Source organism: Miscanthus floridulus, chromosome 9, assembly GCF_019320115.1.
Source record: "Miscanthus floridulus cultivar M001 chromosome 9, ASM1932011v1, whole genome shotgun sequence".
NCBI lineage: Eukaryota > Viridiplantae > Streptophyta > Magnoliopsida > Poales > Poaceae > Miscanthus > Miscanthus floridulus.
The window spans coordinates 131,682,800-131,752,407 of NC_089588.1; the positions used below are offsets into that span (position 1 = coordinate 131,682,800).

Consider the following 69,608-nt stretch of genomic DNA (forward strand, 5'->3'; position numbering starts at 1 on the left):
AACGATACTCTTGTGTATGGGCCAGAACAAGAAATCTGAAATTCCTCGTGAGATGAAAAACAACAACACAGTAAAACAGGTGTAACTCTTATACCTTTAATCCAGTGAAGTTGTAGCTTATATCGTTGGAAAGCTTACTAAATTCTCCGCAACTTCCTTATAGAACACGTTTCCAAATTCTGCCATTAACTTGGTCAAAAACAGGGTACAACAGAAACTGTTCTGGGTTCCAACAGCACAGATGCATTGGCTTGTGATTTTGGTATCTCCATAACTAAAATAGCTATCAGGATGACTCTCATGCTCAGAGAAAGATATTGATGTCTACTATTGTTCAGAATTTTCTCATGATTTATGATCATCCAAAATCAGAGATATAAGCCGAAGAATGCAGACTGCTCCGAAAAGACAGGATAGGGGGAACAGAAGAAAACCATATCCCAGCTATTTATTTCACTAATCCTTATACCTTAGGCCTATAAGCTGAATGAAATTGTGGGAACACCCAACAAGATCATTACAATCATTACAAAGATTCAAAACAATCATAAGCATAATGACAATTCAACAAGCAATAAAGATGCACCATTCAATTACTGACTCAACTTGCGATTCTATCGTTTTTATTACACAAAGGGCACCAACTCCTATTCCTTAAACATGGTGTGGTTACATGAGCATCTAGGGTAGCATCTCTTGCATGGGAGTGAGAGTGACACATCATCCACTTCCTCAATTTCATCATGGGCTTCCTTCGTGTCGCGTGTCACTTATCACTTGCTGGTGGTAGTCCGGTAGTGATCTGACTCTGGCTACTTCCATGGTGTAATTGTTGATTCTTCCATGGGCAAAATTTTGCATAATGTCCTTCTTGTTGGCAACGATAACACATGATCTTAGCTGTATCTTTTGTGGTATAAAATTCCATAGAATTGTTGCTAGGTGTGTTGCCAACTTGCTGACTCCGAAGGTTCATCTTTGTTAGATTTGACCGCTTTTTAGCTCGTTTGATCTTTCGGGGTTAAAATTCCTTATAGGTGATCGTCCACCCATCTATGCATACCTCCGGTGGAAAGGGTAGAGTAATCTTAGCTTGAGAAACTTTTGACTCTTTAGAGTCGGAGTTTATCTAGCTAGGGATTGAACCTGGATGTGACAATGTAGTAGAACATGAATATTGATTGCTTCCCAATTCTTGCTCTGGCGAGACTACCTTCCTCTTCTTATCCACATTGTCCTCAGCTACAAGCTGAATACCTTCATACTCAATTCTTTCTCTTGATGGTGTTGTTAGAAGAACCAAACGTTGGGCACGCTTAATCACTCCTTTACAGGCAGACAACCATCCCTGTCCTAAGATAACATCAATTTTCATTGACTCCAAAACGATAAGGTTTGCCATGAAGTTCACCCCTTTATGTCAAGACTAACTTTTGGGCATATGTGGTTTGCCTTCACTTCACCTCCTAGAGAATTAATCATCACATGTTTCCTTATCGGAAGCATAGTTATCTTGTGGTCTTTTACATATTGGCTAGAGATAAACGAATGTGAAGCTCTGGGATCAAACATCACTGTGGCGGGAGCTGAGTTTACTAGAATGAAGCCATACACAACCTCCTTAGCTCCATGAGTAGTAGTCATATCCACATTATTCAATCTTCCTTGGATGTAGTTTCTCTTTACTTTACTTCCTTGCTCCTGTTTCTTCTTGTCGAAGGTAGTTAAGGACAACATAGCTTGATCCCCCTGACCTTTGATACCGGTGGTATCCTCATTATGACCCATCTATATAGATGAAGAGAGAAGGTTCAGAATAGAGGCAAGGTTTTCATAACAGAACAGAGGTTGAAGTGAGCATAACCTTTTAGAAAATTACAAGGTTGGAGGGAAAACAAAAAGTAAGCAAAGATAAAAGAAACCTTAAATTGGCCAATTTCTAACTAGGCTTGCATCCTACAGTCAGCATTGCTCTGATACCACTTTGTAGCACCTGATTTTAAGAACAAAACCAGATACATACCATATGTGAGCCCAGGAAGTCAAATCTCACATATAGCTACAAATAAGGGTAATATCAATAGACAATGCTTAAATACATAACATATTAGTATAAAGAATATAACCTCAAAGTATAGACAGCGGAAAGACAACTCCGATCCTCAAGCGAAGACTCTAGTTCCATAGGGACAACTGACTGGTTGATCACAAGCCTAATTCCTCCAAACTCTAGCAATCTGGTACCCATCCAGGATTTTCATCCAAATATTTGAAAAGTAAAGCAAGCGTAAGTACATGTCGTACTCAATAAATATAACATGGGGTTAATGAGGCTCAAAAGGCTGACACTGGTTTAACTGCGATTAGCTTTTAATTATCACAATTTTAGCAATTGAGTAGCAACAAGTTTATCCACAAGCCCATATAAACACATGATTAGGTAAACATGAATAATAAATAGCATAAACAATAATCATTAGTGAGCATCTTTATCATCAGTATCATCTGTGTTCATCATCTATTCCGTAAATGTTCCAAGGCCGCTCGTGACCGTGAGCACGGCTGATATACCAGTTTTACACTCTGCAGAGGTTGTACACTTTCACTGTGAGTCGTGATTTACCCTTTCGCCCCAGGTGATCAGCCTCTTGATCCACTACCAAGGAAGGTCAGCAGGGTTCACTATGAAGCCTTTCAAAGGTTCGTCTAACAAGTTAGGGCCATTAGATTCACTCGACAAACAGATGTAGACCCCCTTCCCGATGGCACATTGACACGCAGCCTATACACATGGGGATAGAGGCCGCTCTATACCCAATTCGTCATGCCAGTCTTACGCCAATAAAGGTAACCACTAACAAGCTAGAAAAGGTCCTCGTACTGAGCTAAAGCCAGAGCCATGTAGCCCTCATAGCTGTACTGTAAGTCCCGGATGATCACTTACAGATAAGTCCTTAGGGAGAGGAATCTAGAGCACCATAAAATAGCCCAATGCTCTAGCCCCCTTGTTTCATGTTGTTTGCATATACCATTGGTCAAGTTACAAGATCATGGTTGTCGTTGAGCACTAGCAAAGCTACCCAATGCAATAACCCAAAGGTGTCAAGGTACAAGTACAAAGTACTAGGAAACCCTTAGTGGCAATCAAGGTAGACACATGCAGTATGAATTAAATGATTAAAGGTGAATAGGTAACAAGGAAGATCCCATGCTATACTTACCTTAAACACCGCTCCACTCTTCAAGTCCAAAACTTCAAAGATCAGCTTCTTGATTCACTACGTATAACTCACCGATTGACTGAACCATATATCACCACCCAAGCATCCATACAATCATACACGAAGCGAACAATAGATCTAAATTAGAATAGTACACCAAACATAAAATCAAGATGAAAAGTTTGTGAAACGAATCTACGTCTCGCTACGAACACAAAGACGCGAGAAGCACGCTAATCGGAGCTATGGTTGAAAAGATACAACTACCGAGAAATCTACTCATGAAAGAAAACCATTAGCTTCATGTGTTTTAATGGTATATAAACATATATAAAATATTTTATAGATAATATAGATTAAGTCAAATTCGGATTTGATTTATAAAACTAAAATAAAACAAGTCATATTTTATTTATAAATCTAGTTGCATAATTGTTATTTAAGATATGATTCAAACCATGAAATTCCAGTATTAGTGACATGATAAACACTATTACTGACGCGTAGATCTCGTCGTTATGAATCTAACGCAACTTGAATGGACTAAAACAGATCTAAAACGTAGAAGATATGATTTAAATAAGATTTCCTTTAATGAAATAATAGATTAAATCTAACCTCGAATTTTAAAAGTTGAAATCATATCTAACAGTAGTATAAATAAGTAGATTATGAAATTACGAACCTAACGCAAGTTGAATGGGTCAAATCGGAGTTAAAATGGAGAAGTTATGGCTAAAACAAAATCAGTGGCAATTCTGTAAATAAGTGAAAACGTATTTTGGATCTAAACCGAAGAAAATACGCTTTCCAAAGAATAAAACGCAATCTGTGATTTCACTTTGGACTACGGGTTGAGATCTAAATAATTATACGGGCCTTTTAGCAAAACTCGCAACGAAGGGGTACGATCTAATCCTGACTCTTGATCTTGAATCGGACGGCTGTGACTGGTTGGGGAAGATGACGTCACCGACGGTAACACAGATGGCAGCAGCGCCATGGCCGGCAAGGGAGGTTCGGCGGCGAACCTCGAAAACGGGCTACCGACCACGGAAAAATAAATGGGGAGCAAGGGAGAGGAGAGGAGGTCGAGGCGAACTCATCTGGGCGATCAATTGCAATTAAAAAAACAAAGGCATGCGAGCAGCAAGCTATGGCGGCGGTGGAGCATCTATGGCGCGGGAAGACCAAGACAACGCGAGAGAGAGGGGGAAACGGGGTGGTACGGGTTATATAGCTCGGCTAGAAGCTCTAGGACGTGCTTACCGTGACGGAGGGATGACTATTTGGCTCGGCGACTCCGGCTTCTTCACGGCGGAGCTTAGACGGCGGAGCTGGCGCACGGGAAGGCGTGGCGGCTGCGCTGGGGCTCGGTGGGGAACTAAACGGGAGCGGATGCTCTCTATTTAAGGACCGTCTAGCTTGACAGGCACGGCAACGGATGGAGTCGTGGGCGGGGCAGACTCGGACGGCGGCGGTGGAGTCCGCGTCGGTCACGAGGTAGGAGGAGGATCTGACGAACGGGGCCCACCGGTCAGTCGGCGATAGAGGAAGAGAAGGCGCGCTGGCGGCTGGGCCACGGAGCTGGGCTGCTTCGGAGCGAGCGGCGCGGGAACTGGGCCATCCAGGGCTAGAACAGGCCACGTGGAGGGGAAAGAACAAAGGGCCGGAGGGGGGGGGGAAGCAGCACGCTGGTGCCGGGCTGCCTGCGGCCACGGGCCAGAAGAGAGGAGGAATTTTTTTCCATTTTGTTTCCAGATTCAAATCCAAATGCAAACCCAATCAAATTTGAACATGGTTTAAAATACATTTTTTTGTTCAAATAAAAATGAACATTTTTGGGTAAGTTCCTAAAAATAAATTTTACAACTTTTTTTAAAAATATTTTTATTTTCAAATTCTCTTTTTCTTTCTTTTCTTTTTCCTTCAAGGCCATTTTTAATTTCATTTGCAAAAGCAATTTAAACCACTCAATCAAATACATCAAATGCAAGAGCATGTATGCACAAACATGTTGCTAAACCTTATGATGAATTTAATTTAATGAAAAAATTTATTTTCCTATGTTTTATGAGCACAAAATTCAGAAATATATCATTTTAACTCTATTTTCAAAAGTGGCAAATTTTGGGGTGTTACATATTTTTGCCAATCAAGATCAATTGTCATGTCTTCTAGACCCGGTGAAATATTTGAATGACGATGTAAGTGTACCAATGTGCTTTAAAATATCTCTATCTAATATATAAATAATTCTTTGTTTTATAAATAGTATAATCTTATTGTTATTTCAATATTTTTTTGTAGGTTATAAGTGCATATATATGTTGTTTAAAGGAACAAGCACATCTACAAGTTAGAAATGGGGTTAAGGTATACTTTGAGAATCCTATTAACTCCGAAGTGCTAAAACGGGATGGCAAACATAGAGTACATGAAGATGGAAGCTTCATTACAAGGATCGTTGAAAATTACCTAAGCCATGACATGGTAACATACGTTTCCATATTTTAATTTTCTGTTAGTTTAATACATTTGTATTGTTTTTTTACAAGACTAATTCATTGTCATCATTAGGTTCTACTTCCAATAAATATCAAGAACACATTGGTATTTAGCTGTTCTACATGCAAAAAAGTGTGAGATACAAGTTCTTGACCCATTGTGTTGGGAATTCAATCGAGATGACCTCAGAACTACAGTAACACTACCGGAGACCGGCTCTTTGTCGAGTGCCACGTGGTTTGCCGAGTGTTTTTTTTCGGGCACTCGGCAAAGACGCCTTTGCCGAGTGTTTTTTTTGACACTCGGCAAAGAGGCTCTTTGCCGAGTGTTTTTTTTAACACTCGGCAAAGAGTCTCTTTGCCGAGTGTTTTTTTTTGACACTCGGCAAAGAGCTTATTTGCCGAGTGTTATTTTTTTGACACTCGGCAAAGAAAATTTCAAAGCACATTTTGAAGCAGTAAATTAATTCAAATCAAAAAGTTTTCAACTACAAAGTTGTATAACTCATCAAGATGTACAATGTTTGTGTTGGTCTTTTCTTCATACGACAAAGTGAAAATAAATTTGTTCACAAATCTAACATATCTCTCTGGTAGTTTATGAAACTACAAGAGATATATAAGATTTGTGAATAATGTTAGAACGACCATGTCGGATGAACAGATGACCAAACAACCAAAATAAACTTTGTAGACCTCGAAAAGTTATGAAACTTTGTAGTTGACAACTTTTTGATTTGAAAACATTTTGTCATGCAAAACTGTGTTTGAATTTCAAAATTTTAAAATTCAAATTTTGTAAACGACCTTGGATGGAAAAACTTCCTAAACTAAAAGTTTAGATCTCGAAAAGTTATGAAACATTGTAGTTGACAACTTTTTGATTTGAAAACATTTTGTCATGCAAAACTGTGTTTGAATTTCAAAATTTTAAAATTCAAATTTTGTAAACGACCTCGGATGGAAAAACTTCCTAAACTAAAAGTGTCGATCTCGAAAAGTTATGAAACTTTGTAGTGTACAACTTTTTGATTTGAAAACATCTTGTCATGCAAAACTGTGTTTGAATTTCAAAATTTTAAAATTCAAATTTTGTAAACGACCTTGGATGGAAAAACTTCCTAAACTAAAAGTGTAGATCTCGAAAAGTTATGAAACTTTGTAGTTGACAACTTTTTGATTTGAAAACATTTTGTCATGCAAAACTGTGTTTGAATTTCAAAATTTTAAAATTCAAATTTTGTAAACGACCTCGGATGGAAAAACTTCCTAAACTAAAAGTGTAGATCTCGAAAAGTTATGAAACTTTGTAGTGTACAACTTTTTGATTTGAAAACATCTTGTCATGCAAAACTGTGTTTGAATTTCAAAATTTTAAAATTCAAATTTTGTAAACGACCTCGGATGGAAAAACTTCCTAAACTAAAAGTGTAGATCTCGAAAAGTTATGAAACTTTGTAGTTTACAACTTTTTTATTTGAATTCGTTTAGGGCCTCAAACATGCAATTTATACTCGGTTTAGTATAATATATTGGGAACTAAAACGGAATCCAGACACAAGTGAGAGTGTGGTGTAGTGGTAGAGGAGGTACGTGCACAGCGGGAGGTCTCGGGTTCGAATCGCGTCGGCCACGTAGCCATGAAATTCACACGAAAAATGTCGGAGATGGGTGGGCGCTGGCCGGTGGGGGCCTCCATCGATAAAAAAAAATTCCATTTTTTTTGGGTAAAAATCCCATTTTTTCGGGTTTTTTTCGGTTTCAACTTTGCCGAGTGTCGGGCACTCGGCAAAGGCTTTGCCGAGTGCCCGATAAAAGACACTCGGCAAAGTTGGCTTTGCCGTCACTGTTTTTGGCGAGTGCTGTTCGCCGAGTGTTACACTCGGCGAACCATTTGCCGAGTGTTTTATATATTTTGCCGAGTGTTTCGGACACTCGGCAAACTACAGAAGTCGGGTAGTGTAAGTTATGATTGCAGCATTACACTTATTTAAATGTTTTACATTGATCCTCCTTTTATATTCTTTATTATTACTAATACTATGTATTTCTACAGCTGGAAGGTCTGCAATCTCATTTAAACATTATTATAAAAAAAGAAAATGTGGTCCAAAATTGGGAAGACCATGACGTCACTAAATGGACAGTCAAAGAACAATTAGAAGAACGAATCCAGAAAGACGGTTATGTATAACAGACTATATAATTATAATGTATATGTGTACAGATTTGTTTTTTAATACTCAATGTTCTATAACTTTGCAGTTCATCTTGTGGTCTATTCATGCTCAAGTTTATGGAATACTGGACTAGAGAAGCACTTTCTCAACATATTACACAGGTACATATATTACTTTCCTTAGGTGAATATAATAAGTTGATAACCTATTAAATTATTGGACATGTGGTAATATCGATTATTACCATGGAGGAAAATATTAATCATTTTAGGACAAGTTAGCCGGCATACTATTATGTTGGAAAACAAACACAGCAGTAATGATTCAGAGTGATGAACAAAGTCTTGCCACTGAAGATAGTTTCAATGATATTACCATATAAAATCCAGAGATTCAAAAGGAATTCAAATCATCAGACTTATTATGAAGTGAAACGAAGTACCAGTCATTGATGTCTGTTCTTTCAAAGATAAGTGGACATGAGTTAATAAGCTGCCTTTGTGACTATATCAAATCAATTAATTGTGCAGACACCTTAAAGTAAGTTTTTATTTTAAAGCAATATTTATTAGTAAAACTGAAAGTCAATTTCTAACATAATCAATTTCATTTTCCTTATCCTTTACAGTAAAATTTGGATACAAAGCACCAAGCCATATTCCATCAGCTTGACTCTTCAGAAACTGCAACACATATTAAAGGACGATCGAGTCCATGGACCATGAATGTTTCAATTTGTTCATACGAAAAAACATGTCTGATTACATCCAGCAGATGAAGAAAATCAAAGGACCAATATCAAAGCATTATCTAGACTTGCAGTTTTGGGTATGATGATCTAACATTTGCTCTTTTTAATATACTCATTAAGTTATATTCAATGTTTTCTATAACTAATTTGTAATGCTGATTTAATATGTTAGATGATTATTGATTTTGGACGACATCCAAACTTCCGTAAAAAGTTAGATGTGGAACAAATAAAAGAGTCCATACGTAAATGGCCTGGTATTGAATACAGTGTTTCAAGATGCAAATCGGTAAGATGACTTACATAGGCCTCATAATGATATTCACTACTGGATTCAGGTGCTCTCGGCAAAGGCTACTTTGCCCTCGGCAAAGCCTTTGCCGAGGGCAGCACTCGGCAAAGAGCCTCCGTTAAAAAATCCGTCGGCAAAGAATTCTTTGCCGAGCGCCTTTTATCGGGCACTCGGCAAAGTCTTTGCAGAGTGCAATCTCGGCACTCGGCAAAGAAAAGTGACTGGTTCCGTTAGCACATGCTTTGCCGAGTATCATGTCAGAGGCACTCGGCAAAGATTTTTTAATTTTTTTTCAAAATTTCTTTGCCGAGTGCCCTACCGGGGAGGCACTCGGTAAAGATTTTTTTTTAATAATTTCTTTGCCGAGTGCCCTGCCAGGTAGGAGCTCGGCAAATATTTTTTATTTTTTTCGTAATTTCTTTGCCGAGTGCCAGGGTTAGGGCACTCGGCAAAGAGGCTATTTTTTTGATTCTATATTCACAAACACAGCATATAAGAGATATATATAACATCTGTGACATCACAAACACAATATAGCACATATATATCACATCCATCTCATCACAAAGGCAATACCACATATATATCACATGTCGATCACACAATATCTCACATACACAACATCACAAGCATAATAGGTCCAATATCCATTGAAACAAGTCGATAGTTGATCACAGTGCATCACATGTCCATCAAGCGGTGAAAAAGAGATACAAACTACCGGTGGGGAGGAAACTGAGTGCTTGGTGAAGGAAAAGTGTCGTCGCCTGCTTGCGCCTGAGATGGGTTATTCGAACCCGCCGACGGAGGCTGCATAAAGGACAAGAGATTGCATCTGTTAGAGTGGTCATCTAATGAAAGCACTAGTCGAAGCAATTTGGTTTCATACTCACAAGACTAGCTATAACTGACGGCGACGGTGGAGCGAACTATGGCACAGCTACACCGTGCATTTGCCCAAAGTTCTTCAGGAACGTCGTAATCTCCGCCAGCTGCTTGGCATGCCTTTCCAGCTCGGCCCGCTCGTCCTGTCTTTCCCGCTCGGCCTGCTCGGTCCTCGCCGCCAGGTCCTGCAGCTCCTGAGCCATCCTCTCGTTATCGGCCTACAACATTTCAATCGAATGTTTCAGTAATGCAAAGGTAACTAAGTTATTTAAAGATCAATGTACGAAGAGTTAAACAAGACATATTAGTACATGTGTTAAAAATAGATGCTAAATAAATAAACAAAACACGATTACAAAACAACATAGTATTAGATGTATTAGAAGTAATCATCATTATTGGGATTATCTGGATCATATGTCTCGTCATCACTATCAAAATTGTCCAAATAAACAACACTGTCCGAAGGTTCAATGTTGCCTTCATCGTCATTGTCTAAATGTAATCGCTCAAGCATTTCTATGTCCTTGGCATTTTGCACCTCATCTCCTTCTTCCTCGTCATCGACCCTTTCATTGTCTACTTCCATTCCGATCGCCTCGGTTAAGTCTATCACCAACCTTCCTAGTAGCCCATCTTCTTGATAGAACTCTCCTTCATATGTGTTTGGGTTGAAGTTGTAATCTTCATCGTTTGGGACAGCTAGTCTACCATATGGCGATACCTGGTGCACAATAGCCCAACCCTTAAGAGCCTTGTTGCCTTGGCACGTGTATGGCAAATAATAAACCTGCACGGCCTGGTGAGCCACAATAAAGACATCTTTTCCTTGATAGACGAAATCTTGTCGAATCTCGACTTGACCAATATTAGGGCTCCATTTCGTTAGTCAAGGATTGAACCAGTGGCATTTGAACATGACGAGACGAAGAGGTTTCGAACCATAAAATGAAAGTTCATAGATTTCTTCGATTATGCCATGATACTCGAGGACATCAGTGCCGGGAGTACAAACTCCGCTGTTTGTGGTTTTTCGATGGGGCCGAGCTCGCTCGTAGCTTGCTGTGTGAAAGCGGTATCCATTCACATCATAACCTGAATAAGCTTTCACCTTATTGTCGAAGCCATTTGCAACCTGTCTCAACTCCTTACTCATAGTTGCATCGGTTTGGGCCTGCAAGCGCAAGAATGAAAGATTGCCGGACTAAGTACGCGAAACTCGAAATCTCGAACTAGGTACAAGGTAAATTGGACAATACCTTTGTTTTGAACCAAGAAATGAAATCAGGCCTCCCTGATCCCGGACCCTGTGAAAGAAGGGTATTGGTTTGCCGTGGGGTAAGACCCCTTGGTTGATGCCAGGATACACGAATAAATTCCCTGTGCAAACAAGAAAGAATCAGTTGGATGCAGAATAGTGACGATGTATTGAAACAAGTTCATTGAGAACTTACTCAATGAACAGCTTCACCTCGGTTAGGTTCTGCAACACATATAGCATGATACTGCGCCACTCTTCATTATCCAACCTTTTATTGGTCGATCCACTTGCGCTTCCGAGTTGCCCTTGGAAAAGGCTGAGGTTGGATTCATTCTCGTCAGCATTGTAGCGAGGGAGTGGATTATGCACGCTAGGAGGGGTTCGTTGTGTAGTATAGCTGTGTGAAGTTTGTCACCTCCTCCAGAATGGAAGCCTCTGCAATGGAAGCCTCAATTTTGGCTTTATTTCTACATTTTTTGCGAACGGCCTTCAGACATCTCTCGATTGGATAGCACCAACGGGCCTGCACGGGCCCCCCCCATACATGCCTCATACGGGAGGTGCACAATCAAATGCTGCATCGATAAGAAGAAGCCGGGTGGAAAGATCTTCTCCAACTTACAAAGCAACTCAGGTGGCACTTTCTCCAAGTTTGCAACCACGGTCCGAGATAGCTCCTTGGCACAAAGCTGGCGGAAGAAATAGCTCAACTCTGCAAGCACTAGCCAGACATGCTCAGGAACATAGCCTCGTACCATCGCTGGAAGAAGCCGCTCAATCCATACGTGGTAGTCATGACTTTTCATCCCGTTGACTCGTATAGTGCCTAAGTTCACTCCCCTGCTCAGGTTCGCTGCATACCCATCAGGGAACATTAACGCCTTGATCCATCGTAGTACTTCCCTCCTTTGTTCGGGTTTCAAGACGAAATCGGCCTTAGGCCTTTTCCAGTTCTTGCCGTTTGCAGGAGGCCGCATCTCTTGCTGTGGTCTATCGCACAACGTCGCCAGGTCCACTCTAGCCTTAGGGTTGTCCTTAGACTTGTCAGTGTCCATGAGTGTTTCCCAAAGTGCCTCAACGATATTCTTTTCAGTGTGCATTACATCAATGTTATGGGGCAGTAGGAGGTCATCGAAATAGGGGAGCCTCGTCAAGCCAGACTTATGAGTCCACATGTGTTGCTCACCATATCCCACAAAACCACCTTCTTCATTGGGCACGAGAGCATCTATCTGAACATGAACCTCAGCTCCAGTCTTCAAGTGCGGTCTAGGGTCCGTGATTGTGACACCTTTCCTAAAGTTCTTGGTGTCTTGTCGGAATGGATGGTTGGAATCTAGGAATTGACGATGTTGATCGAACAACGAATACTTGCCACCCTTCTTCAACCAAATGAACCTCACAGCTTCCTGGCATATTGGGCACGGGAACTTCCCCTGAACACACCAGGCGCTGAATAACCCATACGCCAGGAAGTCATGCATGGAGTATTGGTACCAGACGTACATTTTGAAGCTTTGCTTTGTAGCTCGGTCGTATGTCCATACCCCTTCATTCCAAGCTTTGATCAATTCATCAATCACAGGCTCCATGAACACACCCATATTCTTCCCCGGGTGTCCAGGAATTATCAATGTCAAGATCACGTTATGTTGTTGAAAGGCGATGTTAGGGGGGAGATTGAGGGGGATAACAAACACGGGCCAACATGTGTAAGGGGCGGCCATCATGCCATAAGGATTGAACCCATCTGTTGCCAGCGCGACACATACATTATGAGCCTCATCGGATTTCAGACGATGTTTGTCATTAAAGCTGGTCCATGCTTCACCATCAGATGGATGTACCATCTTGTCAGGATTGTACCGTTTGCCATTCTTGTGCCACATCATCTGTTTCGTGGTTTCCTCGATCATGAATAGCCTTTGAAGCCTCGGCACGAAGGGAAGGTGCCGTAAGACTCGGGCGGGTATCTTAAGCTGCCTCTTCTTGCCACCACCATCACCAGACTCTACCTCCAGGAACCTGGAAGCTTTACACTTCGGATAGTTATTTGCCTCCTTGTGTTCTTCACGAAATAGGACACACCTGTTTTGGACAAGCATGTATCTGCTCATACGGCATCTTCAGTGCTTTAAGGAGCTTCTGTGCCTCGTACATGGTCTTCGGCAACATGTGGTCCTTTGGAAGCAGGGTGCCAACCATGGCCAACACCTTATCGAAGCCTTCTCGACTCATGTTCAAATTGGACTTCAACCCCATCAAGCGACTAATGGCATCCAGCTGAGAGACCTCAGAATGAGCGTGAAGGGGTTTCGCCGCCGAGTCCATCATGTACTTGAACGCATCTACGACTGCCTGCATCTCCGCCTCCTCATGTCCTTCAGCAAACTGTGCTTGGTGAACGTCATCTACCATGTCTGCTACCCCGGCATCAGCATCGAAAGCCTCGACGCGTGGTTTCACCACCTCCTCTCTCATACGATCGGCTTCACCATGGTGGACCCACCAGGTGTAGTTCGGCGTAAACCCATTCTTGTGCAGATGTATACCCATGACTTCCTAGTTTTGCATTCTCCTGTTACCACACTTGCTACAGGGACACAAAGCCATTTTCGGGTATCTAGCGGCCTTGCCAAATGCACGCTTCAAGAAACGATCGGTCTTGTTCATCCATTCAATGCTGACATCACCCTGACTTGTCCGGCCCGTGTACATCCACTGACGGTCCTCCATCCTCTAGCATATATAACATCTCCACAGGTGACCATCAATTGCATCTACGCGGTGTCCCTACTCTCTAATAGGTGAGGATAGGTCCTAATCCCACCCGCGGATGTGTAGATGAGGTTAGTTTCCATGCTTCGCTCCTATCCAAGACAGAATTTTGGCAGCACCTCCCCGCTGTTCTCCCGATACATGTCCTGCAAGGGAGAGTGTGTATCCGTAGAACAACAGGGGGTAATGCCGAAACACCATCTCAGACCAGAGCGGACCATGGAAACTAACCCATCTACGCATCCGTGGGCTGTCCAAAAAATGTGGACAATCCGAAACAGATACGGTCACAGATATACAAAGATCTGCATACCTCCAACCGTATCTCTTTCGGACGGGAGACACCTAACTAGGTTACGCGACCAAAGACCACATACGGATAGAGGGGTTATACCTAGGGTGCCGGTGAGGTCAGGGTAGCGGGGCGGTGGAGAGTCAGTGCAGTGGCGAGTCGACGCGGTGCAGGAAGACCCGCAGCGCCGACGAAGACGATCGGGGTCACCGAGTCCCTCCCACAGGTCCTCCTGCAAAAAAGGGCAAAAATGGTTAGTGTCGACTCAAAATTTCGGCAGCACCTCCCCTGCACGGGGAGGTTCCCAAAACCTGCAAAAAACATGGCACAAAGGCCAACAACCACATATATACCAAACATGGGCACGAAGGCCAAAAACCACCAATATATCAAGAGGAGCCATGTACTTTAGTTCTCTTTCCATGCAGATGAAAGTATTGAAGTAGTACAACAACAATTACTACTAACCCTATAACTACTACTAACACTATTACTAACAACTACTTAACTACTAACAGTACTAATACTAAGAACTACTTAACTATTAACAACTACTACTACTAACCACTACTACTTACTAACTACTACTATTTACTAACTACTACTACTACTAACCCTACAACTAACACTACTAACTAATACTACTAACCACTACTACTTACTAACTACTACTATTTACTAACTACTACTACTACTAACCCTACAACTAACACTACTAACTACTACAACTAACACTACAACTAACACTACTAACTACTACTACTAACACTACAACTAACTACTACTAACACTACTAACTACTACTACTACTAACCCTACAAGGGTAGGGCTTACCTTGGCGGCAAGAACGGCAAGAGCGAGGGCCGGCGACGACGGCGGGGATGACCGCAGCAGCGCGAGGATCAACGGGCGGTCGGAACGGCGTGAGGATCGACGGGCGGTCGGGTCGGCACCTTCCTCTTCTTCCTCCTCCCCCTTCTCTTTCTTCCTCTTCTTCCTCCTCCCCCTTCTCTTTCTTCCTCTTCCTCATCCCCTTCTCTTTCTTCCTCGCAACCACAACGCGTACGGGCGTGAGGCGTCGCGGACGACACGACCGTGCAGAGCACCGGCGAGGGGAAGGAGCTGGCCCTGCACCGGAGGAGCGCGTACGGGTAGAGGACGGGCATATGGTGCGACCGCATAGAGCGTCGTTGAGGGGAAGGAGTCGGCCCTGCACTGGGGGAGCTCGTATGGGCGGAGGCATCGCGGGAGGGAGATCTGGGCGGGGAGGAGCTCCGGGCTAGGGCCAGAGCCGCCGAAGAGGAGGGCATGCTGGCGCGACGGAGGGAGGCACGGTCATGGCCGTGAGGGAATTGCGCCGGGTGGAGTGCGCCATGGCCGCCTCCGTCTCCACCTTCACGAGCAGTGTGCCATGGCCGCCTCCGTGTCCACCTTCGTGAGCAATGCACCATGGCCACCTCCATCTCCACCACCGCGAGCAGTCCACCGGAGGGAGCCAGATCTCGACGACCGGAGGGGAGGCGAGGGCAGGGGTCGCCGGAAGTAGGGGAGGGAACGGCCAGAGGCAAGGGAGGGAATGCCAAGCTGGAGCAGCGCGCGCATGCAGATGGAGGGAAGGAGCAGCGCGCGGGGATGGGGCTGGGGTGTTGGGCCAACAGGAATTGGGTCTGGGGAGAGATTTGGGTGCCCAACCCAAATTGGAGGCTCTAGAAGGGGCCCTACTAGAGCTGCGTTTTTTGCCTGAGCCCCCATATTTAGCTTTGGGGGCTCAGGTAGGGGCCCTGCTGGAGTTGCTCTACTAGCCTAGCTGTTGCATTTTGCTCTATTTGAGGGTTGAGTTATTGAACCACTCATAGATAAGAAACACACAGCTTAGAAGAGGCTATACTTACACAACTAACTATCATCAATAGAACCAGCACAAATGTGTATTTGATACAGTAAAACCAAAGGCAGAATTATTTTCATGGCTAGCTAAATCAATGCACATAATTGTGGATAATCAAGAGGGCACAGCGTACACATATAGCTGCAACCGAAATCAGTCAATCTGTACAATAATAAATGATGTACAAAGTGAACAGCATGATTTATTTCGACAGCACGTTGCTGTTACTACTTTAAAAGCATGCATAACTAACATAGATTAAATATTTGTCTGGTAATGGTTTCCCACCTATTTCGAGTCATGGTTTAAGTGAGTAACATAGACCCTCAACAAAAATCAATTAGTCCATACAAACCATTAATGATCTACAAGGTGAAAGCATGATTTTTCTCAATATAGTACATTGCCATCACTACTTAAAAAGCATAATCAACCACACTTTCCGTTCATGATGTGAGTATCACATTTTAACATAACCATATTGTTTGTTAACTAGATTTCCTATTCACCGGGGATGCAATGCTGCATTGATCAGCTAGCCATCCGGTCAATACAATTGCAGAAACAAACATAAATAACCATAAAGACGTGACTGACTAACAGGTATATCTGCTACCACTAGCTCTTAACATGTGTGGATTACAATTTAGGCAAAGAAACTACAACAATTGGACCACTCATAAATAAATAAATTGAACACAGCTTACTGGAGCCTGTATTAATACATCTAGCAATAATGGATAAAAGCAGCAAAAATACGGATTTATTACAGAAAGGCCAAAGCCAGGAATCTTCTACAGCTAAACTAATGCATCCAAGGTAATCAAGAGGGTACACATATACTAGCAACTTAAATAAGTCAATCTGTACAGCCATAAGTACAACCATAAATGATCTAGAAAAGAAAACCACATGATTTGTTTCAACCACAAGTTGCCATTATTACTTAAAAGTCACGCATTACTAACACATACCAAATGTTAAATCCCCACCAATTTCCAGTCAAGATGTGGATCTAGCTAAACTAGCAATGGTGGCAGGGAAATCCCTAGGGCTCTGATCATAACAACTCAATTCTTGCTTAATCCCCTAATGCTTAGCCGGCCATTACTTATATGGCATAATGGCCGTCACCCAGCAGAGGCACTAACAAACTCCATAACTTCACTGACAAGATGCTAACTTACTAACAAGATGCCTAACAATCCTCCAACAACTGATAACCTGATCGGCCTTAGCCACTAGTGGACCCTGGCCCCTTCTTCTTCCTGATGTTTTGCTTGCCAATTGATGAAAGTGCATGCAACACTTCCACCCTCCTCTTGTGGAACAGCTCGTTCTCAAGCTATAATGATGGATAAGTGGACTTGAACTCCTCCAGCGGCTCCCAGGTGGAATCAGCAGGGCACTTATATGTTGTTGTGGAATTCTGAAATAAAAATTAATGAGCCAACTCGTCTAGTTTGTCTGTTGCTAAAAAAACCGTGGATGACGAACCAACCCAACTTTTGCGGAAAAATTAATGAGTAGCAACAAGCAATTGTTGTCACCAAAATCAAATGCCCACAGCTCCCATAGGAGCTCATGATTTTTGAATTTTGAATCTAGTCAAGTTTCACTTGTCAGTTACCAGTGGAGAGGTGCATCGTGTATACTATATGTAATGCCTTGTTTGGATGCCCATGTATCCACCTCAATCCATTTAGAATGCCAGGGTCAGCGGAGGACGGTCATACACCACTTCAAACGGCGTTGTGTGGAGAGTTGTCTAGAATGACAAGTTGTAGCTGAACTCGGCCTAGGCAGCCACCACAGCCAACTCCGTGGCCGATCACCGATGAGGCAATGCATGTAGATGCCGAGAATGTGGTTGGTGGCCTCTGACAAGCCGTCCTTTTGTGGATAGAACACAGAGCTTGGGAGGAACATGACATCATATCATACAGATGGAAGAGCTCGGTCTAGAAGGAGCTGGTAAAGACTGGGTCTCTGTCACTAATGATGGAGCATGAGATCCTATATATTGAGCCACGCCATATGGTCGAAGAAGGCATGGGCGACTAATGTCGAACTGTAGAGGTGGCCGAGGTCGATGAAGTACATGTACATGGAGAAGTGGTCGATCATAATCAAGACCACCGATTTGCCGCCCACATTGAGAAAGCATTCAATGAAGTCCATCGAAATGTCAGCCTAGAAGGAGTGCCGCATGTCCAGTGCCTGCAGCAGGCCTGTGGGATGGAGGTGTTTGGTCTTGTTGTGCTGGCAGACGGAGCACCCTTGCACAAAGTCCCGCACTCACCTACTGGCATGCGGGCTATAGAACGAGGCATACATGCGGAGTGTCTTCTACAACCCCTCATGGCTAGCACCATGGGCCGTGGCAAGTAGCTGAGGCCACAGCTTGAGGAGTCTAGGACAAAGGTGCAGCCGCGGTGCAGCACGAAGCCATCGTACATAGACCAAGCTGCCCCAACAAGGCCCTGGTTGATCTCTTGCCATTAGGTGACGATGTCTGGCAAGGTGTTTGCCTCCGCTACAAAGTCAGCGAATAGGTCGAAGTCGGGTCAGGATATATGGCTCATGCACTTAGCAATCTAAAAAATATCCAAACCTTGTAAAATATTAGCTAGCAATAGGCAATCCTGTGCATCAAATTTTGCATTTTACAATATCTTTGAGATATATGGCTCATACACTTAACATAAAAGCTATTACCCCAAGTGTTTATAAATGCTAACTATTGAAGTTGAACTGCACATAAATAAAATAATAAGACAAGGGCCAAAGGCGGGAACTATATATGGTTAAATGAACATGACCAAGTTAATAAGAGGGTACACACGAACCATATACCCATGACAGAAACCAGTCAATCCATACAGCCTTTATGAACAAAGTGAGCTACACGATTTTTTCAACTCCAAATTGCCATTATTATACTACTGAAAAACATGAAGCATAATAGCATACTAACAAGAATTTTTGCATCAGACGTGTAATGATGATATCTTAACAAAGTAATTGCAGTAAAAAGACTTAGCATGTGTCTAAGGTACAACCCCCACTCCCGCTCCCAAATTACAATCGATTTGAATAATAGCCTAGCTGAGGTATTTTGCTATATTTGAGGGTTGAGTGATTGAACCACTCATAAATAAGAAGCACACTGCTTGGAGGAGCCTATATTGACAAAACTGACTATCATCAATAGAACCAGCACAACGTAGATTTGATGCAGAAAAACAAAAGGCAAAATTATTTTTATGGTTAGCTGAATGAATGCACATAATTGTGGATATATAACTACAGAAGAAATCAGTCAAACTGTACAACAATAAATGATGTACAAAGTGAACAGCATGATTTATTTCAACAACACATTGCTTTTACTACTTTAATAGCATGCACAACTGACATAGATTAAATATTTCTCTAGTAATGCTTTCCCACCTATTTTGAGTCATGATTTAAGTGAGTAACATAGATCCTCAACAGAAATCAGTTAATCCACACAATCCATGAATGATCTACAAGTTGAAAGCATGATTTTTCTCAACAGCAGATTGCCACTACTTAAAAAGCATAATCAACCGCACTTTCCACTCAGGACGTGAGTACTTCACATTTTAACATAACCATATTCTGTGTCAACTAGAATTTCCTATTCCTCAGTGATGCAGTGCTGCATTGATCAGCTAGTCATCTGGTCAATACAATTACAAAAACAATCAAAACACCCATAAAGATGTGACTGACTAACAGGAATATATGCTACCACTAGCTCTTAACATGTGTGGATTACATTTTAGACAAATAAGTTACAACAATAGAATCACTAATAAATAAATGAATGGAACACAGCTTACTGGAGCCAACATTAATACATCCAGCAATAATTAACAAAACTAGCATGGATTTATAATAGAAAGGCCAAAGACAAGAATTTTTAATCTTTAATTTTATAGCTAAACTAATGCAGCCAAGGTAATCAAGAGGGTACACATATACTGGCAACAGAAATAAGTCAACCCATACGGCCATAAGTACAACCATAAAATAAGCTTTGGGCATGCAAGTTGCTAGGCAAAGTAATGACATTGCACCGGACCGGACAGAAGAGCCACAAGTGCACATCAACACACACATCCCACACGTGTGTGTAAGGAGCACAATCACAACAGTTGAAAACTAGAAAGAACATTATAGATATGGCCAACTGCACATCCATCCATTTCCCAATACTCGAAATGTACCTTTAACCAGCAACAACACAATAGTTAACTCTACTACAACATTCTTCTTCATTTTCTAACATTCTAATAAATAGGAGACACATAGACAACTATTTACTCTCACAAAAGGGGTAGAAATCTCTAGAATAAAAAGAATAATAATGGGAAGATTCATCTTGATTGCAGGGACAATGATGATTCCTCTTGGCTCCTATAACTGAATTAGTGTACTACTTCACAGGAACTTATCAATTTCTGTCATTATGATCTCTTGGGTGGTAAAGCTGTGTTTCACCAAGCCTCCTTTACTACTGGTCAGGTTAGAACTATTGGGGTTATGTTAGAGGAAATGGTGTGTGGGATACACATGCTCATACCCATTGTAATCGTAATATAGCTTATCACCACAAGCTATATCACGACAGGCCACCAACAAGACATGGCTCTCCCCATCGATGTTATACTGCACACACTTGACATTTTTCTTCTTCTTACCATCCCTGTAACAGTTTCAAAGTTAGAATACACACATCCTTTCTTTGAGGTGACAACACAGTACAACAGTTGCAAACTGAACTTATGGGTACAAAACAAACAACTTACGGTGTGTGGTTATTGATGCCACTGAAAAAGCGAGAAATGTTCCCCCGCTTGTCAGGGCAAATGACCAGATTTTGTGAAGGATTAGCTGACAGGAGGAGCGACATAAGACAGTCGCAATCATCGTTTGCTTTGTTCTCTAGATAATCAACATCCCTACAATATTCAGCTAGGAAGGTCATATCCTTTATTTTGCCATCAGCCTGCACAGTGAAACTGGAAATATATATGCATGTGTCATTTCTGACTAAAAATGTAAAGGAAAAAGTGTGTGTGTATGCCATAGAGTCCACTGTTTTGCTCTCACAATTTGTGTGTATAGTGTGTGACACTGGAACGCTGCAAGCAGTGTTGCACACACAAGTTCTAGTGGCATGCACACGAATGGCAAAATTGGATAGCAACACCACAAACTATGAATTAAATATACAAATTTCAAATAAGTAATTAACTGAGTGTAGTGAGTTCAAGATAGTACCCTTCCTGGGAATCAAAGACCACGAGAAGTGGAGGAAATTCGCCTCTTTTTTGCATGGTTTTGCATAGCTCTAAACTTTCCTTATCCTCTTTGTGCAGAACCTTGAAAGTCGAGGAGAGCAAAATTAGAACAACAAAACACCAAATGGTTATTACAGAATTTCATGTTAAAAGATTTTCTAACCTGTATACCGCCTACCTCCAATCTTGCCAGATTGGAAGATCTTGGAGCCATATTAGGCATATAAGTCAGTTCATTACAAAACTCTGTTTTGGAAGTAGTCAAGGCAGAGGCCAGAGACGCTAGTTGTTTGAGTCTTCTAGCGAGGCCGGCCACCGAGGCGCCCGCTGCGGGAAAAGGGTTTACCGCGGCGGGCCACCTTACTTGCCCGCCGCAGGAAAAGCGATTTACCGTGGCCTCTAGGCCGCGGCGGACGGCTTTGCCCGCCGTGGGAAACCGAAAACGCCCGCCTCCAGTAAAGTTTGTGTAGTAATGGTTACCATTACTAATTAAAAGTCATGCAAAACTAACACACGCTGAATGTTAGATCCCCACCAATTTCTAGTCAAGATGTGGATCTAGATAAATTAACTAGCAATGATGGCAGGGAAATGAGCCTGATCACCATCCCTATGAGGCTCTAATCATAACAACTCAATTCTTCCTTAATCCCCTAATTCTTAGACGACCTTTGGTTATATGGCCCAATGGCCATCACCCGACAGAGGCGCAAACTCCGCAACTTCACTGACAAGATGCTAACAAACGCCCAGCAACTCATAACCTGATCCGCCTTAGCAACTAGTGGACCCTGACCCCTTCTTCTGGGTGTGTTGCTTGCCAATGGAAGTGTCTGCAACACTTGCATCCTCCTTGCTCGTTCTTGAGCTAGAATGAGCGATAAGTTGGCTTGAACTCCTCCAATGGACCCCAGGTGGATTCGGCAGGAGAAACGACAATACAATGTAGCTTGACTTCTATTTCTTACATTTGTAGAACTGCAGCTTCGCTCTTCTGACTTTATTTTGCAAGACAACTAGAATGTAGCTTATGATTGATTTGTTGAACATTATACTATCTGATGTAGTACAATTTTAAGATATGATTATTTGTACCAAGACTACTGAGAGCAACATTTACCGCTTGTGTGGATGCATGATTAAATGATGATTATTAGATTATGTGTATCAAGACTACAAAGTGTGACATTTAGGATGCATGATTAAATGAGCTATGGATCACTGATTTGAATGGTTAAATGATGGTTTCTGGATATACAGAATTAGCTTTCCCTGATGGTTCTAGATTGTGTTGGGGGCTGTGCCATTGAAGTTATTGAGGAACACCACATGGAACACATTATGGATGTGTCTTTGGCGGGCAACTAGAGCCAATAGGTGACGAAATTAATGCGCTTGAGCATTGGCACCCACCCACAAGACTCGGTGGTCATGGCACCAGAATTCCATTGACCGATGCTCGAAATCCCATAGGATGAGACCCAAGGGCTTGAGCTAGTGGCATCCCATAACAGGGTCACAGTCATCGAGGGGGATCACGAATAGGTTGATGAAGAACTTAGTGTTGCTGTAGACAGGAACGCCAGTGCAGACCCTGGACGAGGGCACCAAATCACAGTTGGTGACCCCCATGGTGAGATCAGGTCATGGCTCCAGGTAGTGGTCGAGGTGGCAGGCGGTGTTCGTCGAGATGGAGTGGTTGGATCCGTAATCAACCAAGACCCAGAGCAAAGCACCGGTGATGACGGTGGATAGGTGCATGGTGCCGGCTGTCTTGATCTTTGTGAGGGCATGCACAGAGATTTTAACTTTTTCTTTGGAGGTCGGGTCCTCCTCTAGAGCACCATTGAGTGGGACATCGTGGACCAACTCCATCATGTGTGCGCCCTTCCTAGAGCAGGACTTGTGACGGTCCTTGGTGAACTTTTCCTAGCAGTTGAAACAAAGTCCATCCGCCTAGCTTTGGGCCATCTCCTGCTGTGTCAAGCACTTCAAGCTAGCGCCCACCAGCGGTGCACCCTTTGTCAGAGCTGGTGGTGTGGTGATCGGTGCATTTGTGCCTGAGGTTGGTGTGCACGGCGAAGCCACCGCCGCTGTTGGTTCTGGGTGTTGTGAGACCGCGGAGGCACATGGGTCATGCCCTGGTTGTTGACCACGTCCAAGTCTAGGAAGCGCTCGAAGGCCCACGCGAGACCCATGGTGTCATCAAGGGTCGCTAGGTTCTAGAGTTCCACATCGGTATGCAGGGAGTTGCGGAGGCCAGTGGTGAAGATGTCAATCTATTGCAGTGCTCCATGATGTTCTTGCAGCAGGCCACACATGGGGTAACTTCGATGGGTACTAAGGGAGTAGTTGCGCATCGGGGGGCAAAAACGGCGCTGAACCAGGTCAATGAATTCTAGCCATGTCGGGGCACTGTGGTTCTGATCCAGGCGATAGTACTAGTCTTGGGTTGCACCATCCATGTAGGAGGAAAGACACACCTTCTCACTATTTGGTGTCAACGGCACGGACGAGTTGCTGCGCTTTGTGGAGCCAGACCACTAGATCGACGGTGTCATCGTAGCCCGGGAAACACAGCTTGTTGGTGGGCTAGGGAAGGGGAGGATTCGGTGGAGCGGAATCAGGCTTCCCCGTGTTCTTGCACTGTAGGAGATGCCTGACTCAATCTTGTCGGTCCGTAGCCTATTGATGGCCAAGATGAGGCGGCTCTCTAGTGCCCTTTCATCATCGACACCTCGTTCTTGATGGAGGAGAGGTCGGCGAGGATGGTGTCCATGGCAGCCTTGAGATCGGCACTAGTCTACCAAAGAAGATATGGTTGAGTTGTTGGCTTTATTGATCTGGCTAAACTAGCAATGGTGGCAGGGAAATGAGCTTGATTGCCCTCCCTAGGAGGCTTTGTTCATAACAACTGAATTTCTGCTTAATCCTCTAATGCACCCGGTAGAGGCACTAACAAACAAGCTGACTTTACTTGCTTAATCCTCTAATGCACCCGACAGAGGCACTAACAAACAAGCTAACTTCACTTGCTTAGTCCTCTAATGCACCCGGAAGAGGCACTAACAAACAAGCTGACTTCACTCGCTTAATCCTCTAATGCACCCGGCAGAGGCAATAACAAACAAGCTAACTTCACCGACAAGATGCTAACAAACCCCCCAACAAGTGATAAGTTGATCGGCCTTAGCCACTAGTGGAAGCTAACCCCTTTTTCTTGATGGTGTATTGCCTGCCAATGTAAGCGTGTGCAACAACATCACTTTTGATGTAATCACTACGCCAGATTTGGACATCACTACCGGCCTCATCACTGCCGGATTTGTAACAACCGGCAGTGATGTACCTTCACTGCCGGTTATGAGCTTGAAAATGAAAAAATGATTGAGGCTAGGCTAAAACAGGCAGTGAAGGACCACATCACTGCCGGTTTGTGGCTTGAACTGGCAGTGTTTTGGCGGCCACTCATCACTACCGGTTTAAGCCAATAGCCGAGAGTGATTGGGATCTATCACTGTCGGTTCTAGCCAAGAACCGACGGTGATAAGCCTATAACACAAAAAGGCTACAGCCGTCCTCTCCTTCTTCCTCTCTTCCATCCCAAGAACAGAGGTGCACGTTTGGACCCTTCCCTCCATTGTTGCGGCTGTTCTTCACCATGAAACTAGTGCTTGGATTTTGAAGAATGGTTGATCTTTTTGCTTTAAGGTTAGTAACAAACATCCACTCCTTTGATTTTGTTGATTAATTAGCTTCATTTTGATGGCTACATTACTTGATTCTCATTCTAGTTCTTTCTCCATTCTAGAGAGCACTTTTCCAATTGGACATTTATGCAAGGCTCAAATTGTGGTGAATCCATCATCCAAACGATTGGTGTCTATGAACACATTTAAATTCCTAGCTAATTATTCCATGGTGGTCAAGATCATCATTGTTAGTATGTGATGCTATAATTAGTTCTTAGAAGTAGAGTAGAATAGATGTTCTTCATTATTGCGCAATAATTGTTTTTTACTATGATTTTTAATTTACAGGACCGGGGCTACCAATTTCAATTTTCCAATAATTTGTGTACAATAATGTTTTCCAAAAATTGTACTTTCAATCTACAATTGTTGTTCATGAAGCTCAATTTCTTATTAATTCTTTATAATTACTGTCTCAGTATTTTTTGTGCAGAGATGGATCGAGAGTGGATGCATCTGTCCCGAATGGACAAGCGGTATATGCATGGCGTCAGCCAGTTTATCACCGATGCCAAAGCCCATGCTGGGAATAGAAACCATGTCTTCTGCCCATGCAAAGATTGCAAGAATCATAGGAACTTTCATCAAATTGAGTCTATATGATCGCACTTGATTACCAGGGGATTCATGCAAAACTATACGATATGGACTATGCATGGTGAGGTTGGTGTGAATGTTCTGTAGGAAAACAATGATGATGTGGACATGCTTGACGTAGCCATCCACGATGCTGACTAGGAACCTGGTGTCAATACGGAACCTATGGCCACAGTTAATAATGTGTTTAGGAACACGCTAGCTGACGACACCGAGGATAACGATGGCATTTCTCAGCTGCTACGTAATGTAGAGACTGGATGTCTTAGTGAAAGACAGCTGAGAAAACTAGAGAAAAATGAGACAAGATGGCAAAACACCATTGTATAGGAATTATCCAATGAGCAAACTGGAAGCCGATATCATTCTGTTAGAGTTCAAATCGACAAATGGATTGAGCGATAAAGGCTTCGATCAGTTGTTAGGTATAATAAGAAAAATGCTCCTAGAAAAAAACAAGTTGCCAGAAAAGACATACTTGGCCAAGCAAATGATTTGCCCCATCGGCCTCGAGGTTGAAAAAATCCACGCATGTTCCAATGATTGCATATTGTACTGTAGAGAAAAATACAAAGACTTGGACAAGTGTCCCGAGTGTGAAGCCCCACGGTACAAGGAAGGGCTGTCAGATGAGGGTGCCAAGACCAGAGGACGTCCTATTAAGGTCGTTTGGTACTTCCCTATAGCTCCCCGGGTGCATAGGTTGTTTGCATGTGCAAAGTCAGCCAAGCTATTGCGCTGGCATGACGAAGAGCGTAAGAAAGATACAATGATGAGGCACCCCACCGATGGGCATGACTGGAGGACTATCAATACTATGTGTCTATAAGGACATCGGTGGAGAGGTAAGGCACCTTTGGTTTGCTTTAAGCACAGATGGGATGAATCCTTTCGACCAGGTTAGAAGCAATCATAACACCTGGCCAGTGACGCTCTATATATACAACCTTCCACCTTGGGTCTGTATGAAGCGGTCGTACATCCAGATGCCACTACTGATCCAAGGGCCAAGACAACCTGGGAATGACATCGATGTGTTTCTAGAACCAGTGATCGATGAACTAGTGGAGATTTTTGAAAAGGGTGTGCCGGATGTTTGGGACGAGTACAAAAAGGAACATTTCATGATCAAGGGAGTACTTATCGCTACAATCACCGACCTGCCAGGTCGAGGTTCGTTGTTTGGAGAGAAGACAAAAGGCTATACTAGATGTGTTGAGTGCTTGGATGACACCGATGCGGTAAATCTGCCAAATAACTTAAAGATAGTTTATATGGGACACCCTAGGTTCCTACCTAAGGATCACCCTTACCGCAGAAATAGAAAAGATTTCAACGGTAGTACTGAGAAACGCTTAGCTCCAAAATATCGAGACGTGCCTGTGATACTTCGAGAACTCAACAAACTAGAGGTTGTCCTTGGGAAGGGGGACAATGCAGTAGCAGCGCCTGATGGGAGCGTTTGGAAGAAAAAATGGGTTTTCTGGAAACTACCTTACTGGCCATTTCTGAGTGTACGCCACTATCTTGATCCCATGCACATCACTAAAAACATGTGCGCTAACACTCTTAACACCTTGATGGACACCGGGGGACATCGAAGGATTCACTAGCCACATGCCTGGACATGCAACACTTGGGAATTAGGAAGGAGTTGCATCCTGTGGAGCTAGAGAATGGCCAGTTTGAACTTCCGGTTGCGTCACGGACATTGAAGAAGGAAGAAAAGCATGCGCTTATTTCTTTCTTCAATGAACTCAAAGTCCTGACGGGCTACTGTGCAAACCCGAAGAGGCTAGTGAACTTGAGAGAACTAAAGTTCAACTATGGCTCTATGAAGGCCCATGACTATCATGTCATTATGACTCAGATGCTCCCTGTTGCCCTGCGTGGTATCCTCCCCCAAAGGTCCTCGCCCCAATCATAAAGCTTTGCTCGTTCTTCAATGCGATCTCAAAAAAGGTCATTGATATGTCCACTCTAGAGCAACTATAGTGGGACATAGCCGAAACCCTTGTTAGGCTTGACGTGCATTTCCCGCCGACTTACTTTGATATCTCATTAGATCTGCTCATTCATCTTGTTGACCAAATTAGAGCCCTTGGCCCAATGTACCTGCATCATATGTTCCCTTTCGAAAGATTGATGAAAGTTTTTAGGAGGTATGTTAGGAACAGATTCAGGCCAGAAGGGGGCATGGTTGAAGGATGGTCAACAGAGGAGGCCATTGAGTTCTGCACATATTATCTAGACATCAAAAGGGTCAGAGTTCTAGAATCTCGTCATGAGGGAAGACTACATGGCAAAGGAGCAATTAGGGAGAAATCTGTTACAGTAGATGACCCTGTTTCTTTTAGACAGGCACAGTTTGTTGTTCTCCAGCAAGCCAAGGGTGTGATGCCATACATTGATGAGCATAGGCAATCGCTGCAAACTCTGTATCCGAGCAGGTAACAGGCTTGGCTGGAGAAAAAACATAAGGAGGAATTTGTCAACTGGTTGCGACGTCGCTTGCTTGGAAAAAAGTTGGGTAATCAACTGGATGCCTTAGCCAAGAGACCTTCGAGTACATATCTTAAGTGCCAAGGGTATGAGATCAATGGATTCACATTTTACACAAAAAAAGCAAGATGGAAAGAGCACATACCAAAATTATGGTGTTCATTTTGATGCTCACGACGAAAACAACAATGTGCAGGTGACATACTATGGTTTCATAGAGGAGATATGGGAGCTAGCCTATGGTCCATTGAAGGTAGCTATTTTTCGCTGCCAGTGGGTCCGGCTCGAGGAAAACAACTCTAAATGCAAAGGGTTCACTACCGTTGATCTCACTAAGACCGCATACAGAGATGACCCCTTCGTCCTTGCAAGAGATGTTATGCAAGGGACAATAAGACAAAAGAAAGGCTAAAAGTAGTCCTAGAAGGGAAAAGGAAGATTGTCGGTGTCGATGGAATGACGGACGAAGAAGACTACAGGGGCTATCTGGAAATACCTCCATTCGGGGCGAACGTACCCCTACCTATCATTCAAGAGGGTGACGAACCTGCTTACGTATGGCTTGATCACAATGAGGCCCTCATTGTTGATGCACCTAAAGATAGTTAGATTATTGTTAACTATGTAATCATTATGCACATAACCGTGAAGGATGTTTGATCCGGATGAAACTCTCATCTCCTCTCTCCTCCTCGTTGATACTCTGACAACTCAGCAAATATGTCGACGTATCATAGCAATTAATGAGAATGAAAGTTATTTAAAACTACCATTGCGACTGACCTTATTACTATTCAAACACTTGATTAGACACCGGACGTAACATTTCTAAACTTTACTCTCTGAATTTAAACACAAGCTAAATATAAATATATATGTCTAGACTTCTGATAGAAGGACATCGGGGCGGCCATTCTCTTCCGAGCTACTACTAGTAGTGAGGGATCCACAGCTCCTCGGCGCCACTGGTACAGTCCCCAACCAGTTTGTAGTCCTTGCTTGTAATACTCGAAGGAGCCCAGCCCACAGTCGGCATTGAGCAAAGGTGTAGTAGCTCCATTCCTCCTCCAACCTTCATTGATCATCGATGTATGTGCTCCTAGAGATGTGAATGGGAATGCCTATGGCTTGTGTTGACTGCCGAGATGAAGAGGAACGCTAAGAAGGCCACGAAGAAAGAAGGTGCACAGAGAAAATTCATTTAATAAATTATAAAATAGAACAAAAAAATTGGGCCGCCTGGGACTCGAACACAGGTCTCAGGGGCTTAGTTGAGGGGTCTTAACCGTTGCGCCAGTAGGAGTTTGAAAGAAAACTAAAAGTTACCCTACATAACACCTAACTGCTACACCAAATCACTACCAGTTTGGGGAATGACCCGGCAGTGATGTACCCCATCACTGTCGGTTTACAATCAAAACCGGTAGTGATGAGCTATTTCCCGAAGTAATTTAATAATTTATAAAATAGAACAAAAAAATTTGGGCCGCCTGGGACTCAAACACGGGTCTCGGGGGCTAAGTTGAGGGGTCTTAACCGTTGCGCCAGTAGGAGGAGTTCAAAACAAAACAAAAAGTTATCCTACTTAACACCTAACTGCTACACCACATCACTGCCGGTTTGGGGAATGACCCAGCAGTGATGTACCCCATCATTGTCGGTTTACAATCAAAACCGGTAGTGATGAGCTATTTCCCAAAGTAAATTAATAATTTATAAAATAGAACAAAAAAATCTGGGCCACCTGGGACTCGAACACGGGTCTCGGGGGCTAAGTTGAGGGGTCTTAACCGTTGTGCCAGTAGGAGGAGTACGAAACAAAATGAAAAGTTATCCTACTTAACACCTAACTTAACACCAAACTGGCTGCGATGGCGGCAGGGCCCTTCACTGTCGGTTTTGGTTCCTCACAGTCGGTTGCTCGAACCGACACAGAAGGCTCCATTCACTGTCGGTTTTTAAACTAAAACTAACAGTGATGTGTAGATGCTCCTCACATGCCAACAGTGCTCCCACTGACCACAACAGTTGGAACACTGCTCCCACCTACCCCGACAACTTTAGTTCAAAAATAAAAATGTACCATGACTGCTAGCCCCTATAAAATGGCCCTCGGCCAGGAGCTAGTCTCTCCATTCATGTTGGTTTCAGCCAGGCCTTATTAGCCATGATATAATGTTTTCCTCTCACAACAAACCTCAGATATTGTTATGCATCATAGTCCACCAAAATGGTGCACACAAGAGGTACTAGAAGAATGCTACTGAAGATAGAGCAATGTCGAAGATTGGAGATGCCACGAGGTTCATAGAGCCATCTACTGTGGTGCGCATCTGGAAAAAGGCCATGTACAGACAAGGTGGATTCATCGATGCCACCTTGTCATCTCCAACCGGTATAGCTCATAGACCACCTCGGTGCTGCTATTTGCCCCTAGTTGGTGCTAGAAGAAGGCTACTGAGGTGGTTACATTATAATGTGTTGATACACATTGATTGTAATATTGACCTATACACAAATAGGTCTTTGTTATCGTATATGTAATTTATTTTTAATATATATATTTTTTTTGATGTATTCCGTTACTATCTAAATAAATATATCGTTGTTGTTAAAACTTTCCAACTGTACTATCTAAATAAATACATCCTTTACATATATGCACCTTGACTGTCGGTTCTACTTACAAACTGATAGTGATATTAACTTTCACTGTCGGTTCTACCTAAAAACCGGCAGTGATGTCCATGCCCCCCTATATAAAACAAACCGCCAGCCACATACATCGATCCCATCCACCCACGAACTCTCACAGTCTCATTTCTCACGTTTCACTCTCACTTCTCAAGAAATCCACTCTCTCTACATGATTTGGTCATGGCTCCTGCATTTTTCAATGGTATTGATATGTTGTCTTCTCCAATATTCTATCTATATTCATTTGATCTATATTTATATTCATGTTTCTTTGCATTCTACATTTATATATATTCTTATTCCTTGCATTCGATCTATATTTAATTATGTTGCCACATTTTACTTGGAAGAATTTTTTATGCATATATTTTATGTTCATATTTTTTTGGCATTTTATCGAGCAGGTGGTATGAACAACGGACCTCCCCCACCACAAGAACCAGGTTTCCACCCTGGCGATGAGCCATTCGCTCCTAATGTGGCCATTCCATGGTTCCCTGTTCCAGCTATTGTATGAAATATTTTCCAACATTTTTTTTGATGCTAACAAATAAGTGTTATTAGTTTAATATCATTGTTGTATACATATATGTCACAGACTATATCCCCAATAGATTGGCTACGAACAGCACTTAGCTGGTTCTTTATCTCGGGCATCGTCGAGAACACTACATCTAATGCAAGTGGTCGGCTATGGACATGTGAACTCAGTTTTCCCATCCCTTTGAGGGGTGCAAATCATCGGAACCATATCCACGATAAGGGAAGACAGAGCTCAGACGTGATAAGTGCCCAATTAAGTGCCGTGCGCATCTGTTTAGAGGCACTTCGACATGTTTCTCGCACTTCAAGGCACTTGCTTTGAATGCTGGTGATATCCCCGTCCTGCAAGCAAACGAATGGTTTGCGAGCTATAACCGTGCGGATGTGGTAAAATGGTCACTTATACCTGAGTCGTGGTTATTTGTTGTTTATTATTGTAATAACATTCTCTATTTTTTTTCTCCGCATGCAGATTGCGCTCCAGGACCTTACATATGCTGCATGTGGCCTGTGGGCCATTCTAGACCAAGCTATGGAGCAACTCGGGTACGATTGGGACTTCTACAATGGTAACCTTGGCCAGCTCACTATAGAAGGACACCAGTACTGCATAAGGATTACTAACAGGGGCAGTGGTCATTCAGTAGGTTACATCTATGGCCGACCATTCTTTCAATATTGTGAGGCACGAGAGAGTGCACTCATATGGGCATTGGACTTCATCGATACAAGCGGATACATAATCCATGACATCAATTACCATATATGGCTACAGAGGCATGCTAGTGTGCATGGCCCGATCAAACCCGGTAGTGATTCCGATAGTAATTAATGTTTATTAGGTTGTTTTCAAGGTCGTAGTATAATTGTGTTCTAATTTTAATTTGTACGGCTTTGTGTGGGCTTTGTGTGTTTAATTATTGTCATGCATATAATTCGTGTAACATTTGTTGGGCAACTAGAAATATACATTTCGGTGTCGTACTCGCCTCAATCTTTTTTTAGGCTTCCACGTGCCACGTGTGAAGGAAACACCTAGTTTGGGATTTTCTGGAGATGGTTTGCTACTTTCTGAGGTTTAATTGAATTTCCGTGCGACGACACTGTTTAATTATAGGTTGAACTGAGTCTACCCTCGAAAAGATCTGGAATGGTACCAAACTTTTACAAAGGCTCTAATGTGCCCTAGGGATAAGAATTTTGTGGAGGTGGATGACAAAATCTATTGGGCCCAAGACAAAATTCACCCTCTTTTGTCTAATTCGACACATAGAAAAATATAATAAATAAAAAAACAGATCAGAAAAACCTCAGATCGTGTATGGGGTCTTAATTTGAGTGTACATGCTTGCCAAAAAAATTTCAAGCCATTTCAATATAGGCGGAGTATACATGCTTCACAGAGGTATATGTGCCTTTTCATCGAACCATGACTATACATATAGGTTATCAAGGTTTATGTGGTTCATAGGCATTCCAGTGTCGTATTCATCTCAAACTTTTTCTTAGACTTGCACATGCCACGTGTGAAGGAAACACCAAGTTTGGGATTTCCCAGAGATGGTTTGCTACTTTCTGAGGTTTAATTGAATTTCTGTGCGACGCCGCCATTTAATTATAGGTTGAACTGAGTCTACCCATGAAAAGATCCAGAATGGTGCCAAACTTTTACACGAGCTCTAATGTTCCCTAGGGATAAGAATTTTGTGAAGGTGGATGAAAAAATCTATTGGGTCCAAGATGAAATTCACCCTCTTTTGTCTCATTCGGCATAGAGAAAAATATAATAAATAAAAAAACTAATCAAAAAAACCTAAGATCCTGTGTGGGGTCTTAATTTGGGTGTACATGCTTGCCAAAAAAATTCAAGCCATTTCGATAAAGGCGGAGTATAGATGCTTCACACAGGTACATGTGCCCTTTTCATCGAATCATGACTATACACATATGTTATCAAGGTTTATGTGGTTCATACACATTTTGGTGTCATATTGGTCTCAAACTTTTTCTTAGGCTTGCACGTGCCACGTGTGAAGGAAACACCTAGTTTGGGATTTTTCAAAGATGATTTGCTACTTTCTGAGGTTTAATTGAATTTCTGCGCGAATAAAAAAACTGATCAGAAAAACCTAAGATCATGTGTGGGGTCTTAATTTGGGTGTACAAGCTTGCCAGAAAATTGCCATTTCGACATAGAAATACATATACTTCTATTTATTCAGTATATAAAAGAAATTTTTTAATATATATAAACATCACTATCGGTTTCCAAAAACCGGCATTGATGAGAATAAACCGACAGTGATGCTGGTTATCACTGCCGGTTTATTTTGAAAACCGGCAGTGATATATAAAAATTTAAAACAAATTGTGCCAGCCCTCGGGTTCGAGCTCGAGTCTCAGGCTATAGAGTTTAGAGACTTAACCGCTGCGCTAGTATAGGATGTGTGCCAAGGCTTATTTATTTTTTCCTTTTGACCTTTAGGCCGCTTAATCAATTATAAAATATAACAAAAAAAATTGGGCCACTTGGGACTCAAACACGGGTCTCGGGGGCTAAGTTGAGGGGTCTTAACCGTTGCGCCAGTAGGAGTTCAAAACAAAACTAAAAAGTTATCCTACTTAACACCTAACTGCTACACCACATCACTGCCGGTTTGGGGAAAGACCCGGTAGTGATGTACCCCATCACTGTCGGTTTACAATCAAAACCGGCAGTGATGAGCTATTTTCTGAAGTAAATTAATAATTTATAAAATAGAACAAGAAAATTTGGGCCGCCTAGGACTCAAACACGGGTTCTCGGGGGCTAAGTTGAGGGGTCTTAACCGTTGCGCCAGTAGGAGGAGTTCGCAACAAAATGAAAAGTTATCCTACTTAACACCTAACTTAACACCCAACTGCTACACCACATCACTACCGGTTTGGGGAATGATCTGGCAGTGATGTATCCCATACTGTCGGTTTACAATCAAAACCGACAATGATGAGCTATTTCCCAAAGTAAATTTATAATTTATAAAATAGAACAAAAAAATTTGGGCCACCTGGGACTCGAACACGGGTCTCAGGGGCTAAGTTGAGGGGTCCTAACTGTTGCGCCAGTAGGAGGAGTTCGAAACAAAATGAAAAGTTAGCCTACTTAACACCTAACTGCTACACCACATCACTGCCAGTTTGGGGAATGACCCGGCAATGATGTACCCCATCATTGTCGGTTTACAATCAGAACCGGCAGTGATGAGCTACTGGTATAAAAGAAGCGCGGGTTGAAATTATCCAAATTCATTTCAACCCCACGCCAACGCCTCCCCCCTGCACCGCCGGAGCACCACCTCGCGCCGTCCACCGCCCCACGCCATCCACCGCCCCACGTCGTCCACCGCCCCAAGCCGGAGCACCACGCCGTCCGTGCCCTCGCTCCTAGTCCACGGCGCCGGCCATGCCCCTCCTCCTCCATGCCTACACTCCCACCGCCGAGGCCTTCAGGAGCGCAGACAGCTGCTTTCCACCCCCACGTTGAGTGCGTGGCTCACTGCCCGCTATGTGTCTGATGAAATGTCCCACGGTGTTGCTGCTTACTTGAATCAGTAGAGGTGTTGCTGCTTACTTGAATCCAGGGGGAACGTTTGTGTATCACATTTTTATGAATTCACTTCTAAGAAGAAAAAAGTTGACTTATGTCTACATGAAGTGACAATATGTGATTATGTTTCTTGGGTATTCGTGTACTACTGGTCAGGGGCGAAGCTAGAGCAAAATGATTGGGGGTGCACCACTTAATTCATAACTACACTAACCAGTATGATGTTCAATCAAAAATAGCATAACTAATGTGCAACTACCATATTTTAATATCAAATTCGACTTCTAGCAATACAGATGAGATTTTGGTCCAAACATAACACTCACCATTTAACAAAAAGAAGACAACATTGATCACTTTAGTGTAGTCATCATTGATAGAATCCCAAAATCATGAACAAAACATGCCCCATTTAGCATAATATGAGATCCAGGAGACCATGATGAAGATCCCACTAGCCTAAAAGGAAAGAAAATAGATAGGTCAGTTATTTAGCAAATAAACTGCAGAATTTTCCATTTATAGTAGATGCATTGCATTACCTATCAGAGATCATATTTACGCCCTTTTTCTTCCATTGTCATGAATCGTCAAACCACGGCCTCATTGGTCACTTTCTTCATTTCTTCTTTCTCTAGATAGCAAATAAGTCTATGACTCAAGTGCTAATCACCCATGCGATTAGACAAAGTTGTTTTGACAATCTTCATTCCTGAAAAGCATCTCTCAACTGTTGTAGTAGCAATAGGCAATACTAGGAAAGCAATGCACATAATAAGCTGTTTTACTTTCTCTCATGATCAATGATTGCAAAGTGAGTATTTTATGTGCATTATGTGATTTAGTAAAATAGACTTTGCAGCCCTGCAAAATTTTCATTTGAAATGTAACCTAGATTGCTTGGAGGATGAGTAACATGATTTTATTTGCATTCCTAGCAACCAACTTCAATGTTTTGTTTGTTACAGGCTAGGGTGTCCATGCCTGTCCAAAGTAAAGTATGCTTTCTTACTTGAGATATTCACATGAGCACCCATGTTGCTAACTATTAACCAATGACATATGATGCTACATGCTAGCAAGTATGATTACTAAACCACATTGATCTCCAAATAATAAACAGTACCATTATTTAGGTAATTTTTTATCATGTCAATGATAAAGAACATTAAATATATTTAGTTTGGCCATATAACTTGAATAATAACTCTTGTTCAGTGAGTTACCATTACCACTTACCACATGCCTAATTTACTTAAATGTATAGGCAACCATGGCATGGTATGTAGTGCATGTTGATCACATTCCTAGGATTTATCGAACCTAGGAAGATTGCTATGCTCAAGTCAATCACTACCCTGGTAATTTGCACAAAAAGTACAACACATAAGCTGAAGCTTTGAGGGCCTACTATAGCCATCCGGCCTACCTTGCAAACCATGGGCAACCGGCCTACTATGATCCAATGAATGCAAACCATGGCCATCCGCTTGCACTGGAGATTGAAGAGAAGCCACCCGCCGGAGATGTGAAGATTAGGATACTTGCTCCTTGGTCTTGGAAATATGTCATTTTTTTATTTATGGCTATGGTCATTGCTTTTCTTATTTGGAAGTTGATGTAGGCTTAGTTTCGTAGAACAGTAGGTGGACTTTGTTGTATGCGGTCAATCAAACAATGAATTTGTTCTAGGTGAACATATGCTATTATTTGACTTTGTTGTATGTTGACTTTGCATTAAACATATAATATATATAAGAACATATGCTATTAGTAGTTGTCTGCAACCAAAACTAACCACGATTGTGTCACAGCCATGACTCATCGTCGCCTGTTACCCCGTCGCTAAAGAATAGATCGACAACAAGAAGCGGCTGATATCACTGGGACGGGAGAGCCGCATGATCTGACAAATGGTGACGGTGCCAATTAGGACGGTGAGAACGAGCAGCCATGGACCCCGTCCGACCTGCTTGATCTAGGTCCAAATAACCAAGATGGTCAGGTAACTTTGGTATCATGTGACTATGTAGCCACACACGCTAATCAATTGAGAGGGTCATAGCTTACTTGGTGTCTCTAGCAGGAGCCTCCGCCGGCCGAGGAGCCAAAGGGTTTAGGTAGCAGGAAGGCTAGATCCAAACGAGGCATGTCAAAGATTCCTATTGGTAGGAATGCACACTGGCACATTAATGAGTTCGATGAATTCAGGGATCCACTCTCACCGCCTATAGCTTTGACAAAATACAAGACTATCCTCGGGTTACTTGTTAGGGACTTCATCTCGATTAGGTACAGGAAGTGGATTGGGAAAGATGATGACCCGTGGAGGGTTCCTGAAAGTGAGAAGGATTACATATGGGATATCAAGATCCCAAAGTATTTCACTTTCCCAACGGAGTATGACAAGGAGTTAGTCAAGAAAAAAGCAAAAGAAATCATGGGGACACTCTTTAAGAATTTTAAGAGGACATTGTACAAGAATTTTGTCCTCTAAAATAAAGAGCCAGATTTCGATGGTGGACAGTTTAGCAAGCAGAAGTACTTCTGGCAGGATTTCAAGGAATACAAGTTATCCGAGGAGTACTTAGAATTGAGCAGGAAGAATAAGGAGAACTCACAGAAAGCGATGAATCCTCATCATCTCGGCTCTCGTGGCTACGCCAAAAAGAAGCCAGAACTTGAAGCAGAACTTGAAAAGATGGATCGCCTTGCTAAGGAAGGCGTTTAGGTTGAGAGTGCCAATTGGGACCCAAGATCGGTAATATACTGTATGGGGAGGAATGTACGCCATGTAGAGGATGGGAGATTTAGCTCCACAAATCAACCCATGAGCAAACTCATCCAGAGGATCTCCCAGGTAACTGAGGAGGTGAGGCAAGGGACTCGCACTTCTAATAGGGAGAAAGATGTGCTCACCCAAGCACTCGGAACCAAGGAGCACCCTAGTCACACTAGAGGAACCGGTGTTGTTCCTTGGACACTAGCATTCCCCCAAGAATCTAACACTTACTAGAGCCGCTCAAGGGGTAGAGCGGATCAGGAGGCAGAGTATTTGAGGCGACTAAAAGAGATGAAAGAAAGAATGGATGCATGGATTGAGGCGACTGTTGAAGCACGAGTCCAACAAATTTTGTTGTCCAAGGGGTCAGGAGTACCACAAAACCCTACTCCTACTACATTTAGCCCACAGTTTAGGGGTTGCAGCAGCTGTGGATCAACCCCGCTCGACGAAGAAGATGCGAATGTGCCTCATCCGGTGGACGGCATCATCGAACCCGTCAATATCAAGTTGTACATCCATCAGGAATGGACAAAGGATGAGGTGGCGCTCGGCCAGGCCTGGCCTGCGAGAGACAGGACCATTAATGGCCGCCCAATTCCACAGGGGTATGCTCGTGTCACCATTGATAGAATACTTGATAAGAAGTATAACAAGATACACATTGAGTACCCCGTAGCGGAAGACAGGCCGAAACTTGGTCATAACAAGGGCTCTCAAGTGGCCTGGCGCAAGCGCTTCATTAAGCTTGACCACCAATTGTCCTCTGATGATGAGGATGATTGCGAGTCTTCGCCCACCCACAATGATCACTCACCATCTCCCAACAGAGATCACTCCCCTCCTCATCCCTTGCCATCACCCCCGAGAAGACAGAGGTCTCCTTCTATTCCTCCTCATCCGACTCCATCTTCATCAGCCCCAAGAAAAGAGAAGACTCCTCCATCTTCACCAGCCCCAGGAAAACAGAATTCTCGTCGTCATCCTCCTCCTCCTCCACCTCAGCCCAAAATAAGATCAAAGGCATCCTCGCAGTCGGAGAAAAGGTCCTTGGATTCGGTCGCTAATGCTCCCAAAGTGGACCAACAAAAAAGAAAAAAGCCATTCAGTGGCAGTGTTACAAACTTGATCGAAGGAAAATTTATGGCACACATCTTGAAGGAAGATTGTATTAGTTTCTTCAATCTCTGTGCCTCACTACCTCTATTTTTGTTGAAGTCCGAATTCAAAAGGCAAACACAGAATCAGTACGCTACAACAAGAGCCGATGAAATACACAATGAAGATGTAAGAAATATACAGAAGTTCATCGAAGACAACCCCGAATTAACCATGGAAGAGGCCGCGACCATCTATTATGATGTACAAGAGACGACAACACTGGCAATGAAGTATGAAAGGGGCAATATTTTGGTTCCCGATCACGAGTATAAAAATTTGACAATATATATGCGCCAGTTGCATGAATATTACATGGCTCAAACAACAGAGATGGAGGACTTTGATTTTGAGGTTATTATCCGTTCGCCACATGTTTTTAATTATCCTGAAGAAGAGAAATTCGATGTCGAGTGGGAGTGTTTGTTCTAGATATACCAGAAACGCTCTCTCGATACACAAATGTTGATGCTGTGGACTATGTAAGTACCCTACACGCACGATATTACAATTAACTATTCTCTCGGGACACAAATTGTTAACTTTTGAGCACTTCCCATGATTTTATGTAGGTGTATAGCAAAATTTTGCATTCTAAAAAGCAAATAGGATAACATAGTCTTCTTGGACCCCTTGTGGGTCAATGAGAAGACATGTCTAGGCCTCCATGGATGTGACGTGGAAGACCTAAAACAGAGATTGATTGTTGTTTTCGACGAATTCAAGATGAAGAACAAAACCCACATACTTCTAGCCTACAACTGCGAGTATGTGTTCTCAGCTTTTAATTTTATGCTTCTTTTTTCATTAAGATTATTCGATAATTAGGATTATGTGATTGCAGCCACCATTTCGTCTTTATTTGTGTTAATCTTGCCAAAAATCTGATCGAGGTGTGGGACTCAAAGAAAATATTATTTCATCATCTGGATGCACGGGTGGCAGTGCTGAATTAGTAAGCGATCCTAATAACATATTATTTTCTAATCACACATACTGCTTTCTAATGTTTCTCCTTTTAATGTTGCTCAGTGTCCGAAGAAGACATATCAGTGGGACGCAGGTCCCATTCAAGGTTGTCGAAATGGAGGGGAAGTAACTAAAACAGCCGGCGGGAAACAATGAATGCGGGTTTTATGTAATGTGGGCAATGCTTCCCTACATCGGTGGAAATCGGAAGGAGCCGATAAGTTGTGTGTATAATCCCCATTTCATTTTTGTCTTTTAATCATTCAACAAAATGATTTACTGATTCCTCTTTGGATATCATCTTTTTTGAACGACAGCGCAAGAAATATAACCATGAAAGGTTGTTAGACATGGAGATCATCGCGCTGCAATCGGAGCTGGCAAAATTCATCTTAGCCGAGGTATTGAAAAAAGATGGAGTATTTTCCATTGCACAATCCGTAAAGTTCAAGGACCAGTATGGCCCAGAGCGGCTCGCCAGATTATTGTAAAAAGTCCAAGAAGAATTGCACAATCTGTGAAGTCCGAGAACATTTCCTTTTTATTTTGAGGGATCAAGATCTTGATAAGAATATTTGAACTGTAACCGTAATATTTGTAATGTTTAATATTGATGGACCTGTCGGCTAAGTAGCGTATATAAAGCAAAACCTGATTCCACAAAAAAATATAAATTAAAATAAATTATAAAATAATAAAATGCGAACGTGACATCACTGCCGGTTAGCAGAAAAGCGGCAGTGTTGTCATAGACATCACTGCCGGTTAGCAACAAACCGGTAGTGATGGCACTGTCGGCTGGAGCCACAAACCGACAATGTTGACATAGCCATCACTGTCGGTTCTTGTCACAAACCGGCAGTGATTCATACGATAACACTGCCGGTTCAAACACAAACCGACAGTGTTGGTGGAAATGAACTCTACCGGGTGGTCTTATGAACTGACAGTGTTGGTGGAACTGAACTCTGCCGGTTGTGTAAAGAACCGGCAGTGAAGTTGAAGAACACTACCCGTTTGTAGGAACCGATAGTGATAGCTTACCCTCATCACTACCGGTATGGTTGTGCCGGTTCAAAATCCGGCAGTGATGGGGTATTTTGAACCGGCAATGAAGTGCAGTTCTGATGTAGTGAATCATACTCTTTGCTGCCTATAATTTCCTAATCACAGGGGATATTGCCGGGCAAGGCTGCTTAGATCAGATGGCCATGCAGTCAATACAATTGCACAATCAAACATACAACAGCCATAAAGATGTGACTGACATACTAAAAGGAATAACCACTACCACTAGCTGTGCATCACCGATCACATTTTAGTCAAATAAATTAAAGTAACTGAACCACTCATAAACGAACAAATACATGACAGATATGGATTTGTTACAGACAGGTCAAAGGCGGGAACTATTCATTATGGCTAAATAAATGCAGACAAAATGATCAGGAGGGTACTCATATACCGCTAATAGAAATAAGTAAATCCTTACAACCAAAAATGATCTGGAAAATGAATCGCAAGTTGCCGTTGATACTTAGAAAGCATGTATGACTAACATAGATTAAATTTTGGTCCCGTAATACTTTCCTGCCAATTTCCAGTCATGATGCAAGCGGGCACTTGATATTTTGATGTAATTGTATTCTTTGTTGCCTAGACTTTGCAATTCACATGGTATATTTCCACGCAATGATGCATCAGTCGACTACCCATGCAGTCAAACAATTGCACAATCAAACATACAAGACCTAAAAAGATGTGACTATGAGCAGCATGCTAACAAGGATAATCACTACTGCTAGTAATTATCTATTGCCTCACTGCAATTGAGCCGCCCATAACTAAAAAAGAACACGACTCACTGCACCCTGTATTAATACAACAAATTCAAAGGCAGGGACTATTTTTATGTCTAAATGAATCCAGCCAAGATACACTAGGTCACAGATATACCAGAACTAGAAATAAGTTAATTCATACAGTCATAGATGACTTAGAAAGTGGAGCACATGATTTGTTTGGACTGCAACTTGCCATAACTACTTAAAAAGGCATGTCCAGTAATGTTATCTCGCCAATTTCTAGTTGTGATGTAAGAGAATACATCACATTTTAATATAAACCCCATTTTTGTTGCCTAAAATTTCCATTTCACATGGCATATTTGCAGGAAATGCTGCGAGGATTGGGCAAGCTATGCAGTCAATACAATAGCACAATCAAACATACAAGACCCAAAAAAAAGTCACTGTCATACTAACATGAAAATCTGGTAGTGCTAGCCATAAAGAACAGTTCCTGCCTATGACCATAGAGATTACAGTATTATACTGCCAAATAAAAAACAAACAAATAGAACACAACTCACTGGAGCGTTGTGTACTAATACAATACATCCAAAGGCGGAAACTATTGTTATTGAGGCTAAATGAATGCAGCCAAGAAAATCAAGAGGATACATATAATACAAGGAGCAGAAATAAGTCAATCCATAGAAACATAAATGATCTTGAAAGTGAAACACACTATTTGTTTCAACTGCAAATTGTCGCTACTACTTAAGAAGCATGCGTAACTAACCCAGATTAAATGTTTGTCCGGTAATGCTTTCCCACCTATTTCCAGTCATGATGCAAGCAAATGTCACATTTTAACGTAAACTGTATTCTTAGCTGCTAAGAGTTTCCAATTCACAGGGGCATATTTGCAGGCAATGCTGCAATGTTCAGCAAGCTATGCAGTCAACACAATTGTACAATCAAAACATAAAAGACCCAAAAAGAAGTGACCGGCATACTAATAGGAATATTCACTAATCGCAATTGCTAGCTGTTAGCAGGTGCATCGAACCTGTAGATATTCTTACAGTATACGTATTACACTGTCCATAGAAAGCGAACGCAACTCACTGGAGCCTTTTATAGTAATACAATACATCCAAGGGCGGAAACTATCGTCATGGCTAATGAATGCAGCTAATATAATCAACCGCGCGGGTAACCTCAGAGGCGTTGTGGGGAACCTCCGAGGCGTTTATTTGGCATGGGGAGCCAGCAGTAATGCCAGGCCATGCGTGTACATCCGCCCTAGGAACTGGGCTGACTGAAGGGGCCACAGCCGCCACGGGTAATGGGGTCCCCGAGGAATCAATGCTGGCACTAATATCCGATGTGTCATGCCGAAGGACGAGGGCGTGCTCCAATGACTTGTCTAAAGCTGCCGCCACGTGCCCAATGCGATCCACCGGTGGACCCAACCCAGCATGCACCAAGATACAAGGCACTCCATCGGCCACCGCTGCCCTCCCTGGTACCTCCCGCGCCAGCATGGTAGCTGGCCGAGAACGCCAGTGTCATTGCTTTCTCCGCCACCCATGAAATGTGTTCAGGGCAAGAACACTAGGCCACAATTCGGAAAACATCCTGGTGGGTGGCATTGTCCAGATGGGAATCACTAACCCAGCAAAATTCATCCAAGAGCTGCTCCGCCGCTATCACCTCCGAGGCGTGCTCCGGGATACCACACGGCTCAACCTCAACGACGAATGGTAGAGTTGCCTCTGTTGAGTGTAGGAAGCGGGTCCAAAACATGACGTGTAGGTGAAAGGATGAGGCGATGATTGGTCGGCCACCGTTCTAGAACCTCGCCACTGCCTCCTCGCTTGGTAGGGTTAGGAGGAAGCTCGATGGCCCGCAACGACGTAGGGTTAGCAGAGCCAGAATATCTCAAACCACGGAGCGATAACAAGCGAGCAATCATAGTTGCAATGGGGCCTAGACAGATCTTCTTGCTGCTCGATGACCACAGAAACGACCAAAGTGCAGCCGAGCTCCTCCTCCCTCCGGGCGATGCTCACAGATCGATCGATGACATGTCGCGGTTTTCGGGGTCGGCAGTCCTCAGTCATAGGGCGATCGTCATCACTTGGCGGAAGGGCCTCGCCAGATCCCTCCTCCCTGTCATCAGAGGGGTGAGAAGGGGAGGGAGGAGCCTAACCGACACTGTTGCCTGCAGAACGGCGTCACGCACGTGATGCCCCCCCTACCTTGCTCCCCAGCTAGCTTGTCGGGGTAGGGAGCCATGGGCGCCAGAGGAGGTGCTGGAGGAGCGGTCAGCGCAGCCGAAGAGATCGGTGCAAGAACATTGTTGGCTTGGACATGGCCGCCACCATGACCCACCGGCCCGGACAAACGTAAGATCAGTGTCCAGAGGCGTGGCAGACATAGCAACACGGGCTCGAATGGCAGCCAGCAGACCTATGCTTCAGGGAAAAGTAGTTGAAGCACCTCCCAAGGTGGTCCGCAAGGACCGGCCATCGTGGAGGCAACTGTGGACGCCGACGTTCCTTCTGCGTTTGCCGTCCTTCCACCTTTAGGAAGCCATCAGCGTCAGGGCCAAGCGCCAGCGAGGGGAAGGAGCCGGCCCTGCACCGGGGGAGCGCGTACGGGCGGAGGCATCATGGGAGGGAGATCTGGGCAGGGAGGAGCTCTGGGCTGGGGCTAGAGCCGCCGGAGAGGAGGGCGCGCTGGCGCGACAGAGGGAGGCACGGTCATGGCTGTGAGGGAATCGCGCCGGGTGGAGTGCGCCATGGCCACCTCCGTCTCCACCTTCGCGAGCAGTGCGCCATGGCTGCCTCCGTCTCCACCTTCGTGAGCAGTGCACCATGGCCACCTCCATCTCCACCTCCACGAGCATTCCACCGAAGGGAACCAGATCTCGACGACCTGAGGGGAGGCGAGGGCAAGGGTCGCCGGAAGTAGGGGAGGGAACGGCTGGAGGTAGTGGAGGGAACGCCAAGCTGGAGCAGCGCATGCGGATGGAGGAAAGGAGCAGCGCGCGCGGATGGGGGCTGGGGTGTTGGGCCAACAGGAATTGGGTCTGGGGGAGAGATTTGGGTGCTCACCCCAAATTGGAGGCTGCATTTTTTGGCCTGAGCCCTCATATTTAGCTTGGGGGCTCAGGTAGAGGCCCTGCTGGAGTTGCTCTAATAGCATAGCTGTTGCATTTCGCTCTATTTGTGGGTTGAGTTATTGAACCACTCATAGATAAGAAACACACAGCTTAGAAGAGGGTATACTTACACAACTAACTATCATCAATAGAACCAGCACAAATGTGGATTTGATACAGTAAAACCAAAGGCAGAATTATTTTCATGGCTAGATAAATCAATGCACATAATTGTGGATAATCAAGAGGGCACAGCGCACACATATAACTGCAACCGAAATCAGTCAATCTGTACAATAATAAATGATGTACAAAGTGAACAGCGTGATTTATTTAGACAGCACGTTGCTGTTACTACTTTAAAAGCATGCATAACTAACATAGATTAAATATTTGTCTGGTAATGGTTTCCCACCTATTTCGAGTCATGGTTTAAGTGAGTAACATAGACCCTCAACAAAAATCAATTAGTCCATACAAACCATTAATGATCTACAAGGTGAAAGCATGATTTTTCTCAATATAGCACATTGCCTTCACTACTTAAAAAGCATAATCAACCACACTTTCCGTTCATGATGTGAGTATCACATTTTAACATAACCATATTGTTTGTTAACTAGATTTCCTATTCACCGTGGATGCAATGCTGCATTGATCAGCTAGTCATCCGGTCAATACAATTGCAGAAACAAACATAAATAACCATAAAGACCTGACTGACTAACAGGTATATCTGCTACCACTAGCTGTTAACATGTGTGGATTACAATTTAGGCAAAGAAATTACAACAATTGGACCACTCATAAATAAATAAATTGAACACAGCTTACCGGAGCCTGTATTAATACATCTAGCAATAATCGATAAAAAACAGCAAAAATATGGATTTATTACAGAAAGGCCAAAGCCCGGAATCTTCTACAGCTAAACTAATGCATCAAGGTAATCAAAAGGGTACACATATACTAGCAACATAAAAAAGTCAATCTGTACAGCAATAAGTACAACCATAAATGATCTAGAAAAGAAAACCACATGATTTGTTTCAACCACAAGTTGCCATTATTACTTAAAAGTCACGCATAACTAACACATACCGAATGTTAAATCCCCACCAATTTCCAGTCAAGATGTGGATCTAGCTAAACTAGCAATGGTGGCAGGGAAATCCCTAGGGCCCTGATCATACCAACTCAATTCTTGCTTAATCCCCTAATGCTTAGCCGGCCATTACTTATATGCCATAATGGCCGTCACCCAGCAGAGGCACTAACAAACTCCCTAACTTCACTGACAAGATGCTAACTTACTAACAAGATGCTAACAATCCTCCAACAACTGATAACCTGATCAGCCTTAGCCACTAGTGGACCCTGGCCCCTTCTTCTTCCTGATGTTTTGCTTGCCAATTAATGAAAGTGTATGCAACACTTCCACCCTCCTCTTGTGGAACAGCTCGTCCTCAAGCTATAATGACGGATAAGTGGACTTGAACTCCTCCAGCGGCTCCCAGGTGGAATCAGCAGGGCACTTATATATTGTTGTGGAACTCTGAAATAAAAATTAATGTGCCAACTCGTCTAGTTTGTCTGTTGCTAAAAAAACCGTGGATGACGAACACCAACCCAACTTTTGCCGAAAAATTAATGAGTGGCAACAAGCAATTGTTGTCACCAAAATCAAGTGCCCATAGCTCCCATCGGAGCTCATGGTTTTTGAATTTTGAATCTAGTCAAGTTTCAATTGTCAGTTACCAGTGGAGAGGTGTATCGTGTATACTATATGTAATGCCTTGTTTGGATGACCATGTATCCACCTCAATCCATTTAGGATGCCAGGGTCAGCGGAGGACGGTCATACACCACTTCAAACGGCATTGTGTGGAGAGTTGTCTGGAATGACAAGTTGTAGCTGAACTTGGCCTAGGCAGCCACCACAGCCAACTCCGTGGCCGATCACCGATGAGGCAATGCATGTAGATGCTGAAAATGTGGCTGCTAGCCTCTGACAAGCCATCCTTTTGTGGATGGAACACAGAGCTTGGGATGAACATGACATCATATCATACAGATGGAAGAGCTCGGTCTAGAAGGAGCTGGTAAACACTGGGTCCCTGTCACTAATGATGGAGCATGGGATCCTATATGGTCGAAGAAGGCATGGGAGACTAATGTCGAACTGCAGAGGTGGCCGAGGACGATGAAGTACATGTACATGGAGAAGCGGTCGACCATAATCAAGACCACCGACTTGCCACCCACATTGAGAAAGCATTCAATGAAGTCCATCACAATGTCAGCCTAGAAGGAGTGGCGCATGTCCAGTGCCTGTAGCAGGCCTCACTACCGGAATCCTCAAATTTGCCGAGTGTTTTTATGTTTGCCGAGTGTATTCCCTCGGGCACTCGGCGACTAAGTTTTTTGCCAAGTGCTGCACTAAAAACACTCGGCAAAAGAGGCGGTTTGCCGAGTGTAAAAAAACACTCAGGCAAAGAGCTGGTTTGCTGAGTGTAAAAAAAAACACTTGGCAAAGAAATAAAAAAAATTTCTGGAAAAAAAGACGAAGAAAAAAATGAAAAAAAACTTTGTCGAGTGTTCCGATCTACAACATTCGGCAAAGAAATAAAATCATTTTTTCTAAAAAAGAAAGAGAAGAAAAAAAATAAAAAAAAACTTTGCTGAGTGTTCAGATCGGGAACACTCGGCAAAGAAATAATTTTTTTTGGAAATAAAACTCCGCCTCCCTCCACTGCCTCCCCCGCACACCATGCGCACCTCCCTCCCGGCTCCCTCTCCCTGCCGTCCCCGCCGACGGCCAGCCCTCGCCGGCGCACCTCCTCCCTCCCCTCCCCTCCCCTCGCCTCTCCTCGCCGGCGCCCCCTCCCCTGAAATCCTGGCCGGCGCCCCTCCCCTCCTCTCCCGGCGTCCCTTCCCCTCGCTGGCGTCCCTCCCCTCCTCTCCCGGCGTCCCCTCCCCTCGCCGGAGTCCCTTCCTCTCCCGATGTCCCCTGCCTCTCTCCTGGCACCCCTTACCCTCCTCTCCCAGCGCCCCTCCCCTCCTCTTCCAGATCCGGCGCCCCTCCCTCTGTCCCGGCGGCGCCGCCCCCTCCCCCCCTCTCCCAGCCCGCCGCCCCCGGATCCGGCCCTCCCTCTCCCGGATCCAGCCCCTCCCTTCTTCCACGACTCGCCCGCGGTGTCCGACCCAACGCCGCAGCCCCAGGCCCCGCCGCCCCAGCAGCCGCTGCTGCAGGCAGCTTCCCCGACGTCTACGGTGCCGAAGCCGCCGAGCAGGGCGCACATGCGGAGCCTCTCCCTCGACGCCGCCTTCTTCGACGGCCTCTCGCTGCACGGAGGCGGGGGCGTGGCGAGGCACAAGAGGAGCAGCTCCATGGACGGGGCCACGTCGTCGTTCGAGGGCGAGTGCGTGCCGTCCTCCGTGCTGCCAGGCTACGCCAAGAAGGCCGTGCCTGATGACAAGCTCGCCGAGCTCATGCTCCTCGACCCCAAGCACGCAAAGAGGTGAGCGGGCAAACGCCATCGGCGTCCACGAGCTGTCTTCCCCTTGAAATTGCCGGCAAGATCTAGGGGCGGGGCGTGGATGGTGGTGGCGGCGTGGATGCGGCGTGGTGTGTGCGTGGGTGGTGGCGGCGGCGTGGATGGTGGCGGATGCGGCGTGGTGTGGGCGTGGATGGTGGTGGCGGCGTGGATGGTGGTGTCGACGGCAGTGCTGGTGGTGCGGGCGTGGTGTCGGCGTGTCATTTTTTTATTATTTTTGAAAAAAATGTTTGCCGAGTGTTTTTTGGGCACTCGGCAACATCTTTGTCGAGTGCCCGACAGAAAACTCTAGGCAAACTTGCATTTGCCGTTAAAGGGTTTGCCGAGTATCGTTTGCCAAGTGTAACACTCGGCAAACCCTTTGCCGAGTGTTTTTGGGGCTTCGCCGAGTGCCCCTAGCACTCGGCAAAGTTCCTGTATCCGGCAGTGCCTGTGGGATGGAGGTGTTCGGTCTTGATGTGCTGGCAGACGGAGCACCCTTGCACAAAGTCCCGCACTCACCTACTGACATGCGGGCTATAGAACGAGGCATACATGCGGAGTGTCTTCTACAACCCCTCATGGCTAGCACCATGGGCCGTGGCAAGGAGCTGAGGCCACAGCTTGAGGAGTCTAGGACAAAGGTGCAGCCGCGGTGCAGCACGAAGCCATCGTACATAGACCAAGCTGCCCCAACAAGGCCCTGGTTGATCTCTTGCCGTTAGGTGACGATGTCTGGCAAGGTGTTTGCCTCCGCTACAAAGTCAGCGAATAGGTCGAAGTCGGGTCAGGATATATGGCTCATGCACTTAGCAATCTAAAAAATATCCAAACCTTGTAAAATATTAGCTACCAATAGGCAATCCTGTGCATCAAATTTTGCATTTTACAATATCTTTGAGATATATGGCTCATACACTTAACATAAAAGCTATTACCCCAAGTGTTTATAAATGCTAACTATTGAAGTTGAACTGCACATAAATAAAATAATAAGACAAGGGCCAAAGGCGGGAACTATATATGGTTAAATGAACATGACCAAGTTAATAAGAGGTACACACGAACCATGACAGAAGCCAGTCAATCCATAGAGCCTTTATGAACAAAGTGAGCTACACGATTTTTCAACTCCAAATTGCCATTATTATACTACTGAAAAACATGAAGCGTAATAGCATACTAACAAGAATTTCTGCATCAGACGTGTAATGATGATATCTTAACAAAGTAATTACAGTAAAAAGACTTAGCATGTGTCTAAGGTACAACCCCCACTCCCTCTCCCAAATTACAATCCAATTGAATAATAGCCTATCTGAGGTATTTTGCTATATTTGAGGGTTGAGTGATTGAACCACTCATAAATAAGAAACACACTGCCTGGAGGAGCCTATATTGACAAAACTGACTATCATCAATAGAACCAGCACAATGTAGATTTGATGCAGAAAAACCAAAGGCAAATTTATTTTTATGGCTAGCTGAATGAATGCACATAATTGTGGATATATAACTACAGCAGAAATCAGTCAAACTGTACAACAATAAATGATGTACAAAGAGAACAGCATGATTTATTTCAACAACACATTGCTTTTACTACTTTAAAAGCATGCACAACTGACATAGATTGAATATTTGTCTGGTAATGCTTTCCCACCTATTTTGAGTCATGATTTAAGTGAGTAACATAGATCCTCAACAGAAATCTGTTAATCCACACAATCCATGAATGATCTACAAGTTGAAAGCATGATTTTTCTCAACAGCAGATTGCCACTACTTAAAAAGCATAATCAACCGCACTTTCCACTCAGGACGTGAGTGATCACATTTTAACATAACCATATTCTGTGTCAACTAGAATTTCCTATTCCTCAGTGATGCAGTGCTGCATTGATCAGCTAGTCATCTGGTCAATACAATTGCAAAAACAAACAAAACACCCATAAAGATGTGACTGACTAACAGGAATATATGCTACCACTAGATCTTAACATGTGTGGATTACATTTTAGACAAATAAGTTACAACAATAGAATCACTAATAAATAAATGAATGGAACACAGCTTACTGGAGCCAACATTAATACATCCAGCAATAAGCAACAAAACCAGCATGGATTTATAATAGAAAGGCCAAAGACAAGAATCTTTAATCTTTAATTTTATAGCTAAACTAATGAAGCCAAGGTAATCAAGAGGGTACACATATACTGGCAACAGAAATAAGTCAACCCGTACGGCCATAAGTACAACCATAAAATAAGCTCTGGGCATGCAAGTTGCTAGGCAAAGTAATGACATTGCACCGGACCGGACAGAAGAGCCACAAGTGCACATCAACACACACATCCTACATGTGTGTGTAAGGAGCACAATCACAACAGTTGAAAAGTAGAAAGAACATTATAGATATGGCCAACTGCACATCCATCCATTTCTCAATACTCGAAATGTACCTTTAACCAGCAGCAACACAATAGTTAACTCTACTACAACATTCTTCTTCATTTTCTAACATTCTAATAAATAGGAGACACATAGACAACTATTTACTCTCACAAAAGGGGTAGAAATCTCTAGAATAAATAGAATAATAATGGGAAGATTCATCTTGAGTGCAGGGACAATGATGGTTCCTCTTGGCTCCTATAACTGAATTAGGGTACTACTTCACAAGAACTTATCAATTTCTGTCATTATGATCTCTTGGGTGGCAAAGCTGTGTTTCACCAAGCCTCCTTTACTACTGGTCAGGTTAGAACTATTGGGGTTATGTTAGAGGAAATGGTGTGTGGGATACGCATGCTCATACCCATTGTAATCGTAATATAGCTTATCACCACAAGCTATATCACGACAGGCCACCAACAAGACATGGCTCTCCCCATCGATGTTATACCGCACACACTTGACATTTTTCTTCTTCTTACCATCCCTGTAACAGTTTCGAAGTTAGAATACACACATCCTTTCTTTGAGGTGACAACACAGTACAACAGTTGCAAACTGAACTTATGGGTACAAAACAAACAACTTACGGTGTGTGGTTATTGATGCCACTGAAAAAGCAGGAAATGTTCACTACTGGAATCGCGTTTTTTTCTGTGCGTGCGAAAACACACAGAAAAATGCGAATACCGTCAGAAAAATATTTTTCTGACGGTGTACCCTCAGAAAAATACCCACGGAAATATAACGACAGAAAAATTCAATTGTTCTGTGTGTTCGCCGTCAGAAATAATTTTTCTGTGGGTGTTACACGCACAGAAAAATTGCGTTAGCCCAGATTAAATTAGCATATTGTGTGCGTCAATCCTCACAGAAAAAAAGATTAGCCCGACAGAAAAATGATTTTTCTGTGGGTGTTACACGCACAGAAAAATGTATTACACGCACAGAAAATTACCTTAGCCCAGATTAAATTTAAATGTTGTGTTCGTTAATCCCCACAGAAAAAAGGAAAAGCCCGACAGAAAAATTGCGTAGAGGCACTCATAGGAAAATTTTTATTTTTCTGTCGGTCTCGGTTAACGCACAGAAAAATAACCGACCACCGACAGAAAAAACCTTAACCATGCAGCAAATTAAATACAATAATTATATAGAAACAGAACAGTAGCAACAACATATTAAATATGGACTCTCCATACTATAATTTCATCACAACATAATAGATAGCATACATATAAAGATCCAAATGTTCAGCACATTCATTAATGCACCCTAGAAATGTTTTGTACAACTTGAAATGTTCAAAACCCTCCTGGTATCTCCTTAAAAATAACATGGAATCACATTCACAACTGCTTCTTAGCTAGCTTTCTGTTCTGCTCTAGGTAAGGGTAAGCTCTCTGATACTGTAACATAGCCCAAACAAGGTGCCTGAAAGAGAACTCGGGCCACAGAGGATCTGGATTCTGCAAGTGACTAAACGTTGTTTGCCACAAGAGGAAATTGCTCAGTCGAGTCTCGCCTGAAGTTCGGATGACGATATCAGGATCTGGGCAGCCAGTGCTATACATGTGGCGATCAAATCCGCCACTGAAATCTCTGAATGCACACCGTTATTTGCAGCATGGCCATTACAGTCGCCAGCATGTTCACTCTGCAACAGTTCCTTCCTTTCTGCACAGACTTCACTGACAGCATTGACAATCTCAGAAGTCGAGTTGTATGGCATGCAGACAGAAAAGACCAGCCCTGTGTTTCCAGCTGTGCTCGCCATCAGCTTCTGAGCCGCCAACCTCACCGGCTCACATAACAAGTCCAAGTTGCCCCAAAAGTTGATCTTACAGTTAATCTTGTTGATTACACTTTGGTTCTCTAATAGTTCATTGATTTTTTCCTCCATTAACTGCATCAAGGTTTCCACCTCACTTGGGTCCCTTTTAAAATTGTCAATGCTGAATGCGTAAACAGTAATGTACTTCACACCCATTTCATAGCAGTACAGCAGGCTTGAAAGGCTTCTCTGCCTTCAGATCCTAGACCAAAAGAACACCATTTGTAGGAAATTCTGAAGGCTTGAAAGAACACCATTTGTAACCATCTCATCAGGCTTCTCTGCCTTCAGATCCTAGAGCAAAAGCAAATAAATAACAATTGAGCAGAATCTTACATGTTGTAAGAATATTTGTCCATGTCAGCATAGCAAAAAGGTTATAGCTCTTTGAGGATTTTTACAAGCCTAATAACTGATATCTAAATGCTTTATCAAGAAATTAATCAACATATGCCGCTGCAAATATGAAACTCACCATAGAAGGTGAGGGAGAGATAACTGACCCCGCCATGATGAGGGACTATGCAACCAATTACCAAAGCTGCAGAGGCAAGAGAACAACTTATCTTCAGTGTTCACACAAAAGTTTGCGCAAATTGTTGGGCCTTTGAAAACACAATTTGATAGCAAAAAAGTTTATCACTAAATACAAAAGAAAAGAACTTACTTTGGTGCCATTAGGAATTAGCTGCTGCAGCGTGCTTAGTCTTTCATTGATCCTCTCTCTTCTCCTCTGTTATATAGTATGACTAAGCCATCAGAAAACAAAAACTGCAGATTCAGTGATCATTGTGAAATTAGCATTAAGTATTTCTGACCTTTGCTGCTGCTCCAGAACATGGACTGCAGGTGAGCAATCATCTCAGATTCCTCGCTCCAAATAGAACTAATAATGCTATGCCAGATATCATGAGAACACAAGATTACTATGACACAATTAAGCAATGAGGTATATAGACATATATAGCAACTAGATCATGCAGACATTAAATAAGAAGCAACATCCACATCATTTGCCAAATTGCATATATTCAACTGAATTATGCACCCAAGCCAGCACAGACTTGTATGGCATCAATACATTCAAAAGCATTTCCATCTCATCTCAACAGTTCAAGTCTCAGTCAAGATGAGTAAAGTACCATCATGCATCATTGAGTCATATTATAGCTAAAACTAAAGCTAACAGATTAGAGCCACCTACTAGTTAATGTGCAAAAGCACAACTCTACAAAAGAAGAAACCACCATCACATCCATGTTTTGCAACTAAACACAACCATCACATTATCGATGCATGATTGCCATTGTTGTCGGAAACTTGATTGTTGTCAACGTTTGCAGCATGAAGATCCCCATTGGTGTGGCCAACATCACTACCATTGTTGGCAGATTCTGAGGCAGCATGAGAAGACCCAGTTGCCTGAATGTGAACAAAGTTACAGTAAGTGGAATTGTCTCCCAACAATATAACACTTTTAGCCTTTGCAGCCTATCTGTGATTGGAAGATAGCGCAAAACTTTGCGTGCAACCTTTGTTCGCCCTTCCACATACCGATTAGCACCACAAAAATCACATTTATCTTTGTCCTTGTTATCTTTGTAGAATAGCATGCAATTGTTATAGCAAACATCAATTTTGATATATTGCATACCAAGACCCTCTAATAATTTCCTAGATTGGTAGAAGTCATTAGGTAACTTGGAGTCAGGAGGAAGGAGTTCATGTACTATGCCTAGTATATCATCATATTCTGCGACGGACATGTTGTACCGCGACTTCACAGCAAACAAGCGAGCTACAGCAGACAAGCGTGAGTGTGTGGTTCTATCATGCACCAACTCATCTGCACTAGCAACCATCCTATAGAAAGCTTTGGCATATGCTGATGGTTCAGCATCCAGTATAGGTGGATGGTGCCCAGCAAGCTCAACCAACATTTGATCCATCTGATCAACTTCATCAGTGCCCTCTCTATTTCCCACACCATCATATCCATCATGTGAAATCAGCCCCTCACCATGCTCAGTCCAAGTTTCATAGTCTTCCTTAAAACCATGCCTACACAAATGCATCTCTATAGTGTATCTTATATGCCTAAAGTAGTTCCGACATTGTGCACAAGGACACTTAATGGTATCATTTTCAGCTACACCAGGAATTGAAAATGCACTATTCAAGAATTCTGTGGTTCCATCAATCCATTCATTTGAGGGAGCTTTGCCACGTTGCCAACCATTATACATCCATGTCCGGTTTGACATATCAACTAGTTCTGTTTCAAATATTAATAGAGTACTCATATTAATATATTAGATATCACAACAAAGGAAGCTCAATTATTTTTAGTGCAAGGACAAACATTCCAAACTCGACAAGTGAGCACACAAATAAAATGTAGAAGCCTACTGTGCTGGTGCTTGGCCTGGTGGAGACCCTAATGCAATTGAAGTAGCAACATCTGCTTTACCGACTGGTGTATATAACCAACCATTACATTGGATGGCCATTGCACATGCAGAAGCCTATGACTACATACATTCAGAAAGTGCGTTAAAAAAAACATACATTCAGAAAGGTATATAATATGTTACTTGAAATGCAATTTCTCATGAATTTCCACAATTCTGAGTTGAACTCTTTGGTGGTGTTTTACAGCAAAAGTAAAAGGAAGCCAATCGTTGGTGTCGCTCATCATGTATCGTTTACACGGCCCTATGGTCTATTTGATGTTGCTGCTGTCACACTGGCTAATTCATTGACCCTTTTCCCTTACATTGATAGCATATGTGATAAATTGGATTTTATTGGCATCAACTACTATGGGCAGGTAAATTAAATACTAGCTGCTTAGATAAATGATCTGAACATGTAAACAACAGGAGTTGATTACTCCATTTTCATGCAGGAGGTGATATCAGGCTCTGGTCTAAAGCTCGTGGACAATGATGAGTACAGTGAATCTGGTCGTGGTGTTTATCCTGATGGGCTGTTCCGTATCCTGATTCAGTTTAATGAACGATACAAGAGCTTGAATATACCTTTTATAATTACTGAAAATGGAGTTTCTGACGAGACTGATCTGATTTGGAAACCATATATTCTGGAGCACCTGTTAGCCATTTATGCTGCAATCATTATGGTCCGGTCTTAAATTAATTTGTAATGAAACATTCCTTACTGCCATGTATCTGTAACTTCCAGCACTGATAGACATTGTTTTGAAGGGTGTGCCTGTGCTTGGTTATCTATTCTGGACGATGTCAGATAATTGGGAATGGGCAGATGGCTATGGTCCCAAGTTTGGGCTTGTAGCTGTTGGTCGTGCTAACAACCTAGCACGTAAACCTAGGCCTTCATACTATTTATTCTCCAAGGTGATCCCTGATCTCAGCAAATTATTATACAGTATCCTGTGTACACATTGTCCGCAAAAGTATAAAACAAATTTGTAATGTTTGTGCATTTTGTTTCTTGGGTCCCTTGTTTTGCATAAATTGTGCAGACTTGTGATAATTTAATTTCTCACTCTTTTTTTTTATACATATGTGCATTTGGTGTTTCTCTGATGATCTTAACAAAATGCACTTGAACTTCAGGTTGTTAAACTGGGAAAATTACAAGACAGGACAGGCTGGGTGCTTGGAGGGAGCTGCAACAAGCAGCATTTCAGAAGAAAACACGCCCATTTTTCAGGGCAGCAGATAAACATGGTCGGATATATGCAGGTATGTGCTGATTCTTCCCGAAACATTCTGTTATATTATTAAATTGACATTATTCATGTGTAATGGCTTGTTTCTCTTAAAACAACTTGATAAGTAGGATAAACAAAAACTATTGACATATTGTAAAATATGCCAATGGCTACTGCCTTCAGGCTTCTTGGAGTCGAGAGTGTCGCTCCATGTTAGTTTTTCTTATATTGAATTCATACCACAACTCCTTACAACTCCTTCAGTTGAGTTACATAATTTTTTTTGATACAGTTGAGTTACATAATTACCAAAGGGCATATAGAGAGACAAAAAACCTAACTGAAATAGAAATTTTCGTTGGTATAAACTGTGGTTGCTGTCTCCACCTAAGAAAAATGAGCCTTTTGTTCTTCAGGGGGTTTAGATCGGCCTATCCAGAGATCATTCATATTGCGGGATTGGCGATTTGGTCATTATGAAATGGAAGGCTTGCAGGATCCTTTCAGTCGCTTTATAAGATCCATTTTTTCACCAATTTTGCGCAAGAAGAAGATTCATTACATTGAGTATGAGGATATTTCTTATGCTATTTCTCCCTGATGCTTGTTACTCTAGTTGGTGAGTCGAGAGAATTTCAGAATCTGATTTTTGATTTTTCCCTTTCACCATATATCATCTATCTAAAATTGCTTGCTCTTGTTTCTGTAGATAAGTAGCATGATTTGTCCTCTAGATAAAGTAAATAACAACATACAGCAAATAAATCCAGTGAAGAAAGAAGTATACCTTTGAGTCTCAATCACAGGTCCTGAACAATTCTTCACTATCTTGAAAGTAAACAGTACCTCCAATAGCAACCTTCAGTCCTTGCTTAGCCCAAAATCTCCACTGCAGTACATCAGAACCATGCTTTACTTCTGTATACATATAGCCACACATAGAGAAAGGAAGTATAATATATACATTTTCAGGGGAGAAACAAGGAACCTGAAAACTCGATTCAGATTTGACGGAGACAACACCGGTGGCCAAATCTTGAGGGAAGCAGACTTCCACTGAAAATAGGGGCGGTGGAGATCGACGGAGAGACGAGGGGCGTCGTGCCGGGACGTGCGCTGGACGGGAGGGAGACCAGGGGCAGTCAGCCGCCTGGGGATGTTCCTAGCCGGTCGGTGGCCGCCCTAGGGCCACGCCCGGATGGCCGGCGGCGGGCCTAAGGCCACGCCCGAAGGACCACCCGCAGGGCTAGGGCCACGCACCGGAGGGGCTACGGCCACCGGCGGGCTGGTGGCTACGGCCGTCGGTGGGCTGGAGGCAGATCTAGGCGACAGCGGACCTAGGGCAGCGAGCAGCGGCCATGGAGCTGGGGTGCCTAGCGGAGGGCGGTGAGCGGCGAATGTGCAGATGGGGGTGGTCTTGTGCGACGAGCGGCGAGCGGCGAGCGGCGAGCGGCGGACTTGGAGCCAGGAGCGACGGGAGCAGCGGACTTGCGGAGTGCGGACTCTGGCGGCGCGTCTGGGATAGGGTTGGGGTGGCAGCCGCGGGAGGATTTACTTTTAGGGTGTTTTTGTTTTTTTTTCACTCTCTTTTCTATTCTATACCGCGCGAAGGCTGGCGCCAATGACGAAAATACGGCGCGACGAATCCATTCCTGTGCCTGTGTCGTTTTTTCTGTGAGTTATAAAAACCCCACAGAATAATTGCTATTTTTCTGTGGGTATGCATTATTTTTCTGTGTGTATTGTCACGCACAGAAAAATAACTCAATTATTCTGTCGGTTTTTTGATATTTCTGTGGGTATTTTTTGATACCGACAGAAAAATAACAAATTTTCTGTGTGTTCTGAGAAAAACGCACAGAAAAAAAAATCACCCACAGAAATATTCGAGTTTCCAGTAGTGGTTCCCCCGCTTGTCAGGGCAAATGACCAGATTTTGTGAAGGATTAGCAGATAGGAGGAGCGTCATAAGACAGTCGCAATCATCGTTTGCTCTGTTCTCTAGATAATCAACGTCCCCAGAATATTCAGCTAGGAAGGTCATATCCTTTATGTTGCCATCAGCCTGCACAATGAAACTAGAAATATATATGCATCTGTCATTTCTGACTAAAAATGTAAAGGAAAAAGTGTGTGTATTCCATAGAGTCCACTGTTTTGCTCTCACAATTTGTGTGTATAGTGTGTGACACTAGAACGCTGCAAGCAGTGTTGCACACACAAGTTCCAGTGGTATGCACACGAATGGCAAAATTGGATAGCAACACCAAAACCTATGAATTAAATAGACAAGTTTCCAATAAGTAATTATCTGAGTGTAGTGAGTTCAAGATAGTACCCTTCCTGGGAATCAAAGACCACGAGAAGTGGAGGAAATTTGCCTCTTTTTTGCATGGTTCTGCATAGCTCTAAACTTTCCTTATCCTCTTTGTGCAGAACCTTGAAAATCGAGGAGAGCAAAATTAGAACAACAAAACACCAAATGGTTATTACCGAATTTCATGTTAAAAGATTTTCTAACCTGTATACCGCCTACCTCCAATCTTGCTAGATTGGAAGATCTAGGAGCCATATTAGGCATATAAGTCAGTTCATTACAAAACTCTTTTTTGGAAGTAGTCAAGGCAGAGGCCAGAGACGCTAGTTGTTTGAGTCTTCTAGCTCCATCTTCAGATGGAACAAATGGCAGTATCCTCCTCCTCTTCTTGTGCATCACAAGAGAACCCTTCCTTCGCCTTCTAGCATCTAAGAAACATGAAGTAAATTACTTGATTTAGTACCATAACAAGAACATCCGTTTTTGTACTTAATCTATCTATATGTGTTCTCTATACCATTTCTGTACAACCATAAATGATCTAGAAAAGAAAACTGCATGATTTGTTTCAACCACAAGTTACCATTACTAATTAAAAGTCATGCAAAACTAACACACGCTGAATGTTAGATCCCCACCAATTTCTAGTCAATATGTGGATCTAGATAAATTAACTAGCAATGATGGCAGGGAAATGAGCCTGATCACCATCCCTATGAAGCTCTAATCATAACAACTCAATTCTTCCTTAATCCCTAATTCTTAGACGACCTTTGGTTATATGGCCCAATGGCCATCACCCGGCAGAGGCGCAAACTCGGCAACTTCACTGACAAGATGCTAACAAACCCCCAGCAACTCATAACCTGATCTGCCTTAGCAACTAGTGGACCCTGACCCCTTCTTCCAGGTGTGTTGCTTGCCAATGGAAGTGTCTGCAACACTTGCATCCTCCTTGCTCGTTCTTGAGCTGGAATGAGGGATAAGTTGGCTTGAACTCCTCCAATGGACCCCAGGTGGAATCGGCAGGAGAAACGACAATAGAATGTAGCTTGACTTCTATTTCTTACATTTGTAGCACTGCAGCTTCGCTCTTCTGACTTTATTTTGCAAGACAACTAGAATGTAGCTTATGATTGATTTGTTGAACATTATACTATCTGATGTAGTACAATTTTAAGATAAGATTATTTGTACCAAGACTACTGAGTGCAACATTTACCGCTTGTGTGGATGCATGATTAAATGATGATTATTAGATTATGTGTATCAAGACTACAAAGTGTGACATTTAGGATGCATGATTAAATGAGCTATGGATCACTGATTTGAATGGTTGAATGATGGTTTCTGGATATGCAGAATTAGCTTTCCCTGATGGTTCTGGATTGTGTTGGGAGCTGCGCCATTGAAGTTCTTGAGGAACACCACATGGAACACATTATGGATGTGGCTTTGGCGGGCAACTAGAGCCAATGGGTGACGAAATCAATGCGCTTGAGCACGTTTAACAACACATAGAACCTTGGCGCCTGCTTGCTGTTTTGATGATCCTTGATGTTTGACATGGCGCACTGGTGTAGGCGAAGCTCGCCGCAGTCCCCGACCTCAAATGACACCTCCCGGTGGGCACCATCGTGGGACTGCTTCATGATGTTCTGGGCCTAGAGTAGGCGTTCCCTGAAGTCATCTAGGAATGCATCCCAATTTGTCAACTACTTGTTAAGGGCAGCCACACAGGCGAGGCCAACTAGTAGGATGCCAGGGTCAGTGCAGGAGGGCCATAAACCACTTCAAATGTCCAGGCGAAGAGAGTTGTCTGGAATCATAAGTTGTAGGAGAACTCGGCCCAGGGTAGCCACCAGAGCCAACTCCGTGGGCGATCAACGATGAAGCAACGCAAGTAGATGCCAAGAATGTGGTTGGTGTCCTCTGACTAGCCGTCCATTTTTGAATGGAACACATAGCTCAGGAGGAGTGCGACAGCAGATAGGTGGAAGAGCTCGACCCACAAGGAGCTAGTAAAGACCGGGTTCCTTCTAATGATGGAGCATGGGATCCTATGGAACCGCACCATATGGTTGAAAGACATGGGCGACTGATGTCACGTTGTAGGGGTGGCTGCGAGCGATGAAGTGCACATACTTGGAGAAGCATTATTAGATGAAGTGCATCGCAAAATCAGCCCAGAAGGAGTGGGGCATGTCCAGCGGCTGCAGCAGGCCCGCGGGATGGAGGTGTTTGATCTTGTTGTGCTGGCAGCCGAAGCCCCCTTGCACAAAGTCCGCACCCACCTGCTGGCATGCAGGCAATAGAATGAGGCACACATGTGGTGGAGTGTCTTCTACAACCCCTCGTGGTCGGCATCATATGGGCCATGGCAAGTAGTTGTGGCCACAACCCAGAGAAATCCGGGACGAAGATGCGGTTGCTGTTAGACTAATTGTAATTAGGCCTACATTTGTGGCATGTAATCACGCTAATTGTGGTAGGCTTGCAGTCACCCATGCGTGTATATATATGTACCTTGTACCTACATATGGAATACAATCAATATTCCTCAATTTACATGGTATCACGCGGTACGATCCGCACCCGCTTCCGCAACTCACGCGCTGCCGGTCCCTGCTCGCCGCCCCAGCTGCCGATCCCATCGCCTGGAGCGCCACTGACCCGACCGCCGCGTCTGACCACCTGCGCCGATCCACTCGCCACTCCCTGGCCGCCGACCTCGTCGCCCGGAGTGCCGCTGACCTGATCGCCGCACCGCCTGGCCCCGTCGCTCGTCCTCCCAGCCGGGCGCCGTCGGGCGTCACCACCGACCCTACCTCGCCATGGCCGGGGGAGATGGGGCCGACGCTACTGCCGCGGCCGCGGCGGCCAAGGCCGCTGAGGACCGCCGTCTGGCAGCTGAGGCTGCTGCCCGCGCCGACGCTGCACGGCTCGCTGAGGAAGCGCGCCTACGCCTCGATGCCTTCGAGGCCGCCCATGAATCCGTCTGGGCGCAGGCCACCGCCGTCGTCAACGTCAAGGCCATGATTCCCATCGTCCTCGACAAGGCCACCGGCACGTACACCAAGTGGCGTGGCATGTTCCTCACCGTGCTGGGCAAATACGCCTTGACCCCGCACGTCCTCGACGACAAGACGCTCCCTGACCGCCCCGTCTGGGTCCAGGTGGACTGCGTCGTACTGTCATGGATCTTCGCCACCGTCTCCAGCGACCTCCAGCAGTCGCTCATGATCTGCCAACGTCGCGCTCACGAGGCCTGGTGCTACCTCGAGGACGAGTTCCTCGGCCAGAAGGAGTCCCGCGCCCTTCTCCTGGAGACGCAGTTCCACAATCTTCGCCAGGACTCCATGTCGATCACCGACTTCTGCCGCAAACTAGAGACCATGGCGGCGTCCCTCGCCGAATTCGGCGACCCCATCGGCGATCGCCAGATGGTGCTCACTCTCCTGCGTGGCCTCAGTGGCAAGTATCGCCACATGGTGTCTATCCTGAAGATGCATCGCCCGTTCCCGACGTTCGCTGAGGCGCGCACCCACCTCTTGCTCGACGAAATCGACATCGACGCTCGGCCTCCGTCTCCGCCCGCGGCCCTCGTCACCACGACGCAGCCACCTCCTGCTGCTCCACACGCCCGCCAGGGCGCGCCCCCTGCCCGCATGGGCCAGCCGGGTGGGCAACCGGCCGGCCAGCGCAACGGGCGCCGGCGTGGCAAGGGTGGGCGCAACCAGCAGGGTGGCCAGCCGGGTGGCCAGGGCAGCCACCAGCAGGCCCAGACCGGCTACGGTGGCCACGCCAGCGGCTACGGTGGCCACGGCGGCGGCCACGGCGCCGTTCCTCCCGGGCAGCACCCGTCCTTTGCCCATCCCTGGGCTGGGACACTCCAGATGTGGCCCTACGGTCGCCCCCCGCCGCGACAACCGGCCTTCGCCGCGTTCCCTCAGTACAGCGTGCCCGGGGGCGGTTTCTACGGCACCGGCTACCCGCCTGGCTACGGAGGCAGCGCATCGTCGGCACCGACATTCCAGGGGGCACCGTCGACACCCTGGAACCCCATCCATGGAGGTGCATGGAACCAGGACTCGTTAGCACAGTCCTTCAACACCATGACCCTTCACCCACCACCACCGTCGGAGTGGTACGCCGACTCCGGTGCCGGTTCACACATGTCCGCGGACGCTGGTAAACTCTCCACCATTTCCCCACCCACTTCCTCCACCCCTTCATCTATCATTGTGGGTAATGGTGCTTTACTTCCTATCACTGCCATCGGATCACACACTTTTTCTTTTCCTCATCGTCATCTAGTTCTTAATAATGTTCTTGTTTCTCCACATATCATTAAGAACTTGATTTCCATTCGTCGTTTTACCACCGACAATAATTGTTCCATTGAATTTGATCCGTTTGGTCTCTCTGTGAAGGATTTGCAAACCAGGAACGTGATCGCCAGGTGCAATAGCTCTGGCGACCTCTACCCGTTTTTCTCACCAGCCACCAGCACGTCCGCATTCCTCGCTGCACCCACTTCGCTATGGCACCGTCGTCTCGGACATCTTGGGCGTGATGCTTTGTCCAAACTCATTAGCTCCAGTGCTATTTCTTGTAATAAAGATGATCATCACAGTTTATGTCATGCTTGTCAGCTCGGTCGTCACACTAGACTTCCGTTTCATTCCTCACATTCTAGAGCTGCAAATAAATTTGATTTGATACACTGTGATCTTTGGACATCTCCACTTGTTAGTGTGTCGGGATACAAATATTATCTTGTTATTTTAGATGATTATTCACACTACATTTGGACTTTTCCGCTCCGCCTAAAATCCAAAACTTTTTCTACTCTTTCTAACTTCTTTGCATATGTTCACACGCAGTTCGGCCTCACCATCAAGAACGTTCAGTGCGACAACGGCCGGGAGTTCGACAATTCTCAGGCCCGCACATTCTTTCTTACTCATGGTGTTGCCCTTCGCATGTCCTGTCCATATACCTCCCAACAAAATGGCAAGGCCGAACGCTCAATTCGTACTATCAATGATATTTTGCGTTCTCTCTTGTTTCAGGCGAGTCTTCCTCCGGTCTACTGGGTTGAGGCCCTTAACACCGCCACATACCTTGTCAACCGGCTTCCCACCAAAGCACTTGCCTCTTCCACTCCCTACTTTCATCTTTTTTCTACCCAGCCCTCCTATGCTCACCTAAGAGTTTTTGGGTGCGCTTGCTATCCCAACAAGTCCTCCACCGCACCACATAAACTCGCACCTCGTTCCTCCTTATGTGTTTTCCTCGGCTACTCCTCGGAACACAAAGGCTATCGGTGTCTCGAGCTCGAGTCGAATCGCATCCTCACCTCCAGACATGTCGTTTTTGATGAATCCTTCTTCCCTTTCGCCGACATGTCTACCACACCCATGGCATCCTCCTGCCCTAGATTTTTTAGATGATCATGATCTCACCGCTCCACTACCTGGAACTCGATCTGTGCTTGCAGGTACCTCGGCCACAGCAGCCGGCCGCAGCGCCCGCCCGGCTGACCATGCCGCTGGCCCCGGAGCCAGCACCGCCAGCCCCGGCGCAGCTGGCCACGGCCCCCGCTCGGCTGGCCACAGAGCCGGCCCTGCTGGTCACGACGCCAGCTCGGCTGGCCCTGCCCTCGACCACAGCGCCAGCCCTGGCTGGCCCCGTCTTCGACCACGGCTCGACCGGCCCTGACTCTGGCTCGGCCAGCCATGGCTCCGGCGCACCTTCCACTACAGCCGGCACTGCTGCCCCTGCTCCTCTCGGACAGGTTGCTGCCAGCAGTGCCCCGGCTGTCTCCAGCGGCACTGGCCGCACCGTCGACACGCGACCGGTTGCCGTCGTCCCCGTCACCAACGCGCACTCCATGCGGACCCGTGGCAAGTCTGGCATTGCACAGCCCGTGGACAGACTCAACCTCCACGCTGTGCCCATGTCGCCTGTGCCCTCATCTGTTCGTGGAGCTCTGTCGGATCCCAATTGGCGCTCCGCTATGCAAGCTGAGTATGATGCTTTGATCGCCAACAACACCTGGACTCTTGTGCCACGACCTCCTGGTGTTAATCTGGTAACCGGCAAATGGATTTTTCGACACAAACTTCACACAGATGGTTCCTTGGATCGCTACAAGGCACGCTGGGTTCTTCGTGGTTTTACCCAGCGACCTGGTATTGATTATGATGAGACATTCAGCCCCGTTGTGAAGCCAGCGACGATCCGAGTGGTTCTTTCTATGTCTCTCTCTCAGGACTGGCCCATTCATCAGCTGGATGTGAAGAATGCGTTCTTGCATGGCACTCTCACTGAGACAGTATACTGCATTCAACCTGCAGGGTTTGTGGACTCCTCTCGCCCTGAATTTGTCTGTCGGCTCAACAAATCTCTATATGGCTTGAAGCAAGCTCCTCGTGCCTGGCACAATCGGTTTGCTTCTCACATTCTTTCTCTTGGTTTTGTTGAAGCAAAGTAAGATACCTCCTTATTCATTTTCCGACGAGGTTCAGCCACAGCTCTATTGTTGCTCTATGTGGATGATATTGTTCTCACTGCCTCCTCTGACAGTCTTCTGCGGCAGATTATTGGGGCACTTCAGCATGAATTTGCTATGACTGACATGGGTCCTCTTCACCACTTCTTGGGTATTTCAGTGACACGTTCTACTGGTGGTTTGTTTCATTCTCAGCGCCAGTATTCTCAGGACATTTTGGAGCGAGCCGGGATGAGTGAGTGCAAGCCTTGAAGCACCCCTGTTGATGTACACTCCAAATTGTCCGCAGATGGTCCTCCTGTCACTGATCCCACACAGTACTGCAGCCTCGCCGGAGCTTTGCAGTACTTGACCTTCACCCGTCCAGACATTGCATTCGCAGTTCAGCAGGTGTGCCTATTTATGCATGACCCTAGAGAGCCTCACCTTGCGGCTCTCAAGAGGATTCTACGGTATCTGCGAGGTACTCTCTCTCTTGGTCTGACCATGCGTCGTTCGTCGCCTACAGAGCTTGTTGTCTACACAGATGCAGACTGGGCTGGTTGTCCAGATACTCGTCGCTCCACTTCTGGCTATGCAGTGTTCTTAGGTGACAACCTGGTGTCCTGGTCGTCCAAGCGTCAGCACACAGTCTCGCGATCCAGCGCTGAGGCTGAGTACCGTGCTGTGGCACACGGCGTGGCTGAAGCCACCTGGCTACGACAGCTACTGGTTGAGCTTCACTGCCCTCTTCGCCGAGCCACTTTGGTCTATTGTGATAATGTCAGTGCTGTGTATCTCTCCAGCAATCCAGTGCAGCATCAGCGAACGAAGCATGTAGAAATCGACATTCACTTTGTTCGAGAGAAGGTTGCACTTGGTCATGCACGGGTTCTTCATGTTCCTACGACATCACAGTATGCTGACGTCTTCACTAAGGGTCTCCCTACCTCGCTGTTCCAGGAGTTCCGGTCCAGTCTGACCATTAGCGATGCCCCTGGTTAGACTGCGGGGGAGTGTTAGACTAATTGTAATTAGGCCTACATTTGTGGCATGTAATCACGCTAATTGTGGTAGGCTTGCAGTCACCCATGCGTGTATATATATGTACCTTGTACCTACAGATGGAATACAATCAATATTCCTCAATTTACAGTTGCGGTGCAGCATGAAGCCATCGACCATAGACCAAGCTTCCCCAGCAAGGTCTTGATTGATCTGTTGCTGTTAGGTGACACTGTCCGGCAAGGTGTTTGCCTCCGCTCGAAAGTGAGTGAATAGGTCGAAGTCGGGTCGGGAGAGGACACTAGCAGGGCATGAGCGGCCGCATTCTGCTAGCCCGGCTTGAACTCTACCACGAAGTCATACCCAATGAGCTTACACTCACCCAGGTGTGCTGCAGATAGTGGAGCAGCATTGATCCAGGAGGAACTTGAGGGCAAGTGGTTTGGTACAGATCGTGAATGGCCAGGCCCAAACGTATGGCCTCTAGTGCCGTACAGCCTTCACCAGGCTAAATTTGGCGTGCTAGGGTGCCACAGACCGACTAAAGAAGGCGATTGGGCCAGTGACTTTGTGCATGAATGCGCCGAAGCCGATGCCCATGGAGTCGCAGTAGATGACGAATAGTGCCATGAAATCTGACAACTGCAGCACCAACCCAGAGTTGAGGACCTCAAAAGTTGTAGTCAGTGCATTAGTCCACAGAAAGGCATCACACTTGAGGAGGGAGTGCCGTCAGCAGCTTGGCGATGACGTCGTAGTTGTTGATGGTAGTAGCCCATGAGGCCGAGGAAGCCGTGATGTACGTAGAGAGTCCATGCATGACATCAGCCAGGACTGCACAGCATCAACTCAGGCCGAGTCCATGGGCATGACATCCTACGAGATGAAGTGGCCGAGGTACTCCACCCAGCGGTCAACAAATGAACATTGGTGTGCTTCAGGAACAAGTTGTGCTCACGCAGGATGCTGAACATTGCATGGATGTGCCGTAGATGTTCTGAGGGACATATTATAGATAAAATTTCATAAAAAACACTAGCACAAAGCAGCGCAGGAAAGAGGGAAGAACCTCATCCATGACGGACTAGAATGTCGTTGTCGCATTCATCAAGCTGACCATGAACTCGAAGTCGCTATGGTGAGGCCTGAAGGCCATATATCTTGTGTACGTCATCGGGTGCATTGGACTTGGTGGTAGTGCATGTAGTGCACCATCTTGGTATTAGGGGTGCGATAGTCGATGTAGAACCGCCATGGGTCATCCTTCTTGTGTACAACCACAGGTAACAAGAACGCCGTCATGCTCAAGAGAATGATGACCTGGTAGAGCATGTCAGCGCATTGTCACTCGAGTTCGTCCTTGAGCTATTGTGGGTAGCAGTACAAGCAGACCACGATTGGAGTCATGCTTCGCCGTGGATAGATCTGGTGATTGTAGAGCTAGGACGAATGTAGGCCAAATGGAGTGTTGAAGATGGTGTGAAGGTGGTTCTCGTGCGAAGCATTGGCACCCACCCACTGGACTCGGTGGTCATGGCACCAGAATTCCATTGACCGGTGCTCAAAATCCCATAGGATGAGACCCAAGGGCTTGAGCTAGTGGCATCCCATAACAGGGTCACAGTCATCGAGGGGGATCACGAATAGGTTGATGAAGAACTCAGTGCCTCTGTAGACAGGAACGCCAGTGCAGACCTTGGACAAGGGCACCAAATCACAGTTGGTGACCCCCATGGTGAGATCAGGTCATGGCTCCAGGTTGTGGTCGAGGTGGCAGGCGGTGTGCGTCGAGATGGAGTGGTTGGATCCGTAATCAACCAAGACCCAGAGCAAAGCACCGGTGATGACGGTGGAGAGGTGCATGGTGCCGGCTGTCTTGATCTTAGTGAGGGCATGCACAGAGATTTTAACTTTGTCTTTGGAGGTCGGGTCCTCCTCTAGAGCACCATTGAGTGGGACATCGTGGACCAACTCCATCATGTGTGGGCCCTTCCTAGAGCAGGACTTGTGATGGTCCTTGGTGAACTTTTCCTAGAAGTTGGAACAAAGTCCATCCGCCTAGCTTTGGGCCATCTCCTGCTGTGTCAAGCACTTCAAGCTAGCGCCCGCCAGCGGTGCACCCTTTGTCAGAGCTGGTGGTGTGGTGATCGGTGCATTCGTGCCTGAGGTTGGCGTGCGCGGCGTAGCCAGCGCCGCTGTTGGTTCCGGGTGTTGTGACAAGGTGGACCGGGGAGGCACATGGGTCGTGCCCTGGTTGTTGACCACGTCCAAGTCCAGGAAGCGCTCGAAGGCCCACGCGAGACCCATGGTGTCATCAAGGGTCTCTAGGTTCTAGAGTTCCACATCGGTATGCAGGGAGTTGCGGAGGCCAGTGGTGATATTCTTGCAGCGCTGCATGATATTCTTGCAGCTGGCCAACATGGGGTAACTTTGGCGGGTACTGAGGGAGTAGCTGCGCATCGGGGGGCCAAAACGGCGCTGAACCAGGTCAATGAATTCTAGCCATGTCGGGGCACTGCGGTTCTGCTCCAGGTGAAAGTACTAGTCTTGGGTTGCACCACCCATGTAGGAGGAGAGCCACACCTTCTCACTATATGGTGTCAACGGCACGGACGAGTTGCTGCCCTTTGTGGAGCCAGACCACAAGATCGACGGTGTCGTCATAGCCCGGGAAACACAGCTTGTTGGTGGGCTGGGGAAGGGGAGGATTCGGCGGAGCGGAATCAGGCTTCACCGTATTCTTGACACTGTAGGAGCTGCCTGACTCAATCTTGTCGGTCCGTAGCCTATTGATGGCCAAGATGAGGCGGCTCTCTAGTCCCCTTTCATCATCGACACCTCGTTCTTGATGGAGGAGAGGTCGGCGAGGATGGTGTCCATGGCAGCCTTGAGATCGGCACTAGTCTACCAAAGAAGATATGGCTGAGTTGTTGGCTTCAATGATCTGGCTAAACTAGCAATGGTGGCAGGGAAATGAGCTTGATTGCCCTCCCTCCCTAGGAGGCTTTGTTAATAACAACTCAATTTCTGCTTAATCCTCTAATGCACCCGGCAGAGGCACTAACAAACAAGCTGACTTCACTTGCTTAATCCTCTAATGCACCCGGCAGAGGCACTAACAAACAAGCTAACTTCACTTGCTTAATCCTCTAATGCACCCGGCAGAGGCACTAACAAACAAGCTGACTTCACTCGCTTAATCCTCAAATGCACCCGGCAGAGGCAATAACAAACAAGCTAACTTCACTGACAAGATGCTAACAAACCCCCCAACAAGTGATAAGCTGATCGGCCTTAGCCACTAGTGGAAGCTGACCCCCTTTTCTTCATGGTGTATTG

General features: G+C 44.7%; 4 protein-coding genes and 1 pseudogene across 4 annotated transcripts; 2 read left to right on the plus strand and 3 right to left on the minus strand.

Moving 5' to 3' along the window:
* Positions 1-20,630: 20,630 nt before the first annotated feature.
* LOC136480957 (probable Histone-lysine N-methyltransferase ATXR5) lies at positions 20,631-23,020 on the minus strand. The gene is made up of 5 exons (XM_066478369.1): positions 22,909-23,020; positions 21,552-21,715; positions 21,369-21,469; positions 20,894-21,106; positions 20,631-20,790 (listed from the first exon to the last, which is right to left on the minus strand). Exons 1-5 carry the CDS (start codon positions 23,018-23,020, stop codon positions 20,631-20,633), a joined length of 750 nt encoding a protein of 249 aa, XP_066334466.1.
* Positions 23,021-47,930: 24,910 nt separating this feature from the next.
* Positions 47,931-48,452, plus strand: LOC136480958 (anther-specific proline-rich protein APG-like). Its single transcript, XM_066478371.1, has one exon. The coding sequence runs from the start codon at positions 47,931-47,933 to the stop codon at positions 48,450-48,452; it is 522 nt and encodes a 173-aa protein (XP_066334468.1).
* Positions 48,453-51,247: 2,795 nt separating this feature from the next.
* On the minus strand, positions 51,248-60,420 carry LOC136480959 (probable Histone-lysine N-methyltransferase ATXR5). Its single transcript, XM_066478372.1, has 7 exons — positions 60,293-60,420; positions 59,286-59,290; positions 58,973-59,196; positions 58,790-58,890; positions 58,326-58,529; positions 51,511-51,531; positions 51,248-51,407 (listed from the first exon to the last, which is right to left on the minus strand). The coding sequence occupies exons 1-7, from the start codon at positions 60,418-60,420 to the stop codon at positions 51,248-51,250; spliced, it is 843 nt and encodes a 280-aa protein (XP_066334469.1).
* On the minus strand, positions 52,210-54,829 carry LOC136483950 (uncharacterized; annotated as a pseudogene).
* LOC136483951 (beta-glucosidase-like SFR2, chloroplastic) lies at positions 55,003-57,150 on the plus strand. The gene is made up of 7 exons (XM_066481120.1): positions 55,003-55,009; positions 55,156-55,306; positions 55,413-55,584; positions 55,663-55,896; positions 55,982-56,138; positions 56,360-56,482; positions 56,868-57,150. Exons 1-7 carry the CDS (start codon positions 55,003-55,005, stop codon positions 57,050-57,052), a joined length of 1,029 nt encoding a protein of 342 aa, XP_066337217.1. The 3' UTR covers positions 57,053-57,150.
* Positions 60,421-69,608: the final 9,188 nt, after the last annotated feature.

Bases quoted from the DNA above. Each gene is read 5' to 3' on its own strand.
- LOC136480957 (XM_066478369.1), bottom strand. From the start codon at position 23,020: ATGGGGGTCACCAACTGTGATTTGGTGCCCTCGTCCAGGGTCTGCACT. The intron at 21,470-21,551 runs GTTAGAAAATCT...TCGACTTTCAAG, and splicing joins TGGAGGTAGGCGGTATACAG to GTTCTGCACAAAGAGGATAA. The intron at 20,791-20,893 runs GTAAGTTGTTTG...AAACTGTTACAG, and splicing joins GGCATCAATAACCACACACC to GGATGGTAAGAAGAAGAAAA.
- LOC136480958 (XM_066478371.1), top strand. From the start codon at position 47,931: ATGTCCCCTGCCTCTCTCCTGGCACCCCTTACCCTCCTCTCCCAGCGC.
- LOC136483951 (XM_066481120.1), top strand. The intron at 55,307-55,412 runs GTTAAAAAAAAC...GGTGTTTTACAG, and splicing joins TACATACATTCAGAAAGTGC to CAAAAGTAAAAGGAAGCCAA. The intron at 56,139-56,359 runs CTGATCTCAGCA...CTTCAGGTTGTT, and splicing joins TTTATTCTCCAAGGTGATCC to AAACTGGGAAAATTACAAGA.
- LOC136480959 (XM_066478372.1), bottom strand. From the start codon at position 60,420: ATGAAGCAGTCCCACGATGGTGCCCACCGGGAGGTGTCATTTGAGGTC. The intron at 58,530-58,789 runs GTACTATCTTGA...ATATATTTCTAG, and splicing joins GTCTTTGATTCCCAGGAAGG to TTTCATTGTGCAGGCTGATG. The intron at 51,532-58,325 runs GTGATTTTTTTT...CTGCTTTTTCAG, and splicing joins AAACTCGAATATTTCTGTGG to TGGCATCAATAACCACACAC.